At 38.0% G+C, this 72,089-nt stretch overlaps 1 protein-coding gene and 1 long non-coding RNA gene across 2 annotated transcripts; both read left to right on the forward strand.

Moving 5' to 3' along the window:
* Window positions 1-4,264: 4,264 nt before the first annotated feature.
* SLCO4C1 (solute carrier organic anion transporter family member 4C1) lies at window positions 4,265-33,750 on the forward strand. The gene is made up of 13 exons (XM_032676034.1): window positions 4,265-4,563; window positions 9,351-9,614; window positions 13,537-13,731; window positions 16,404-16,500; window positions 17,405-17,526; window positions 18,502-18,617; window positions 18,914-19,058; window positions 20,582-20,777; window positions 24,917-25,073; window positions 26,855-27,042; window positions 29,127-29,191; window positions 30,910-31,047; window positions 32,595-33,750. Exons 1-13 carry the CDS (start codon window positions 4,326-4,328, stop codon window positions 32,717-32,719), a joined length of 2,046 nt encoding a protein of 681 aa, XP_032531925.1. The 5' UTR covers window positions 4,265-4,325; the 3' UTR covers window positions 32,720-33,750.
* Window positions 33,751-41,057: 7,307 nt separating this feature from the next.
* On the forward strand, window positions 41,058-44,504 carry LOC116781051. Its single transcript, XR_004354758.1, has 3 exons — window positions 41,058-41,165; window positions 43,708-43,773; window positions 44,375-44,504. It is a non-coding gene; the product is annotated as an uncharacterized LOC116781051 (long non-coding RNA).
* The last annotated feature ends 27,585 nt before the right edge of the window (window positions 44,505-72,089 follow it).

Here is a 72,089-nt window from a genome sequence, read left to right on the forward strand (position 1 = left end):
ATTCCTTCTGCTACAGTGGGTATTAGTCTGTTGAAGAGTATTCTTGCCAGGAGTTTACCAGCAATGGAGAGCAGAGTAATACCACGGTAATTTGAACAGTCTGATTTTCCTTTCTTCTTATATAGGGTGATGATGACTGCATCACGAAGGTCTCATGGTAGTTCGCCTAGTTCCCAACGGCATAGTAAGAACTCGTGAAATTTAGCATGGAGTGCAAGGCCCCCATGTTTCCAAACTTCAGGTGGAATTCCATCAACCCCAGCTGCCTTGCCAGTTTTCACTGCTGTATGGCCTTGAGGGTTTCTCCTAAAGTGGGGGCAATATCCAATTCATACTTCACCAGTTGTTGTGTGATGGACTGAATTGCTGAGTCTTGGACTACACGGCTGGTACTGAAAAGGGTCTGAAAGTGTTCAGACCATTGATTCAGAATGGAGGTTTTATCTGTCAGAAGTGTTTGACCATCAGTGCTGGGTAGAGGACTTTGAGCTTGGTATGTAGGCCCGTATGCTGTTTTCAGGGCTTCATAGAAACCTCTGTGATCACCCGTGTCAGCGCACAATTGTGTTTTTTCAGCTAGATTGATCCACCATTTGTTCTGGATGTCACGGAGTTTCTGTTGGAGCTTGCTGCATGTAATGTGAAAGGCTGCTTTTCTTACGTGACAGGATGGCAGTGCAAGGTGTGCTTGGTAGGCAGTTCTCTTCTTCTTCAACAATTCCTGGATCTCTTGATTGTTTTCATCAAACCAGTCCTTGTTCTTCTTGAGGGAGAACCCTAAGGTTTCTTCAGAGGACTGCTGGATGCTGTTTTTAATATGGTGCCAGAGTGTAACAGGAGAGATCTGTAGAATTTGAGGAATGGTTATCTAGCCTAGTTTGAAGATTAGCCTGGAATTTGTGTCTCACTGTGGTTGATTGGAGATTGTTAACTTGGAGTCTCCTCCTTGGGATACTGACCCTTTCAGGTTTGAATTTAAGAATGAGGTTAAGTTTACAGTGCACCAGTCGATGGTCTGTTTGGCATTCTGCACTGGGCATCACACGGGTGTGGTGGACATTGTGGATATCTCTCCGTCGCACCAAGACATAATCGATGAGATGCCAATTTGGATCTGGGGTTCATCCAGGTTGTCTTCACACTATTTTTCTGCTGAAAGATAGTATTAGTAATGGTGAACTGTTGCTCCGCACAGAATTCTAGCAGAAGTCGACCATTATCATTGCAGTTTCCAACACCATGCTTGCCTAATACTCCTTTCCAGGCTTCAAAATTCTTACCTACTCGGGCGTTGAAATCACCAAGGATAATGATCTTATCATCTGCAGGAACCTTCTGGGTAAGGCGGTACAGGTCAGTGTAAAATTTATCTTTTTCAGCAGGGTCAGCTTGGAGAGTTGGGGCACATACTAAAGAGGACAACGTGTTGCTTGTTGTGGAGTGGAAGGTGTAGGGAGATAATTTGGTCAGAATGAGCTGATGGCAGATTTTTGAGTTTAGGAACAATAGAGTTTATGATCATGAAGCCGACTCCTGAGATATGCTTTTTGGTTCTGGGTTTACCTGACCAAAAGAATGTGTAACCGGTACCATGTTCTCTGAGGCTGCCTTCCTCGTGAAGGCGAACATCGTTGAGAGCAGCAAGGTCGATGTTGAGACGTGACAGTTCACGGGCAATCAGGGCAGACTGGCGCTCAGGACATCTGCTATCCGCAGAATCGAGCATGGTTCTGATGTTCCAGCATGCTAGAGTTAATTTGGCTGCACCTTTGGAGGCAGGTGTATATGCGTTTGTCTTTTGATCTTTGTGTGACTGCATTTGTAGATGTCGATACAGAGCTTTGCAAATGAGGGTAAGGCCTTTGAGACTGCGCAATGGATTTTTTAGGTGAGATACAGTGTGCGCTGAACTGAGCCCACCCTTTAATCCTAAGGTTCATCTGCCAGGGCCGAGCGAGCTTGGACAGTGGCAGCGAGGTCCTCAGGATGTAGCTTTAATTAGAGTGACCTTCTCTTAGATGGATGGCCTTACAGGGCTGATTGAGCTCCATCTGCCCGGGTTTGGAGTTTTCCTTCTCTTCTGTGTGTTCCAGGCTCCCACTCTCATCTCCCACGATGGCACAGTCTGCACCAGTGAAGATCCCCCTCTCTCGCTCCTTTCCGCGCCTGGGGCTGGGCTCGAGCGCACGTGGCCCAGGGTTGGGCCGGGGCCGGGCTGTGCCGAGTGCACTCTAGATACTTTCCTGGAAACCAATCATATTTTGTCATTTTTGGGTAGATTTTGTAACCAGTCTTGGATTGCCAGGAACTTAAACTTCTGTAATAGCTTTAAGTATGGTCTCAGAGTAGAGCAGTTTATAACAGCTGGTTGAATCTACTGCATTTTTCTGTAAATTGCTTTTGGGGACATAACCACTGCAAAAATACATAATATTTTATTCCCTATCTCTCTCTCTCTGTCCCTCTGGCTTTCTTCTAAAATCTGTGTTCTGCTAGCATGGTATAAATTCTCAAGAGTTCACTCCTATTGAATTTCCTGGATTATTCAATTCCCTATTTAATTCCCAGACTAGGCCTATACTGGACACCGCAATGCTATCCTCCCCACTTTTCTTAAAAATGTTGGCTTCATCTGAACACTTTATTTTTCACAGTGAGCTCCACTCACTTCTCTTTTTCCCGTCTGTTCTGTCACCTTCCTGTGGTGATAAAACCAAAACCACCAGCTGACAGCTAGAAGAAGATAACAACAAACCTAGCTGATCTGGTAGAAAAAGGGAGGTTTTCAGGTATCCTTAGCAGTATAGTAATTTAGCAATTTCGTGGATTATTCTTACTACTCTAGCATATAGGCACTCTAGCAAAGATCAGGGTATCATTTCTAATGCCATGTCCTACTTTATTTTAATTAGGAGGACAAAAGCCCAGTCAATAAAATGCAAACAAAAAAAGAAAACTCTACTAAAATATTCTTTCTGAAACAGACTAGTGTGCTTGCTGGCTCAGGCACATCCTTAGACCTCTCACAAAGCTGTTAACTGGGATATATCTTGATGACCAGCAGAGGAAAAACCATTCCATATTATAGCCTGAAATGATAATAAGCTAGTTTCAGAGTTTGGGCATCATCAGTGACCAGCAGATGAATGCTTCACTGGAGAGCAGCTATCTGAGCTCCTGTGGGCTTGGGAAGGTCACTGCTCTCTGTGGGGATGGAGTAGCACCTGGAAGGGCCCCTGTGGTGGCCAAGGAGGAGCGTGAGGAAGGCCCAGCTGCCAGGGGATTCCATGGCCCTCCAGCTCTAGCCATCACCCACTGCCTCTGCAAGATGTGTCAGAAGAATCAGAAGCAGATGATTTCCCATTTGCAACTTATCTATAAGAATAAACAGACACATATTCTCTTGTCTAAGTTACTTGTTATCTTTTACAGGTCATCTCCATGTTGTTTCTGTGCTGCTAATGAGTACTCGAAAATGTGTGCTTCTCTCCCAAGAGCAGATGGCTGAGAATTGAAAAGGATGCCCTGGCTTTCACTGTGAAGCCAAGGTCACTGATGATATCTCTAGTTTCAATCTTGTTTCACCTGTGACTCTTAAGAGGGGAAGGACTTTTCAGGACTAACTTCCACTGCCCAGAGGTGAACACCAGCAGCGACAGTTAATCGATCCCCAGATTCCCTCCCAACTGTTCTTGTGCAGATGAGTAAAATAATTTACACTATATACAAACAAGTTTGGATTTTCTTATACATTTGACAAATTCTAATGGTTGATGTCTGCAGCTGAATTAATGTGTTCAATGACTGGGAACTGCTGTATGTGGAAACACTCACTGGTACGGGAAGGGAATAAGTATTTTCAAAGGATGTCATCCACAAATGTCCAGGGCTTTTGCTGTGGGTGGGTCACGTTGCCTGAAGTGGGAAAGCACCGTATCTGGTCCATTTTGCAACCTTTCCCTTTTTGCAACACTTACGTAAGGACATTTTGAACTATTTTTTTTTCATTTCCAGAAAGAAACTTTCGTGACGACTTTTCTAATTTTTTTTTTCTTTTCTTCCCCGCACAGAACGAATGACGCCTCTCTTGGCGGCTTACACCGACCCGGCGGTGCCGGAGGATTTCCCTCAGGGAGCGGCCGAGGGGGCCGAGCCGTGTCGGGGCCGGGCAGGGGAGGTGCCAGCACCTGCCCGGCGGGGCGGTGCCGGCCGGCTCGGCCCTGCCCTGCTCCGCTCGGTCCGGCCCTGCCCCCTCGGTATTCAGCGGCGGGAGCGTTGGGCGCGGGTGCTGCTCGCAGCCGGCGGTGGCAACGGCTTCGGGCGCCATGAGCGGCGGCGGCGGCATCGAGAACGCGGCGTTCGAGACTCCTAGCCCCAGCCTCGGCCGGCAGCGCCCCTGGAACTCCGCCAGCTCCAGTGCCCGTTCTAGTACCTGTGCCCCCTCCGATCCCGACTTTGAGGAGGGGCCCTGCGGGTGGGGCGGCTGCACCCCGGAGGCTCTGCAGCTCTGCAACAACCCCGAGGGGTACCTGGCTGTGTACAGCCTGCTGGCCACCTTCCAAGGTAACCTGTCCCTGTGGGCCCTCTGGTGCCCGGGGCACCTCGTCTGCTGCTCCTCTTTCCTGGGGGGAAGCCGACCGGGAGCCTGGACCGGGGGAGGCAGGAGAAGCATGATGATGTTTTAGGCGGTGGGCAAGGAGAGACAGGGTTCTTCTAGAGACGGTAATGGCTTTGCTAGAGTGAGAAAGTACAGTAATGCCTTGTATAGGGAAGTTGCTCATACAGTGTTACTCTCTCTACTTCACTGTGTTCTGCCTCTTCTTTTCCCACCTATGTTAGTGGCCACTACTGAGTCCATGGTCCCACCAGATCTGTGCTTCGTGCTATTGTCAGTGCTGCATCCGCATTGCTCACGCTTCACGTGCACTTATGGATTGTGACTTAGAAGCCAGAGAATAAAACACCAATATAAACCAGAAGACAAAATTCTAGTACCCGAGCATGTACTGTGTTACTTCCCTGCTAACTAAAACAGTATCTTGGCCTGGTTGGGTTAGGACTTTGGGTAATTAGGATGGCTCTGAAGACAAGCAAACAAACAACATGTTCTTGTTCTGTGGATCCCCATGCAGCTGTCTTCCCAAAACTTAATGGTTTAACTTGATTGTGGGGGAAACCTGAAGCTTAGCTTGCCCTAAATTTCTGCTGTTCAGCTTCAGAGTTTCTTGTCCATAGTTTTGGTTTTCTGTAAAAAGATTTGTTAGGGCCTTAGCAAGTCTGAAGCTTAGGAAGCAGTAGTAGTGACTGGATGGAGGAGAAACATTAGTGTACCAAATATACAGTCTTGAGGTTTGTCCTTCAAATGGAGCTATTGGATTAATGTTCATAACCTTCAATTTTATTGGGCTGACTAGAAGTGAAAATGTGTTTCCTGGAAAAATATGAGGCTTTAAAGCTCATTGTTGTTGCTCCTGAAGAATGACACCACTGTAGAAGGGTGAAGGGAGATGTTGGAGATTTGATGCTACAGGAGCTGGCAGCCTTCACCAAAGATATGCGGGATATGGATGGCTGCATTCCTGCCTGGAACTGCACTGAGATAACTGGGATGGTATGAGGAGAACTGAACAGGAGGTTCTGCTTAAAACCTAGAAGGATTTGAATGCTGTTTGTGTTGCTTGGAAAGTCCTGGAAGGACATTGTCTCTCAGTATGTGTTTCTGTGAACTTTTTCTGATTTCAACCTGTTCGGAATCTAATCTTAGCATACAGGTCTTGTGTTAGAAAAGAAATATGTAGGGAGTTTTGAGCAGAGCCTGTTTTTTCTTAGTTGTATTTGAAAAGTCATGCTACAGCTGCTAGGATCGGGAGGTGATTACTGTTACAGTTGTCCTGCTGTTAGCTCAAATTTATTTTCTTCATAAATAAAAGGAAAGGTGAAGGTGGAAGAACTTCTTGCATAGCAGATTTCAATGGCAGTTGAGTAGTAGAAGACTTTTAGAATACACGTCTGCCTTTTTTTTGAGTGACTTAAGAGTACTAAACCAAGTGTCTTGAATATTTCCAGCACTTCTAAGTTTCTTCAGATCTGGTTTGCTATTGTGATCTGGTTGCTGAGCTGAATAATAAACTTTGTGTCATTTAAAATTTTTCTCTTGTTAGTAGCCTGTATAAGTTGCCAGTCATAAAAGCATCTTGTACCATAAGAATCTCTGTCCCCTTAAGAAGGCATAAATGTTGTTTGTGCTGCTTATCCGGCTCTTGGTCCTGTTATCTAACTTTATATATATTCCAGGTAACTAATCTAGTTCAGGTTTAGGGCCTTTAATGTAAGGAAACTTCTGATGTTGGTTTTGGAAACTGATGTAAGTGTGGCTATCACAAGTCTTGTGGCATTCCTGATGTTGTTACTTCGATTTTCTGAATAAGAGCCTTTCCTTTGGTTTAGAACACAGAAAGGAAATTGGGTGCTAAAGACTCAAGCTGCAATTCTTTTTGAGAGGCAGGAAAAACAAGAGTCCTTATCAGCAAGAAATTCAATGTTGTGTATGAAGCTTTGTGAAAACATTCAAGTCTGTAGCTTCAGACTTTAGATAAAAGCACACAAAATACAACTGGAATTTTGGAGTTTTGTGAGCTAGTACTGAGTGGTGGTTTTGGGTCTAATTATTTGACTTACCCTCCAAATTACAGAAACAGTCATTGAGGAAGATAAAATATATCTATTCAACTTGTTAGCACACCTCTAGAAAAGATTATAACCTAAGGTATTGAAGACTAATGAAGGCTTTTTACGTGAGTGAACATAGTGGGTGATTATCTGCAGTGACCTGGTACCTGTGTGTAGATTTCTGGGTGTATCTAACTGAAAGCATGTATTTGTCAGGTTATTTTCTAGCTGCTTTAGAAAAGAGATTATTGTTAGCACCTGATGTGCTGTATTTCAGCTTCTCAGAAGATTCCAGGTGGAACTTGTAATTTCTGGCTGTTTCTGTTTCAAGTATGTATGAAACCTGTATTTCCAGAATAGAAAACAATTTGTGTAGAATGTTGTTGCATGGCTAATACCTGCTTTCTGTACAGCACGTGGAGTTGCATAAATGTATGCTGTATCTTGTAATACAGTAACTGGATGTGCTGCAATTCCAAGCTGTAGTAGGAAATAAGGTAGAAATTATCTCATTCTTTTGAGTACAAGAAGGACTGTCAGTAATTTTTATTAAACAAAATAACAAAACTGCTGTTTGAGGCTGGTTCATTCTAGTATGTCTAAAAAAATTGAATAGCACAAATATTTTATAGGCTGGTTAGGCCTTTTTAATTTTTTTGTGTGCCTGCAAACTACTGTGTTAAAGACACCATGCTTATAACAACTGCGGAGCAGTTTTGGGTTTTTCTGAGACAGGATAAAGAAAAAATACTCTTGTGTTTCACTAGAGCAAATTAAGTTGGTTTATAATTAATCTGGATTTTATGGGTCAGTACCCACTGAACCTAAAGCTCTAACAGATGTAGTGGGACAATAAAGTTTTGGTTTAGAAGAGTTGAAAACTAGCTTCTGTGCTACAACCTTAGAGTGTTGAGATGGCCTTGCAGAACTTGTTTTTCAGATCAAGTATTAGCCAGGTTCCATCTTTCCTAGCGATTAGTCACTAGATGATGCCATTGGAGGAGTTATGCTGCCATTCATCACATCTGTGTGTTTACAGATGAAATCTAATTATTCGGTAAAATTAACTATGAGGTTTTATGGCTTTTAGGATGCAAATTAAAGGTGATGACTTAAACTGCAGTAAAAGACAATGCCTTCTAGCTCTGTGATCCACTTGCTGTGTAGCACACTTGCTTATGAATGTCTCAAGGCCTTAGTAAATGTTTGAGGTACTGGCAAATGGGGGAAAAGTTGTTTGTTCATTCCTTCATGCTATTATTGTTCTTTGGTAAATGCTCCTTAATAGGAAAAAGTTGCCAAATGTAAAACCAATGGCAGTGGAGGAACATTGTAATACTTCTGTTATTGACTGATAGGTAGAATTGTCAACATTAATAAAGAAGCCATAGGGTATTGGAATTAAGATTGTGCCAAGAGCTACCTCCTTATAAAAAGCTGAAATGCTTGCCTGTGGTGGGGATTAGAAAACAACTGGCTGATTTGGAGTAATTTTTTTCAATATGTTGGAGCACTTGAAGGAGATGTTGAAGTTTGGCCTCAGTAGTTGTACTTCTGGATGGTACAGTGCTTGTTGAAAAGTAACTTAAGCCTATTGCTGTCACCAGTCCTTCTGTTCTGGTTGTAGAATGACAGTAGAGAATCACGTTTGAATTTTAGAAAGAGTAAGAATAACTGTAGGGCCTGTGTCATGAGAGAGGCTCATCAGTCATCTATGAGGTTACATAACTCCAACTTATTTGCAACCGTGACTCCAAGACTTCCTAACTTCTTTTCAGGTATATATTTTATTATGGACACAGTTTAATTAGACTATGATGAAGTTGCCTGACACTGTTATGAACTACTGCTATTAATCTCTCTGGTGTTTCACATAGAAACAGAATGTGAAGCAGGATGGGAGATTCGAGTTAGAATCTACAGACAATGCATTTGTAAATATGGACATGCACTGGCAATTGCAACTTACTTGCTTCTACTTTGGGATAATTTTTATTTTTTTGAGGTTCATCTGTGCTTCAGTAGGGCAGCTTGTGCAATGCTGGGTCATTTCATACTTTTGCTTCTGGGAACTTAAAGATTCAGAGGACAAACTTTTTATTTTTTACTTAAAGTAAATCATCTCAGTTGCTCTAGAACAGTTGTGAAGTATTTTTAATAGCTTTTTTCAATTATAGGGGAAGCATGTCTATTCAAGAGCCTTCTTATCTTCCCTTGTGGTGGCAGGGAGGAACTCGTTTTTTGACAGTACTTTGAAAGCTATCTCCTGAACTTAGTTCACTTGTAGCTTGTATTTAGTGCAAGCCATAACCTTGACTAATTTCCTTTTAACTTGTACAGTATCTTTTGATACTGTAATGCATTCTGTTTGGAATCTGTGCTTCAAACAGAATCTGGAACATTAATACATGAAAAGAGCTTGAAGCATGGTGTATTTCTGGCTTAATGCTTGAGTGTCCCCAGGGGAATAAAATTGAATAGGTCCTGTGCAGTTTTGCTGGCTTAAGCTGGCACTGTGTTGATCTACTGTATACCTAGATTTTAAAGCTAATAAATACTTAGAGTGGAGCTTTGTAAATATGCTAATTTCATAGCATTGCAAGGGTAAACTTACCATTGTGTGATGGAAAGGTTAAAATGAATATATCTTTGACTAATTATCTCTTTTTTTGGTTTTGTAGGTATTGTGGTAAATGGCCTGGTTAACATTAGTATTTCAACAATTGAGAAGCGTTATGAGTTGAACAGTTCCCTGACTGGCTTAATCTCTGCAAGCTATGACATTTCTTTTTGCATGTTGTCGCTGTTTATATCTTTCTTCGGAGAAAGAGGGCACAAACCTCGATGGCTTGCTTTCTCAGCATTTATGCTAGGACTGGGCTCCCTTGTATTTTGCTTACCACACTTTAGTGTTGGAAAATACCATTATGGAGCTAAACCTGAAGGTAAGCGTATCTTTGTTTTGAAAATTACACACACACACACAAAAAGAATCTCTGTAGTGACTTGGTGCAGCTCTTTATTTGGTACAATGTAACTACAATCTCTGTTAAAATCCTAAAATAAAGTACTATCTGTGACACTGAAAATAATGATTCTGTGAAATCTGTAAGTTCAAGAAGTTACAGAACTCTGCACAGTCAACTTTATTTAACAGAAGTGATCTAACTGTCAATATCAGTTCTTGCTTATAAGCAACATTTGAATAAAATGCCTTTTTTTACTTGCACTGATATATGCAATTAAAATTCACTTTTGAGAAAAGTATCTGGCATCTATTTGTGAATTGGAGTCAAGTTAGATCAGTGAGGTAGAATAAGTGTGAAAGTAAAGTTTTGACTGTAGTCAAAAAAATTAGACTTGCCATCTTGTTTAAAGGTGGCTACTTTTTGCAGTTCTTTGGGGTTTTGAACCATTAAAGACATCTTGATTCATTCGTTAACAAGTGTCTAAGTTCCTTTAAAAGATGTTGATTAAAACTTGTAGATTTATTTGAAATAGAGGCAACAAGCGGTACTGAACTGTACTGAACAAAGCAGTATTTAAATCATGGGAGTAGTTAGCTCTCAGTTCTTACATAACTTTTCTCATAAAAGAAGACTTCAGTGCAGTGTAGTTAGTGCAGTGTGGTTTGTATTTCAATTTAGTGGCACACCTGTAACTAATACAGAAATATTCAGATATGTTTAAAGCAGGATGACTTAATCTTAATTGTTATTGCAATGTTCAACCAGACTTACGCCTCCAATGACTAAGCATACTACTGTGCTCACTTAAAAAAATCAGTAACTGTTAAGCAACCTGATGAAAGGTTTTGATTCTCAATTTCCTTGGTGTTGATCATGTCATACACTTGCGTGAGCTGTCCAGATATTAGTTAAACAAGTTTGGTAAGCTGTTTTTCCCCTATGTAATAAATGAGGATCTGCAATGGAAGTTAATTGAACATTTAACTGAACAAGGCCAAAAGAAAACAGTCTTCAGTGTTAGAGGGCTGTGAGCAGATGATTATTTGCTACCTTTTAATAGAGGGGCAACAGGTTACTTGCTCCTGGCTCTGTTACAGTCCCATTTCTCTACAATTTTGGTTTCCGTATTGTACTTCCTCCTTCACTGTAGTATGGAAGGGAAGCTGAATTTGATATATAAGTTTTAACCTGATTGCAGGTTTTTTTTTAATTGAAACAAGATACTGATAGTGTGGGAGAGAAGACCAGCTATCACAACTGATCTCTTTCCTTTTAAACAACTGTAGTTGAAATCTCAAAGAATATGTTACTGTTTTATCAGACATCTACATGGATGTAGATGTTGATGCTTTATTAGGAAGATGTTCTACATGGACTTTTAAAAATTCCCCACCACTTCTATATTTCAAAAGGAATGTGTGTCCTTCACCATGGCACTGTCAGCTGACAACATTCCTGCTGTTTTGACTGTTGTAATGCAGGTGCCTGTGCTGGGAGTGTGGTGAGAGACTTAGCTGACTTAAACAAAACACTATTAAAGATAAATGACTAAGTGTAGGGAACGTTTGCACTGTGACAGAGTCAACATAAATCTTCAGGTGCTGTGCAATGGCATCCTTTAACTGTCAAGTACAGGATCATGGGATGTCTGGTTTAGCTAGTTCTGATGTTGATGAAGCATTTTAACTATACAATTGGTTGTGGAATTTAATAGCACCACACCCCTAAGACCTTCCTTTTTGATTATTTGTTTGAATGAGTAGTTAATAAAAAATATTAAAGTTTCTATAAAACTTTTATTTGATGCTTTGTATTAAAATCTACCACCTAATTTATTTCTGAACAGCTCATTTTACTAGTTGGTTACTTGATTATTTATGTTTGTCTGCTGTATGTCACTACAATGAGTTTTACCTGCAGGATAATTTCAAGTACAGTTCAGTGCAATTTTTAATATGGCTGCCAGGCTAATAAGTAGATCTAGACTGGAATACAAAATATATATAACCTCCAGTATAAGGCTTACAGACTTCATGGAACTTACTGTTTTACCTTGGGATATTAATTTACTTTTATTCTGAGTATATACATATCCTACTCTACAAAACTACTTAATTGTTTATTTATCCTAATACCACTTTTTAGAAGTAGTTTAGTTTCATATTGAAGGAGTTGTTAATGAATGATCTCCCTATTATTAAAATTTTTTAGCCATAGCAAACATTTCTTTTCTAATCTCCAGAAAGGCTTCAGACTCCGATTTGTAGCCTAGGTGTGACCAGCTGTTTGTTCTGAACTTTTCCAGGTTGCAGAGTCGCCGGTGCCTCAGCTGGCTCCGATATGTGCAGTCAGGGGCTCCACCTGGTGGTGTGTCCGTAGCGGAAGCAGCCGAATTTGATTAATCAGGGATGGCAGAGGGGACTGTGAAAACTGCAGATGCTATAAGCAGTGTACCTTTAAACTTCTGTCTCGGATTTTATTTTAAAAATTTAAACATATTTCAATATGTCTTTCACAGCAAACGTGAATAGTAGTTTTTCACTTGACACAAGGAAGATAATTTCATTGTGAAGACAGTCCAACACTGGGACAAATTACCCAGAATTCTTCTTAAGTGCAAAGGAAGGAAATCTTTTACTCCTCCTCTTGATGTGAGGTTTTATTATCCCTTATGTTGACCTGTTTCTGTGTAACAGCACTGTATCACCTGTTGCGAGCTACAGGGAGTAATGGTAAAGTCCATGCATGTATTTATAACACCAGTGTAGACAGTTTGTTTAAATATCTGCTGTGTGGCAAGGACTTCCTTGTACTTTGTTTTGTGAGCTCAGAGTGTGGATTGAGCTTGCCCTTTCTTTGCTTAAGTAAAAAGTGTTTTAAAATGTAAAAGGACCTGAGGAAGAAAAAATAATGTAGTGATTTTGTGGCAAAGCAGTGTGAATGAATCAGTCTGCTTGTTGAATCTGAAGGATGTTTTCATATGTCTGTTCAGTGTGGCTTATTTCCACAAAACTGATGAGTTTGTTGTCGTTCTTAAAGTTTCATGCTCTTCTGTGGAAAAAAAAGAAACATGCTTCTCTTTTATCTCGTCACTTGGCACTCTCACTGAAAGGGCAGTGATAGCAAGGGGAAGGAGAAGAGAATACATACTCCCTGTCATCAGTTCCTCTTTTCTCTTCCCTCCTTGTAGTGCCAAACAATACAGGAGCAGACACAACCTTACACTGCTGCACCACTGCTTTCCTCTTTGTGTGCTTGTACAGAGGCTTTACCTTAACCACTTGTTCTGGAGAGGTGGCAGTGTGTGTGCTCTATGGGAGGTAGTGGTGTAGGTTTTCAATATGGGTTTTCTTTTTTCCTAGGGAAACCTTTCTCAAAAGAGTGAATGAGAAGGGAGGATTATCTTTGCTAGTGACTGACTGCACTTTCGAGCAGTCCAGCTTTCCTTAGGTTGTTCAGGCTGGTCTGTCAATTGAGTGGAAGTTGTTAGTGCTCCTTAGAATCATTATAACATACAAGAACAAAATGAAGTGTGTTACCCAGGAGTATTCACAACCTGTGGAATGACCATTTGACAGATGGTTGTGTGTTTGTTTTTTTTTTTCCATAAATCTGATCAGTAATGCTTTCAACAAGGCAAAGCATTTTAATAAGGCTGTTTCATTCATCTTACCTTCCTGGTGAGGAAACAAGAACCAAGCCATGATAGTATTTCTTTTGCGGGATATAAACCTTGGCACTGCCATATGGGATACCTTAATAGGTGTGAAAATTGAAGTGGGAACCTGTCATAACAGCACTTCATTTGTAGTTTAGCTTTCAGTACAGATTTTTCTTCAGCTAGACTGTGATGAGCTGGGTATCAGAACTGTAAAGTCTTGTTGTCTCTGCTTTTCAGACACTTGTCAAGCTCCAGAAACCGTGTCTGCTAATATAACTTGCAATGCCAGCATGAAGTCTTCACATCACAAGTATATGTATGTCTTCATTCTGGGACAGCTGCTGCTGGGAGTTGGAGGAACGCCGCTGTATACTTTGGGAACAGCTTTTATTGATGATAGTGTCCCAAAACACAAATCTTCCCTTTATATAGGTAACTTTTAAACTGTTTATAACATTTTGTCTGGATTGATCATAAACTACAATACCTTCCAAATGCTTTTATGAATTACTCCAAAAATCTTGTAATTGTTTACTTATGTGCATAAAGTGTTTTTACATCAGTTACTGTGCAATTTAGGTATTAGTCTGCTTGAAGTATCAAGTCTTTTCAAGTTTTATTTTGTAGAGCCTGATAAAGTTACTTTGAGCACCTCTCCTGTTACTTTTTGATGTCAGTAAGTGAAAATGGTTGTGGTTAATGTAGCCTGTCTGTTAACGACAGAATAGGCTGTAGCAAAAACTTGCTTTTTAGTGTCACAGGTGTTGAAAAATACTGCATATCAATTAGTCAGTAGCTAGGTCATATTGTATCCTTTAACAATTTTATTTACTTACCTTCTGTTACTAATCTGTCCACTCAGTACAGAGACAGTGCTGTGCATTGTGTGATCAGTGCAGTTCTCTAGCCACGTACAAAGCTGGCACTTTAGGAGGACATACTGGAAGTATCTTTCCTTCATTCAAAGCCAGAGTATTGCTTTAGGGTTAGGGTTGTTTAAAAACTAGCAGTAGTTTTTAACTTTTTTCAGTCATCATTCTCTGGGTTGTGTGCATTTTTACTGCCAAGTTCATTGTAGTCAATGTATGTTTTCTATGGGTTTAAAGATATTTATTTCCCCCCATTTTGTGTGTAAGCTGATAGAAGCATTTTAGCTATACTGATAACTTGTAGGAGAAATTCAAGGCACCTCAGATTCCTGAACTCGTTTCCAGACTTGATTTTATGGGGCAAAATTGAAATCATCACCTATTTGCATACAGTTCTTGCACATTTGTTCCGGGCAAGCCACTTCATTTGGTGCCAACAAATACAATAATTGCATATGATAAATCTCAAATAACAAAAACGGGTTTTATTTTTGCTGGTATTATACTTCTTCTTCGTTTCCCTCCCACCATCCCTGCCCCTGAAGCCAATGAAATAAATAGAGCAGAATTAGGGCTGTCTGCACAATTGGGGGATTAAGTAGTGACCTGAAAACTCAGGAGAATTATGTCAGTGTTCATACTTAAAAAAGATGAGTACAGTAAACTAATGTACGTACAATCTTCAGGCATCTGAGTTTAGAAGAGCAGTGTATTCTGCCTAATATAATTAAACTGAAATGCAAGTGAGTGGGCAGGTAGCTACCTTAAGCCTTAATTCTTTTTCTTGCTTTTATGCAATGTATTAAGGATTTAAAGTATATTGCCTAATGCAATAAGGCTTATACAAGGCAGCAAAAACCAAACAAAAAAAACCCCTAAAACTTTCTGTAAATAACTGCTAGCATCTTTGACTATAGGCTTGCAACTCAAAAGTTGATAGTTTCTTTCTCTTGTAAACTGGGTGCATTTTCATGAGGACTGTTCTGCTCTTGCTGAACTGGGACATTAACAACTAAAGCCACTGAAAAGTTAAGCTATTGCAAATGGTATTTAAACTGAGTGATGTGTAGGAGGAAAAAGGCATCTTTTAAGCTTGGTTTGAAATTCTGTAGAATGAATGTGAACTTAGAAAGTTCTGATAGGCATGTCACTATTTCCAAAATACAGGAAAACCTGGGATATGTTTACTCAGTATTTATTTTGACTTGAGTGTCACCTTTTGCATTGGTTTCCCCTCTTGCACCCTTCTCACCTTCCTGCCTCCCCTGTCATTTCCTTTTGCCATCTAACTAGAGCGAAATTAATACTAAGTACTCAGGATCCAAACATTTTGGAAACATCAGAAATCCAGATTCTTCAGCCTGGGGAAGCAGCATAGAATATCAGCAGTAAGAATGCATGTTTACTAATTATTTCAGATCTTGTTTCTGTTAGTTGCAAGCCTTAATCTGCAGAGTGCTCCTGATAGCAGTGAGTGCTAAACTGCCACAGAAATCTGTGGTAGGTCAGGGAGACTGTTGTGATATTGAAAGAGTCTTGTACTTTTCAGCAGAATATGGTTACACCTGCTACTTTGCAGGTTAGGGTTTGTTTTTGTTTGGTGGCATGTTTTATTTTTTGGCTTTTTTTTTTTTAGATGGTGTATCTGGATTTTTGTTGGTGTGTGTTGGTGGTATTTGTGTGTTGGTTTTTTTGTTTGGTTGGTTGGTTTGGTTTTTTTTAGTGCTGTCAGGCACTGTCAAGAGCCCTGGCTTTGTATTTTAAGGCAGATATTACTCCAGTCAGACATTTTAATGGGACCTTGTCTTTTGGTCTTGAAAGATGTAAAAATACTTAAGATTAAAAAATATAAATAACTAGATTCTTAAAGATTTTGGTCATGTACTGTTAACAACTGGTGCTCATACTTTCACTTCATCTTTTTCCTCAGCCAGCTCTTGAATGTAGGCACAAAAGGTAGGTGCAAATGGTAGTCTAATAATACTTAAAGATGCAGTCAGTGAGATGTTTTTTGCTGAACCTCCAAGTTGCAGCTTTTAATGAGAGCTGCAAATTTCCTTGTTGAGGCACAAGTATAAATTTTGCCTTCTACATGCTGTAGTTGAAGTAATGAGAGTGAAAAGAACAAGTTGAATTATGGAATTTTGATCTGAAATTGATTTAAGAATTTTATTAAAAGAAAGCTTTAAAAAAAAAGCTTAAGTTATGGTGGACTCGATGTATTTTGTCTTCTAGGAATTGCCTATGCCATGTCTCTGCTGGGTCCTGCTATTGGATATGTTGTAGGAGGGCAACTGCTTAATGTTTATATTGATATCCAGATCCCAGAAAGGCAAGATACAACTGAATTTATTGCTTTCTATTTTCTTTTCTTAATAATTTTAATTGAAATCTTCAGCTTTTCCTCCTGTGAGAAAGAGTTTTTGTTCAGAAAATACTGCATTAGCAAGAGCTTCATTGATTTGTAAGCAAGTTGCACTCATAAAGGCTTCAAGTAAGTGAATTACTTCCCACAGGGAGTGGTGTGACCCCATTATGTGTGCAAGTTCCTCTACAAATATTTAGTTCTAGCTTTTCAGATATTAGCTATTTTAAACCTGAGTAACAAAAAATGCTTTGTCTTCTGTTTAGTTGCTCGTTTAGTGTTAAACTGCACCTATTGATTTCTTGTGCAGAAAGTTTCCCTGAGTTGCAATATGAGAGGTAGGATAGTGCTGCTTAACTCCTGGCAAAAACCTTGTGAGAAAATCTAACAGGTTGAGTAATAGTCCACTATTAAAAAAATGTTATAAATTGTACTACTGTCCAAGCCAACAACTTCATTTAGATTTTTATTTCCTGTGTTTTAGAGCAATGCAATGGCATTCTGAACTTCAGAGTTGGCTTTGACATAACTCATTGGTTATGAAGATTCTTTCTAAACCCAGCTTTTTCAGTAACTTAGTAATGCTTCAGGATCTTGAAGTCAGGGCCAAGGAGTAGCCTCTAAATCAGAATGACATTTACTGATGAGATGAAAGCTATATTTGGTAGAATGCAATATTTTTATAATAGACCCTGTGAATGTGCAAACAAGCAAACAAAAAATTTAATACATGTGGAAAACAAGAAAATTACAATATTAAAAGGCTTTCTGTTAAATCAGTTTTAAGAATAAATATTCCAGCTCATGAAATCTGAAATTGCTGATTGAAATTCAGAATGATAAACCTGCTTTTTCTGAATTACTTTTTCAGTACAAAGGTGGATCAAGATGACCCACGTTGGCTTGGAGCATGGTGGATAGGATTTCTTGCATGCTTTTTTGCAATTTGGCTTCTTATAATACCTTTTTCAATGTTTCCAAAGCACCTGCCAGGTAAAGGTTTAGCAATACTGAGTTAGTTTGGAAGAGGGATTTGTTTATGCTTGTGGTTTATAGTCTGCTGGACTGAATGTTTCCTCTTTGATTCCATTGTTTGGATAACTTAAGTCTTTGGCTAAAATCTGCTAAATACTTCCCCCCCCCCCCCCCAGTATGTAGCCTTTAAAATAAGGCAAATGGACTAGAATAAGTATCTTGTTTATGGTGTCCCTGCCCATGGCCAGGGGGTTGGAACTAGATGAGATGTGAGGTCCCCTTCAACCCAAACCATTCCAGGATTCCATGGTTCTTTTCCAGTAGAACTGGAAACAGGTACCTGAATGTGGAAACTGATGGTCAAATTTTGAAGATGCTTCCATCTAACTACCCAGAACTATATTTAAAGCTGCTGTGTTACCCACCAAGAATAATGTGGAAACTCTAATGACTTAACTTGTGCACTGTTGTCTTTCATTTTTTTATTAGTTTGGATGGAATAATAAAGTATGAATCAAGGTATCCCAGAACAGTCTTCTAGAGAGATACTTAGAATATAATCTCTGTTCAGGTAGATATTATCTAGGAGTCCTTTGGAATCCAAGCATCCAAAGGAACTTAGTATACTAATATTGAAAGAGAAATGATGGAGGAAAAGAAACAATGAAGTAGGGAACAGGGGAGAGTGTGAGGATGCTTTAAAAAAAATCAAATGGGCTTCAACATACTGTGAAGATTTTAGGATATTCCTGATAATATCTTATTGCAGCCAAGATATTCCAATGGAAGCATGATGCTTTCAACAAAAATCTCCTTTCAATTTATTATTGATCTCTTTATAAATCTGTACCAATAAAACACTCAAGAAGACTTGCAGTATCTGAACTACTTTTTCCAAGTAAAGAAAACGTTAATTTTTCTGCCCTTTTGACATTAAGTCTATGAGCACAGGTATTCAATGTTTTCATTGTCAATAAATATGACTGTTTGTAGGAACAGCAAAAATACAGGCTGAAAAAGTCTCTGAAACTCATGATGATGGAAGTGAGGCCCTAGTTCGGATCAAGAATATTGGAAAAAATTTTAAAGACTTTCCTATATCTCTCCTGGTAAGAAAAATCTGAACTTTGCTAAAACTGGTATATTCTGAGGAATGAAATGCTTTTTTATATAATCTGTAGATATTTAGAAAGGTAATTGCTTCTTTATTGTGTTGTGATAGTGGTCTCCAGTGCTACTGATAATATAACGGATATTCATTTTGTTGATACTTTAGGTTGTTAAAGCAGGAAAGCATATTACTGAAGTTCCATTAGACTATCTACTTTAAAATATAGTGGCTTCTACTTTAGTTGGTACCAAAATCAAATGATTTCTGGAGCATTATGATAATTTCTCTCCATAGATACTGTTGAGGAATCCAGTGCTTATGTGTCTAATAATAGCCAGTTCTTCAGAAGCTTTAGTTACCACTGGATTTGCCACATTTCTACCAAAGTTTATAGAAAATCAGTTTGGAAAGACGTCAAGTTTTTCAGCAACTCTTGGAGGTAATGACTTTTTATTTATAAATCTTAGATATATTGTACTGAACACCTCATTAACGTGGTGGAAGATTATATGGGTATCTTGTTTGTCTGAGATATTTGTGAATGTGATTACATGGAATGCAATTTCACATCAGAAACAGTATTTTTGTTATTCTTGCCTACTTTGTGAAAACTTAAGTTTTAATGTATAAATTAATACTTATTAACTTAAACTTAATTCATCAGGGGTGCAAATCTACTTGTCTGTAGGTTTTTTGAAGATTGTCAATCTCATATTAGAAGTAGAATGAGAAATTTGTGTGCTGATGAGACTGTAGTTTATTCCTTTCTTATTCTTGGTGAAAAACATTTAATTTTCCTTACTTAAAATCAAGTGAAGTAGCATTAGTATCTTAGTCCCACTAAAGCAATCAAGATAAAGGGCAGTTGGAAAAAAAGCAGTGCTTATTGCAAATAAAGGGTTGACTCTGCCCTTCTCTTCTTCAGTTCTGCAATAATGTTACGGTGAGATTTATTTACAATAAAATGACTAATCAGGATATGTTATAAAACAATTATGTAACAGTTTCTATAGTTGGCTTGCTGTCACTTATTCCTATTATCTGATATGGAAAAGTAATAGGCAGAATTCTATGAAAAGCTGAGTGTTAGAGAAACAGAAAAATTGGGTGGAAGAGCTGCGCTCAGTATAGTGCCATGATTAACTCTGACACAATTTCTTCCCAAGAACAGCAACCAGATCAAGGCAGACATGTCCATAATGGCCCACAGATGCTTGCAGTGTGGCAGACTCAATGTTTCTAAAACATGTCTTACCAAGCTGTAGAGTACTGCAATATAAGGATAAGGCAGCTGAGCTGCTCTTTCCCCAACGAATATGTTTGGGAGAGACTTTCTGACTGACTGACTTACTGCTCTGGACAATACTAGATATAGTACTGTCACTATTCCTGGCTTCAGAACAAAGTATCTTCAAATTTTGCATAGAAATAGATTGGAATACATGCTCAGTTGTTAAACAATAACCAGGGGTGAAGCAGAAAACTGAGTGTTGCATTTTATATCCATAGACCTTGTCTGGATGCCTTTGAGTTGAAAATATTGATAGGGCTTATTAAATGCACAACTTTAAAGAAATGGCTATGCTAATGTTGAAAGCTGTCTGTACCTGAACTGAGCTAGCTAATCTGTTACCAATGACCGTGAAAACTACTAAAACTACCTTTGACTATGATTGATTGTGACCTGTGCAGTTTTGCCACTGTACTTGAACTGTCTCTGAAGTCAGGTTTTGAACAGCTGTAAGTTATGCTGTCAAGGTAAGCTTCTGGAAAGGCTAAAGGTCATGTAAGGACAGAATAAATGACTCATACAGTCAGATTCTGGTAGTATAGTTTGAAAATGACATCATGTGGACTGCATTGTACAGGTAACTGTTTTGATTTTTTTTTTCTTAGTATAAAATTGCACTCTTAATTGCTTCACAATTATGTCTTGCATTTTTGTGTCTTGTTTTCCTCTAGGACTTGTATTAGTTCCAGCAGCAGTACTAGGCCAAGTCATAAGTGGCATCTTGGTTTCCAAGTGCAAAATGGATTTGAAAAGCATAATCAAGTTCATGATAAGCACTTGTTCAGTGGCCCTGCTATTAAACACAGTGTTTTTATTTGCCAAATGCAGGAATGAACCTTTCGCAGGTGTCTCTGAAACATATAATGGGTAAATATATTTTAATGCACTATGGAGTTTGGTGTTAATGTTTAAAATAAAAAGGTTACATCGTAGAATATAAATCCTTTTAAAGTGTCCTATTTTGCTTCTGTGTATGAATCTGAAATGTTTATGCAACTTTATAAAGCTTTGTTTTGGAATCTTCATGTAATAGATGAGAGAAGGTATGGATGCCTTGCCTGCAAAATGTTTTGAGCAGTCAAGCCCTGCTTGACACAAATCTCAGCTTCTGTAACAATTTTAGGTGTGGTAGGCGCATGGTATTGACTACACCTAATTTTGTATTGCTGTAAAAGTAGAGTATTTTGTATCTTGTTTCATTTAATCAACTCTGGATAATCTAAACAGTTTGTTCCTGGAAGGAGTTGTCAATTTTGTGAAAGCACATGGAAGTGCACTGCAACTTACACTAATTGCAAGTTTTTCACTAGGAGAGCAAAGACATGATTGTAGCATCAAGTTCTAGGGCACTTGGCCTCCTTGTACAAAGGGGCCTTTCTTTTTTTTTTTTTCCTGGTCTAATGGCTGATAGAGGTAGAAACTTAATGCAAAGAGAGAATAACTTAGTGAGAAAATTTGAGACCAAAACTGATGGAGTAACATGGTTAATTGTTGAAACACAGTTAAAATATTTTTGGCTAGCATGTATACAAAAGAATTCTCTAAACTCAATGTACTTTACTTTCCCTTAAACAACATAATTCTGCTTCCTAATGAGAATGTAGTCTATCACTCATTTTTAGATATTTGTAGTAATTGTAAGAAATTCTAGGACAAATTCTTCCTGTTGCTGTGAACAAAATTTACTCTGGAAACCAGTAGGGCACTGAAGGAAAAGAAGTCAGAAAAGTGAAAGCAAAATGAAACAAAATAAAAAAGAAATGTTTGCAAGGATAAACTTTCTTTAAATACTGAATTTTTAGGTCCATACTTGAATAAAATGAATAAATGAATGTGATCAAATCACCACTGTAGACACTGTATTGTAGAAAATGCCCAATTATGCTTTATTAAAGAAATAAGTAAAAGATCATAATGTTTCAATTCTTATAGTTCTAAATAGTACAAACTTCTGTAGCACAGACAGTGTTTAAAAGCATTGGTGTTCCAAAACTCTGCTGTCAAGCAGTTGGTTACTCTGTCGTTAATTAACAGAGCCAGAGGCAACTCCAGCTGTTTGAAGGTCTGCCAAAGAGCCAGATGGTGCTATGCAAAATAACTCTACTAGGCTGGTACCTAGGGGCTGCTAGCTACCAGTTGGAAAAGTCGTAATAATGAACAACTGGCTGAATAACTTCCCTATACCTTTGTATTGTTTTCCCCAGTCCCCCATTTTAGACAAGGGTTAGGTACCATTATCTTGTGCAAAAGCATAATCTGAAAGTTCTCCTTCCATGGAAAAAAAGCATTGATACCTAAATAGGGTGGGCAAGAGGAGTATTGCACTTTACTGCTGCAATAGCATGAAGTTCACCATGAAAATGCGGAAGATGTGTTTGGGTGCATATTGCTTTTGTAGCCTCTAATGCACATGCAAAGTGGTAGAAAGTAGAAATGTCATGATACCTCAATAATTAATATGTATTTCCTTTTCCAGAAGGTATGCAAAGTGAATAAACAAAGTTATATATATTGGTGACCAAAAGAAAACTAAACTTACCACTCATTCAGATTTGGTCTTTACAACTTGCTGTAAAAATTGACAATATATTTAAAGGCCAGTGTTGAAATCTGATGCATAAAATATGGCTCTGCTTCAGTGTCAGAAAAAATTCTAGCAGCAAGATGACTCGAACAATTCAGGACTGTGAAAACCAGAATTCAGACTTTGGTTTTAAAAAGGTTATAGTTACATACTGTGCAAAAGAATCTGTATTCATCAATTGAATACTGAAGAGGTGGTCTAGAAAATATAACGTGAACAGGTTGTATGATAATGAGCAGCTGACAGAAGGTAGAGCTGAACTAATTTTCATCTGAAGTTAAACGGTTAACTTGTATTTAACAGTTTTGCGTCGCTTTGTCAGTTATGTACATTAGCTGTTGCTGAAGACTGCTTATCTACAGCAATTTGGAGTTAACCAGTCCTGAAATAACTCTCTTGCCTCAGTATCCATCATAAAAAGTGGTTTAGTTTTAGTTAATTCAATGTTAAATGTTGAACTATACTATATACAGGTCACTATATACATGTGACCTGCATCAGAATAGTTAGTGGCACTAATACAGTGCCAGTTCTGAAACTGTATAAGCTTGTGGAAGTGTCTGACTCCTGCTTATACTACTGAACAAATGGTTCTGAAAGAATAAATTATGAAACTGCTCTGAGAACTGACTTGGAAACTTAATCAGATTCATTTCTGTGGAGAATTTAAAGAAATCCTTCATTGCAAGCATTCTCTTTCTGTTGAAAAATAGCCTAGAGGAGTGAGGAAAGCTTTCGTAGGCTTAGTTCCAGAACCATACCAGTACAGGTTCACTTTTGAGTACATGTGCAAGTGAAAATAGTATATAGTTTGTAGTAACACTGTTCATTACTAAATTAGGCTATCAGCAGAACTAGCATGGCTTATTTTGTCTTAACAAGCACTTCAAAAGAATTGTTTTTGCCAAATTTAATTGCCCGATATTTCATTGAAAACTTAAAGTTGTAGTTCTGTTCGTTTGCACATGTCTTTGGGATTCCTTTGCTGTGAAAGAACACCCAACCGACAGAGTTTTTAAAGGGCATTTAATGGTCTCATCTGCTAGGCTTTAGAAAAGCAGTGGTATCTTTTTTCAATGTTTTTCTCTGACCATGCATACCTAAATGTTCAATCCCTCTTTGAAGGTCAGGGAAGAGAGACATTGTCTGCACACTTAATTGATTAAACATTTCTAGCCTTTGCGTGCCTCGCAGGCTAACAAGGCACTGTATGAATAAATTTGTAATTAGTGAATTTGCTTATGATGCACCATAGTTAATTCTTCATACACAGAAGAATGACAGTTAGTTTACTTAGGCTTAAAGCACTAATGTAATTTAGGAGGATTTCACTGTGCTACAACCAAATGGATTCTATATATAGTTATGATATCCCTAATATTCCATTTGCAGTTTGAATTCATGTAAGTTTTCAACTTAATTCCTAGATAAATTTTCTCATACTAGTATTTTTACTATCTTAAATTCTTACGGAGAAACCTGCATTTGTATAATTAATGTGGAACTTTTATTTTACAGTACAATATTTAAACTACTGGCAGTGTTGGAATCCTGGTTTTAGGTGATGGAACTCTGAACCTGTTAAACTTCTTTACTTATTAAGGAACTACTATTAGAAAATCAAAGGGTGTTTTTTATTATCTCTAGTTACACCTCAAGGCAATCCTCACACATCTCAAACTGATTTTTCATACTAATAACATTGTGGGACTCCTTCAAATACAACTAGACTATAGCCTGTTACTGGAAGTAAATGCCTAAAATGAGGTAGATATAGTAAGCAAGAGTTTGATTTAGCTCTGTTATTCATTAGTTATTCCCCAAACAGCCAGGAAAAAAATGTTTCAGGTGTTCAGGGTGTAATAAGATTAGTTTCTATGTCATTGGATTCTGTGTTTAGCATATGCAGTTGTCTTGGTGCTTGTACAATTCAGATGTCTGCATAGCAGTCTTAAAAATAGTAAAAATGCAGTGGGTTTGCAACTGGACTTAAATCAAAAATGGGGAGAAACCTTGGAATATGATCAAAAGAATAAACAACACCAAATAGTGATTTTAATCTTGTACTTTTTTTCTTAAAATTATAAATTGAAGAAGTTCAAATACCAAAGTGTGTGGGAGGGAGAAGATGGTATAAGATAAGCATTGGGCTGATATGCAGAATTTTGTGATCTGTTTTGTGAATGGAAACTGCAGGGATAATCTGTGGAAGGAATAATAGCATAAAACCAACTAGGTGCACATAACTAGAAATTCCTGGGGATGTAGCTACTATGAATATAACTTTTAAAATAATCAAGTGCATCAATAACCTGACTTAAATACTTTGAGATTTATTATGCTGTAAATCCTACAGTACTTATTTATATATCTTTTGTTTTTCAATTACTTTATTTAAAGCCTGTTAACTTCTGCTTTTCAGAACAGGCACGCTGCGTAACTTGACAGCACCATGCAACGCTAACTGTGGATGTTTGCGCTCTATGTACTACCCAGTGTGTGGCAGGGATCGAGTTCAATACTTTTCTCCCTGTTTTGCAGGATGCAAATCATATCTTGTTGATAGCAACATGACAAAGGTACTTTATGCAATGAATATAGCTGACGTGGTCTGTTCTGGTTTCCTGCAAAATGCATTGTATTTCAAAAGTATCCTTCCCTTAGTATGACAGGAAATTGCAGTATTTATGAATCTAAGTAGTAGTCACTACAAGAAAAACTGTTGGTTTTTTTTTAACTTACAAGTTTAAGTGGAATGAATACTGATATGTGTCACTGATGTGTCACAGTCCAGTACACTCTGACCAGGTGCTCTTAGATATTCCACCTGTAGAGGTGTAATGTTTCATACCAAATTTACTTGATAACAGTTGATGTTACATGGGATTTATGATTTAGCAGAGTGATGCAAAATATGCTAAAACCACAACACAAATACACCAATTGCAAAATATTAGCAAAATACACCAATTGCAATACACAGTTCAGTTATGGTACCAGTGTGACTACTGTTGCTGCTCTCTAATATGTTCACTATCACAATGCTTGACTTCCTCAGTTGTTGGGAAGGCATATGAAGCCAGCTCAAACCTATTGCTCTCTGATTTTTTTTCTGGTAGTTGTCTGGCTTTTTATGCTTTATGTTGGGCTGAGCCATACTTCCCAGCTCCCCATGCTGGTCTGGCTAATTTAGAGAAACATTCCCACTCTCTTAATGAACTCAGAGAGAACCATTTACACCATTGGTTGATTGACTCAGCTGTCACAGCTGTTTCTTTTTTATATGGCATTCTTTGCAACAGCTCTGGTCATTCACAGCCTGCATTGTTCTGTGAGCTTCCTGGGCACATCCCTTTTTCCCATCTCCCCTGAGCTTCTTCCCTGATAGGGGTTTATTGGTCAGTCACAGTGTTTCTCACTTGTGTGGTCGTGTCATTTTGCAAATATTACTTCTACTAGACATTCTGATGCTGAAAATAAGTTAAATCTAAATGTACTTTAATAGAATTGTCAATCAGAAAACTAGAAATCAGCAACTGTTTTGACATTACCGACGGTTCTTTTCTACTAGAAATTAAACTAGAGTTTAATACTGCTTCTCTGAAGTTTTTAAAACTTGAATGTCAGTTGCCCCTGATGCAGGAATGGTAAGCCATGAATATGGCTGGTTATCAAGCCCTTCCAGAACTCAGAGGCTTTCTGTGCTTGTCTCTACTAGTATAACAAACTCTTGAGCAGGGATGTGGGAGGACTGTAGGAAGATTCTAAAGACATGCAATCCCCTGGATACTTTTTATATCAGAAAAGGACAGTGTTAAATGAGGAGGTATTATCCATAAGAAACTATAGGAGACTGCTACTTGCTATGAAAACTTCACATTTCACTGACATGAGGTTTTTTTCTTAGAAAACAAACTTTTGTGGATTTAAAAGAAGTGCATGTTCAAGTTGTTCCCCTGCTTACAAAAGCAGTCCAATATAGCTTCTAGTCTTTCCTTCTTAAGTCTTAAGAGTAGAGCTTGCCTCTCTCCTTGCATATGGTTTGCCTTTAACTTTAAAATCTTTCGTTTCAAGGGGGTTTTTTATGCTTGTAGCTAAAAACTTGCTACAAAATGGAGACTGTCACTGTCTTTTTAGGTCAAAAAAGCAATAATAACTTTTACTCAGGTGAGATGTATCAGTCAATTTCTGATGAACTACTTTTAAAAATTAGGGTTAGTGTCATCAGGAAATGGACTGTTTCCCTTATAGTAAGGTCAAGGTTTATTCTTGTGCGATGCAGACCCAATGAATTTTTTTTACCAAAATAATGTAATTTTGTGTCTTTCTTGGAACTAAATTTTGTCTTATATATTTGTAGATATACCACAACTGTTCCTGTATTGGGAAACCAATAAGAGAAAATGGTTCAGAAGACTTTCTCTTTGAAGCTATCTCTGGGAAATGTCCAACACAATGCAGATTTTTACCTTTATTCTTGACGATCTTCTTTTTTGCTGTTGTTTTTACATTTATGGCTGTTACTCCAACAACTGTGGCCATTCTCAGGTACGTTTTCTGGGCTGAAAGACAGGTAGCATTCTTGTGAAAGCTCGGATCAGTGAAATACTTTTATTTGTTTTGCTTTGGAATGTGTACTTCAACAGGAAATACCTTGTGCATTGGTTTAAGTACTCTGTGTAGTAAGCAGGCAGTACTTGAAAGAGAGGAGAGTCATACAACTGTTCATTCTCTCTTTAAATACATTTGATTAGTAGATATGGTTTGAATCTATTAAAGTTTGCCTGTTTGTATCAAAATCCTTCTTATGGGAGCACTCTTGACTGTTTTAGTTAAAGCAAGAAGTAATAAATATGCCATGTGTTTGGATGAAGAAAATATTTGACTACTCTGTGTATCAATAGTGTCAGGTCTTCAAATTGTATCAAGAAAAGAAAAAAAAAACCAGTCTTGCATTCTCAACTTTTGTTTCCTGTCTCAATTCAGAGTTCTGGCTTGAAAAATTGACCTGTCAAAGTCTATGGACTACCTTTCATGATGTTGATGTTGTAATCAGTGGTTTGGCTGTCTTTCAAATCACTGAAACTGATATGCATGAAAGCTAGACTATTGGTTTTGGTGGTTTTTTTGTTTTGTTTTGTTTTGTGGTTTTTTGTGTTTTTTTTGTTTGGGTTTTTTTGTTTGTTTGTTTGTTTTTTGTTGTTGTTGTGTGTGTTTTGTTTTTGTTTTTTTACAATGTGGTCTTCATTCTGGGTGTATGGCTGTTTTCCTGTATGATGAAGTCTGACTTGTACCTCTAATACTTCTAGAGAGAAAATACCCATGATGCATAGGCATACATGCAAAATACACATGATGCTTTGTGAAGTTGTGGCTAGATGCTCTTTGGCAGGGGCTTGAGGACATAAATGATACACTGCAGCAGTGCCTTGTAATAGCCTCCTGTTCAGGGTAGGTGTAAATTTGGAATTAACACCTTTTCATATTAGTGCGGGGGCAGAATAATATGAAGTGTTGCATTATCTTCAAAACTGAACTGATGTAGTTTTATTTTGATAATTCTAAGCAGCATTTGAATATTTGAATACTTGCACACTTCAGCTAAAATAGTGAGACTGTTTTTATGGAAGAAAGGATGATAGAGTAGTTTAAATGTTCAAAACCTAATTTAAATAGCTAAATGTCAGGTAAGTTTTACAGTATATTCTGATATCTTTTCAGCTGGCCTATTTTGTGCAACTTTAAATGTAAACTCACATGCTCATGACAGTGTTCTACTGCTAGATATAATGACCTGCATGATGTAAAACTCATTCTCCTTTCCTTAGCTGGAAATGCCTTTTGGGTATTGGGGTCCTAACACTGACTGCTATAACTGCTCATCTTTGATGTTTTGATATGTGGCTAATCCTCATACGTACTCCAGAATGTGAAAATAACTTCTGAATGTGTAAATATGATATTTTTCAATACTGATAAAGTTTATTAAGGAAAAGACATGTTACAGTTTATTAAAGAAAATAGTTCTGAAACTAAATTATATAAATTAAGCAAATTAGGTTGTATTTAGCCTTTATAGTAGTATCGTTAGGACACTGTCCTGAAAACATGTTTGTTCTCAGAGAAATATCTGAAAAAAATGAGGAAGAGGTAAGGAGGTAAATTTTGCTACTTACTAAATCACTATATTGATTTGTATAGCATAGACCAGAATGGTTTAATTATAAAGTCAGGTAATTATATGCAAAGGTTATGAGAATACAACATCTGCTCTGCTGAAGCCTGGTCTCAATTCATTTAGTGCTTCTTTAGGAGTAGTAGCTCAGGATTACAACCTAGCACTTTTTGATTTCCTTGGTTGTTCTGTGGAAAAAAAATTCGACAGTATATCAGGGTGCTGGTAGCAAACTACCTTTTTATTTATACTGTTTGTTAAACTAGTTAAATCTAAAATTTCTTGATGGGCTATGGGATTTTTCTCAGTCTTTTGTCTAAACAGCATTTGAAATAGTTTTGTTACTTGTTCTGCAGGCTGGATTTCTAAACTAAAGCATATTCACTGAGGGACACAGCAGAGAAATGAAACAGTTAAAACTTGTTTACTGTGCCTTAAACTGCAAATCTTGTTACAGGTGCGTGCCACATAAACAGCGGTCATTTGCTCTTGGAGTACAGTTAGTGTTTCTACGACTACTGGGTACGATTTTCTTGTTGAAACATTTGCCTCTGAATAATCTTCTTATTTGACATTTTTTTCTAGACTTTTAAATAATGCATTAAGAAGCTTTCAGAGGAGCTTGAAGCAGCCTGTCATTGGCTTATAGGATACACTTGTTGTAAGGTACCATCTGGATTCAAATTCCTTGTTAAATAGGGCATTTGCGCTCGTTGTAGCCTTTCTTGTTCTTGTCAGCACAAACCAGATACAGGTAACTGTCATTCAGCAAAAGGCACCTGCCGTTATTTTCCCCAGAAGAAGGTCTATTAAGAAGGTTGAGATAAGAAAAACTGATGTAATAGAAAACAGCTTCACGTAGTTAACATCTGAAGATCCAGAACTTTAAAGAAAGTGACTGTCATACACTTGTATTCTTATTGAAATTGTAGACACTTGTACGTAAATAATTACTGAGTTTTAACATGGGAAATATAACACTTCTAAATCTAAGCATCTTCAGCATCTCAGTAAGGCAGATGAATCACCTTAAGTAAAACAAAACTAAATGTAGTTATATTCTGATCCACACTGACCTGAATTTTCTCAGACATATTTTAAACTCTTGCTTTAGTAATAGACAGTTTTTAAAAGGCATATTTAATTCAAGACTGGGACAAGACACGGTTACTTATTTGACTTTTATGTCAGCATTTAGTACTGCAACCATTCCTTCTCCTTTGAAATCAGATATCTAAGTGTGAGTTCTGCTTTGCTCTACCAGTTGAAATCTCAATTAATCTAAGTCATTCTACTAATACAGCATAATAAAAGCAAACATCCTCACAGGTAAAAATTAGCTGGGAGGTAGTGTTAAGATATTTATGTTAGTCTTGACTCCTAATTTCACTGTGGAGTGATACAACTTTTTGCACTGCCTGTACTATGACTGAAGAACTGCAACAACTAACAGCATTACTTAGCAGCAGCTGCTGTAGGCTTGAGGAATCACACAGATTCTAGGCAGAAGACCTAGGGAGGACATAGCTACTTGTTAGCTCTAGGACAATTTAAGGCTTGGGTAGGTTAGGTAGATATACAGTGATGTACCTGGGGTGTTCATTATAAAATTGGCTATACCTGGATGTAAGACACTTGTGCTTTATAAAACACTGCTGTAACAAAAATCACACAGATCTAATAAAATCTACACAGGAATAATTTTAAACACTGCTTTTTTTTTACCTTTTTTTTTTTTTGGTGAAATTTTTTCCTGGAAGCTTGGCTACATCTGAGGGATGGGAAGAAATAAGTAGCTGAAAATACTAGTATAATAATATTTTAGTTCTCTACATTTGGAACAGGTTAATGAATATGATCTGAAGGAAGACTATTAGTTAAAATCCTGCTTCCTTGATTAGCTGCTTTCACCCCTGATTTAAATAACTTTTTTTTTCAATGAAAACTGAGGAAGCTTTAAAAAACTCAAGTCTTTGAACAAACTTCTTGCTTGATAAAGTGAGAGCTGTATAAAGAATTAACTGGCACTCTATGCATCCTACCTGTTAACTGAAAGCAATGTTTAGGTGTATACTTGCTGTGTAGTATGAGCCCCATGACTTTGTTTAAAATGTTCTGTTTAGTGTTTGGTTCTCCCTTTTTATCTTCCCCACCAGTTTGGCATTTCACTGTACGCACAAAGACCGGGTAAGACTGTTTCAAGTAATTCAAACATTCTAACATTTTACTGTATTTTTTAGGTACTATTCCTGGGCCAATTTTGTTTGGTGTTTCTATAGACAGCAGTTGTACTCTGTGGGATATCGATGAATGTGAAACTAAAGGAGCCTGCTGGGTATATGATAATGAAAGAGTTGTTTATCTGCTGATGGGCATGAGTAAGTAATTTCTTTATGTTAAGTCCGTGTACAAGGTAATAGATATACTGACCCTGACTGCTAGATGGGAATTATTTTAAAACAGAACCTTACACTTTTAATCTTTAGCAGCAGTGTTTTAAATTTTTTTTCATAAATAATAAAAAGCAAAATATTGTTCAAGGAGAAAGACAACATTAAGTGACTCTTTAAAGGTACTTAGAAAATATTTTAAATAATAGTACAAAAGAGTTTTACTCTTTAGTTTTCCTTCATTGTCACACTTTATGTACTGAATTTTAAGGGACTGGCACACATCTCAGTCTGGCCATAAAGATGATTAGGGACACAAAGATGATTAGAGGGATGGACCTCTCCTATAAAGAAGAGGCTGCGAGAATTGAGATTGGTCAGCCTAGGAAAGAGAAGACTCCAGTGTGACCTTATTGTGGCCTTTCAGTACCTGAAGGGGAACCTACAAGAAGGATGGAGAGGGACTCTTTGTCAGGGAGTGTAGTGATGGAACAATGGGTAGTGGATTTAAACTCACAGAGGGTGGGTTAAATATTAGGAAGCAGCTCATTACTGAGAGAGAGGGTGGCCAGGCACTGGAACAGGTTGTCCAGACAAGTTGTGGATGCCCCATCCCTGGAAGTGTTCAAGGCCAAGCTGGATGGGGCTCTAAGCAACCTGGTCCAGTGGAAGGTGTCTCTGCCCGTAGCAGGTGGCTGGAACTAGATGGTCTTTAGGTTCCCTTCCAACCCAAACCATTCTGTAGTTATCTGGGTTGTGTGTTGAAAGCTTAAGGTCTGAGGAGCTTTCTTCTTCTTGTCATATTTCAGTTCTTTTCTCTAAAGTATATATAGTTCTTGTAACTATCTCTGAACACTGGTCAAAAACAATTCCCAACTTGTTTGTTGACAATTCCCAACAGTCTGTTCCCTTCAACTACGTGAACTGTGTGTGCCTGTGGGAGAGACGACAGGCTAAGCTTGCATCTGTGATAACTGTTCTTGTCATGTCTTCTAGGTACTTACAGTGCATAAACTGAAGTACCAACATCTAACCCTGAAACTAAAAAAGCAATGGTCACAAGGCCAGGTTTCAGTATCTCCCAGGCATGTTTACGATACAATACAGTCCCTCCTGTTTTCCCCTTCCCCTTGGCCCCTGAAGTTGCACAAACACCTGTATGTAACCTTTTTAAGGTAGCTGATGAGAGAACTCTTAACAGGCACTCTGTGTGGGAAGTTCTAGATTGTGGAAAAGAGACTATTGATACAGCAAATGACAGTACTGAAACAAGGAATGACTTGCACTTCAGGCTAGAATGGGGTGAGGAAATACAAAACTGAAGCAAAGGCAACAGCTGCTGCAAACAGAAACTCTCAGGCCAGTGAAGTTCAGTTGGAAGACTGCATTTACCTGCCCTTTGCAACATTTAAATGGATGCTGTGCATTTCAGAGTCTTACAGTGTAACTCGTCATGTGAAACTTTATAAATGACTGAAATACTTTTTGGTACTGAAGGTGAATGCAATAAGGACTCTTCTCTTCTTTGCATTCAGGTGCTGCTTGCAAAATCATCACAATCGTCTTTGTGGTCCTGGCAGTGTATTTCTACAAGCCTCCACCACTGAATAAAGCACTGTCGCAAAAGGATGCAGAAATGGTATCTGCTGTACACACATGAATTATGAGCAAATCAGGGACTTTTGAAAGAAACCAGTAAGAATAAGCACTTCTACAAGAGTTGTACCAAAGTTCTTGTACACCCTTGCCTGAATATGAAAGATCACATTTAACATCTGAGCAACTTAAAATATTTGTGAACCTGCAGTGTTCTTTAATTTGCTAAACATTGCTTAGTATTCCATTGTGTATATCCAAAGAAATAGCACTTTAATTTGCAGTCTAATTTAAAAAGTCTAGTGTGTAACTTAATTGAAACAAGTTGCTTACTCTGACTGAGCCCCACTTACCTCTACTCATAACTGTAGTGGGAGAAAACAAGTAACTTGGTTTAATAAAGGGAACTGTGTGAGTTCTAAAAGGATTTATTTTCATGTGCTCATAATCTGGGCTAGCGCCTTTGGGGATTTTTTTCTATAGCAACGCTTGGGAATATGCAAGTTTGGCCATTTTTAAAAAATATTTCTACATGTTATTTTAATGGCATAAGTTCACTTTATAGTATTGTAGGAAAATGAAAATGGTTATATGTTATATATGTTATATGTAGTATGTTAGCTGGGTTGTAAAATCAAAATATTGCTTAATTTGAGTGTTTGAGTTTCTATCTGGAATATATATAGAAAATTGCTGTTCAGCTGATTTATTCAAACATTTTTAAAATGCTTCTGTAAAATTTGAAGAGAAAACCTATTTTTTTATAATTTCTGTGTATGCGCTGTCACTTCCAAATGACTGAGTTCTAGGCTTCTCAACTCCAAGAAGCACAATGCTGAAAGCTAGCAAGAATGTGTATGGAAAAATCAGAAGTAGAAAAATATAGCTTTAGTTGTTCTTTTTGACATAAGTAGTTATTCAAGCTGTATTTGTATAGCACAACAGGAGTGATATACAAGTCAGCCACTGTTACCAGACATTAAATTACAGTGCCTGCTACTGAAATATCATTCAATGTTGACAGGAAATTTTTAATGAGCCAGATATCCCATATGTTTGTTTTACTTTGTTAATAAACACTTCTTTTTTGTTGCACTGGCTGTGCATGTCATTCTTATGTAGTTGTGTGCGCCCCTTCATTGTGTTACAAGGACTGTACTCATTGACTCTACCAAGATTTTTAAACAAGTGCTACAGCAAAGGATTATGGCGTATGGCTCATGCTTCATCTAATTCTTTAAATGTGACTGTTGAATTAGGTAAAGGTTAAGTATGCAACTCAAGAAGATCCTCTGTAACTACTTGTAAATTTTATTTACAGGAAATATTTTATTCAGGAAATACAGCAAAATCAACTGCACTCTGTAACACAACACTTGAGGTCTCTTGAGGGAGAGAAGGAAAGGGGCAGAATTTACTTGCTCCATATAGCTGAATGTCTCCTGATACGGTCTGTGATTCATTCCTGATAACTGGGCTCAGAGCAAGATTGGTAAAATCACTTGAAAGAATGAAATAGAGATCTTCCTTAAAGTTTGGGAATGGAGCCTAAAATTCTGAAATAATTTTCATTTTCCAGCTGTGAAATGGGCGATTTAAAACTTTTTGAAAGCTGTGTCTTGTAATGAGCATGATTATTTTTAGAAACATATCCCAGTGCAAATGAGGCTGTCCCACTAAATATTGTAGTAAAACAAAAGTTTTAATTCATCTGTGAACCAGAAGTAAGCTTCTAAACCTAAGTATATTGCCCTGTATGTCTAGTGCAAATGAATTCTCCAAAACTTTATTGGAGCCTCTACTCAGTAAATCTGTAAGATTCCAGGATGCTTACAAGGGAGTGACAGTAATTAGCTATTAAAGTTGAGACTAAACTTTTTGTTGTTGTGGTTTTTTTTAATCTTAAAACCGAGACTGCAAACTGTGCTTTCTCTGTCTTGAAGAGGAAGGATAATGATCAGGTAATCTCAAGATCTATTTGGACAGTGAAAACTGGAGCCCCTGTTAAAATAAGCTAATTCTTTTTATTTTAGAACTTCTCCAAAGTGAATAGTTTAACACCAAAATTCACTTGCCATGGCAAGAATACATTCTTTCTGGCATCGTGAATACTGAGAGAGGGGAAAATATGAATTTTGTTTTGCATGTGGCTACCGTACTTATCATCACTTAAAAGTAATATTTTGTATATATACATGGTTTGTGGAGTCTTTTTGCACATGGTTAGAAATATCTGAATAAAATTACTGAAATGTATTGATTGTAAAAAGAGCAGACCAAAGTACATCTACTGGCAGATTATGGACAGAAACGTAGGAACCTTAGGAATGCTGCAGCTTTTTAGCTGTTTTTACCAGCTTGAAATTCAGTTGCTGACCATTACTGAGATAATGACAGTAGGACTTGTGCTACTTCCTGGTTTAAAATATATTACAGGTAGATCAGGTGCAAGTAAGTGTAAGACAGTTACCGAAAAAACCCATCTTTTAAGTCTGAAAGCCTTTAAAAGGTTTTGAATTGAGTAATATTTCTGTTTAGCAATGAATGACTATAATATACTTATTTAATAATTTGTTAGAATAGCAGAACATACAGTTACGATATATAACTGGGATGAGGATTTTTTTTGTGTGTGTGTGTGTGTGTGTGCTTTTTTTCCCACCCACCAGATGGCTCTGTTTCTGCTAAAAAATATCCAATTTTGTTGGTTTTTGTATGGAACATTATGAGTCTTTAAAACACCGAGCAAAAAATATGCAGAAATATTCTGTTAATGGAAATGTGACTGGTGCCTTTTGTCTGCTTGATTTCTGTTTTTGCAGTGGCAGTGACTTTCTTTTTGTGGTAAATATGTGAATATGCCTGTTTTTGTGATTTATTTTCTTTTTATGACATGTCCATGAAGCATGATGCAGCTCTACTTTTGTATGGATCCTTGTGGAGTTTTTTTGCTGAAAGACAGAGATCTGCAGGTAAAAAAGATCAATGTTAGATTAAAGAAACTTTAAAAAAATACTGAGGAAGACAGTTAATCTTGTGTCTCAGTAATAAATGATGCAAAAAATCCGGAATAAATTATTTGTCTTTCCTTCTATGGAAAATATACCCAGAAGAGTGAGTCTGCTATACAAGAATCTTATGAATTTGGGCAGCTATTGTATGCCTTTCCAAATCTGTATAATGGGAGTGTTGATAACTAGTTATAAAACACCCATTCCTCTCCAGTCTACAGAATACCTTAGTAAATGTCCCCAATGGAAGTCCCAGTGTCACATACAAAGGTTTTTTTCTGACCATTATTAATCTTTGAGCATTCATATTGAATATGTGAATTTTTAGTATGAAATGGCACTCTTGAGCAGAGGTGAATATAAACCAGCAAAATCGTATTCAAGCTGAGTATGGAGATCATAATTTCCTCCGAATTATTCATAAACTTTAAAAAAAAGTGTCTGGGCTAAATAAAGACCTGTTTTGCCCCCAGTTTTTTGCTCTGAGATTGTCTTTAAAGGTACAAAATGAAGGAAATATTTAACTTGTCTGGAAATAAAAACAAAATCATAAAATAGGGTCCATTGGTGTGAAGTCAGGGAAGGTTTTGCTGTTTGTTTAAGGGGATTGAGGGTGCTTAGACAAATTGCAAGACAATTCTTTGATGTACTTACCATGTATCCAGCTGAAGGAAGTTCTTCTCACAGAACTGAAAGGCTTTAGTAACCTATAAACCTTGTAAGAAATGACTGAACTATAGCAGAAAATTAGTGCTTTTCAGAATTTTTTTCCTACTTAGTCAAGTTTTAAAGATGTCTCGCTTGTCATGTTTTAATTGGCTAGATGTAGAGATTAGTTTCATAGGTTAGGAAAAGCATGCTGATTAATGCTAATCCACATCTCCACCTTTGCACTTTGCATTTCTCAAGCATCTGTTGCCATTCCTTCAAATGGCAAACTGTCAGGCTACAGATAATGGAGGCTCCAAAACACTGAAATAATAACCTGCAGGAAGTGAGCTGAAGCAGTTCCAGCAGGATATTGGCAAATAAACATACTACACCAGCTATATCAGGAGACATGAAATGAGACAGAACAAATGCAGGCTGAAAATGTGATACAGGGAAATTCATAGAGGAGATGAAGAAGATTACATTGCTATTGTATTATTTCATTCTAGTCAAGGTTGCATTTGAAGAGCTTTGTAAATCAGTTGATTGTGCCTACCAGAACACAAGGACATCCAGTGTTTGGTTGCAAAGGGACATAATCTTTTGGAAACAAACCCTGGAAGCAAATCTGATAGTGTGAACATTGCAGTATGTGGTAGGTGTTGTGGTTTAAACCCCTCTGGCAACTAAGCCCCACACAGCCATTTTTATACTCCCTCCTGGTGGGATGGTGGAGAGAATTGGAAGAGTGACAGTGAAAAAAACTTGTGCAATGAGATAAATACAGTTTAATAAGTAAAACAAAAACCACACATGCAAACAAAGCAAAACAAGGAATTGATCCACCCCGTCCCATGGGCATACAGGTGTTCAGCCATCTCCAGGAAAACATGGTTCCATCACGTGCAATGGTGATTTGGGAAGAGAAGCACCATCACTCCAAACATTCCGCTATTCCTTCTTCTTCCCTCAGCTTTATATGCTGAGCATGATACATATGGTCTGGAATATACCTGTGGTCATTTGGGATCACCTGTCCTGGCTGTGTCCACTCCCATCTCCTTGTGCACCCTGAGCCTCCTCACTGGTGGGGTGGGGTGAGGGGCAAGGTCCCCCCTAAGTTTCCTCTTCTTGAGACTAAACAAACCCAGCTCCCTCAGCCATTCATCATAAGACGTGTTTTCTTGTCTGTAGTGCTGCATAGGGTTTGGGGTTTTCTTTTTTTTCTGTTTCAAGGCATGCAATCTGAAAAGCAGTTGAAATTATATGGGAAAAGCAAACAATACCTTTTTTTTCTAGGGCTTCCCGCATTACACTCAAACAACTCAGTATTAAATCATGTACAGGAAAAAAACATGGTATCAAAAAATGCTGTGTAAAGAACTCCAAATTGCAACAGTGAAGTACCAGAAGACTAAACAAGTAAGATGGGTGAGAATTTAACCACTAAACAGTAGTGCTAAATATTTTGATTGTCTTTGTTTTTGCTTTGAACTTGTACGTTGCACCTGCTATGCTTAAGCTGTACTTGATTTAAAGTAAATTTAAAGCATTTGTAAGTCAATTCAGAATCATGCTGTTCTAAATGAATTGCTATAATGGATGCATTTGGAATGATTCAAGTGTGTGGAATGCACAGTGTTGTTAAATAACTGTTCCACTTACTAATGTGACTGAGCTTTTTTTTTTTGTGTGTGTGTGTATTCTTTGCTATGCATGACTGTGCTGTGGCTTTTATCCCGGTTTGGGGTTTTTGACGCCTTTTTTTTTGTGCAAGGGTGCTTGTTGCAGGTAAGATGGCTGTTGCTGGAGGCTCTCTGCATTAATTGAGAAAAAAACTTTGCTTTTTTTCTCTTCTCCCTTTTAATTAAAAGAACAAACATAAAACTCCTTGGAACACTGTGGGGACTTCTAACTAAAATTTCTGTAAATCTCAACACACATAATGAGCAGCTGCTGTGATCTCTGCGTGAAATATTTATGGAGATATCACCAATGGGCCAGAAAGTGTATCACATAATAGGATGGTTGATGTGCATGTGGGAGCCCTTAAAGTACAGAACAACAGTTTGTTGGCAATAAAATGTGATGGAAATCAATGTGGACTGGATAGAATTTGATCCAAAAGAACATCTGTCCTGAATGCTGGAAGTAAGACATATTTGTGTCAGCTGCATACGAAAGCTACATAAGTAATGGAGAGTTGGAAACATAGGTAAGTTTTAGCACATTGCTACTCAAAATACTTAGTATCCATGAAGACACATTTATTCCCAGGATAATAAAATCAAATAAAAAAGGAAAGGTATGTACACATTTCAGTTAGGTGCTTTTATATTCAACTAGCTTTGTGCTCGTGGTGTTTCAAACTCAGCTAGAATATATCATTATATGCTATTTGCTAGTGAAGATTATTGTACCGTGAAGTTAATTTCAGGAGAAGTCACAGAAGAAATGGAATTGGTGCAGGAATGAATCTGGAAAACAATTGTGTGATAGGTTTAGTGGACATTCTATAAAGTACCTTGCATATGTATGTCATGAGTCTCTTGGAACTTACTCCTCCATTTGGAGGAGCTTGTGTTTTGCACATTGTCTTGTGGTGGCATTTGAGACTGAAAGCAGTTCAATTTTACACGGTATCCCTTGTGTAAAACATCTTGTGTACATAGAGGTCAATATTAGAGGTGGTATGGGCATAAGTCAGCTTCCTTCTGGAAAATTAGCAAACTAAGCCAGACTGACAGCAGTGATCTAGTTAATTCTTCCATTTGTTGGTTTGTGTAGTTTGTGTAGTAGTCAGTCTCTGCCAGTACTGTGGCTTTTAAAATATCAGCAGAACCAAGTGCTGTTATTCTGTGCTCTGAGGAAAAGGCATGAAATCTTATACAGTGAATGGTTGGTAGTGTTTCATTTATACAACTGTATTCTTTGAATAGATTTAGACTTATTTTGAATGCATTTTATTCACCTTGAACTCCACAGTGATTTGCATGGATTACGTGGTGCACTCAATGTGTATTTTGCTGTCCTTCACTTTCATATTGAAATGAATAAGGCAAAAGATGATATTTACTAATTTTATCTCGTAGCTTTGTGTATGTCAGACAAAGTATTTTCCTTACATTTACCTTTTAAAATTTGCTTTAGAAAGCAGTATCTATTTGCCTGAACAATAATGTTCTTTTAGCATAGTGCTTAACATCACTTGTAGGTAGTAAAATAACATTATTAGGAGGTCAACATATTACACATTTTAACATGAGCCATGTGTTTCATTGTGGAGACTCTTCAGAGGTTCAGGTAAAGCTCTGCTGAAAAGCTTCAGCAATCTGAAAAATAAGGTCACTTAATGAGTCACCTGAAAGGACTATCTGTGTGTGCAGCTGCCACACAATGTAGGGGTACCTGAGCTCCATTTATCCTCCTGCATTTATCCAACAACTCAGCTTTAGTGTTTGTTTAGGCAACTTGAGATGAATAGAAGTCTTCAATGTAGACCTCTTCAGGGGATCCCAAGCCTCAACTTGCATTAAAAAGCAAGGTCTTCCATGATTGTTCTGTCTGACATTCTAAGTGTTTATTTGTTGTTATCACAGACAGTCAGGTCTAGTTGCCCTTGAGTGAGTAATTTCTTTTCAGAAAGGATATTGGGAGAGTAAGAGTAATTGAGATAGATAAACTGGGACACTGAGACCCATTTCTCCCCCCCACCCTCCCGCCATGCTTCTAAATTATTGAATTAACTACACTAGTGACTACATGATCTAACAGCACAAGACTATGTTGTTGATGCTCTCTTAAAATTATGATCCTAAGGGGAGTTTATTTCTTCAAGCAGCAAATTCATTTGCTGAGATCAGCATATTGGTAGCAGAAAATTAAAATGAAAGTAAAATTGTAACTGTCAGCATCTGATGCAGAGCAATACACCAGTAACCATTAAATCTTATTTTTCTCTCTGCAAAGGGAAAGTGATGATCAAGATGACTGTTTTTAACACTTCCAATTCAACCCTACTGCTGTTTGTTTTAAAGAATTATGTGCTTGAAAAAAGTTCCATTTCCCTTTTACAGTATTAGTCTCAGATTCTAGCCCTATAAAGCTTCTTTCAAAATTATGTTTATTGGTTTCACAGACTGAAAATAAGTTGAATTTGAAACATAGCAAGTCATCATGTCTTTTTTAACTTGACAAATTAAAAAGTTATTGTAATACTGTACAGTTTGGCAATGACCCAACGCCAAACTCTTGACAGGTGTTTCATGCAGTACTTGTGTCTTCATACCCAGCATGAATCTGAGTCTCTGTTGGGTACAGGGTGTGTTGTGGATCCAAATCTCTCTTGAGAAACAACTGTGAAAAGCATCACACACTGATACTGCATGCTTGGCAGGGATTCAAACAGTTTGGTTTTGTTTTCTGCATTAACAGTGGAAACTGGGAGACTAAACTTTTCAACGGTCCAGGGGTATAGAAATTTAACCAACACCAGTGCTATGCTATACTGTATTTTTTTTAAAATAATATTGAAGTTAATTTTAGAGAAAGTAGTAGATCTTTCGAAATGTCAGGTCTTTGGACAAAAGATATAAAACATATTTTCTTAAATTGTAGCTCTTAAAAAAATGACTTTGAACCCTGGAAATACATGCAAAATGTAAAAACAAATATAGAAATAAAAACATGAAGGCAGTTTTTCTGTTGCTATAATCGTTTTCATTTTTGATGTAATTCAGAAAAATGTTTGCCTGTTTCAGAAGGCCATTCAGAACATGGGGGCAGCCACATTAATTCAATCTGAGAAGATTGCAATGTCTGCACGAGGCTGATGACACTGAAACAGAGGTAGGACCTGCAGGAATAAACTTGTATTTGGGACAGAAGTCCAGATTTTATAATATGTAAAGCCCTGAGTGGTTGCTGTCTGTCTCAGGAAATGCCCAAGGTCTAGGGTTACCTCAGTTTCTGTTTGCAAGCTTCTACACATGTGCCTTTGGATAAGTGTTATTAGTTATGCTTCAATGAATTCACTGTCACGGTGTGTTGCAAGTGGCTGGAAATCAGACCTGCTCCTGTTCTGATTTAACAAAAATACATTTGACGTGAATTTGATAATAAAGCAAAACTTATAAATACTGCTGAAAGAAAAGACATTGTGGTCCAGGCTTACCACCATGCCAAGTTCTGCACACAGGAAGCATTTCTGCAGCCTAGTACCTGCAATCTCCATGAGCAGCAAATACTGGATGGCTCTGTATGTAAGGGAATTTGCTGAACAGAAAAGGCGGTAATGGGCTATCTGCTGTGCACTTTCTTTCTTACATTTTTTTCTTCACGTTCCATAACAGGGGAAACAACTTTTACTATTAGAAGAAAATAAAATACATACCATAACATACAGTAAAATAGAAAATAAACAGAAGAAATTGAAACATATTTGTAAAACAACCATGTAAAGCATGCTTGGAAAAGTGTTTCTGTGGAAATGATGTCTTGGCACTCCATATTTATTTTCTGTTGAAGCTTCCAGATCAGATGTGCTCAGTTAATAAGTCAAAGCAAGATTTTTCCAACAGCCCACACAGCATGCCCAGTGATCTAACTGAAATTCAAGCTGTGCTATTCCACTTTCTACATCATCACTAATACAAAGACTCTGGAGTCAGATTTTCATTGGCAATTCTGTTCATGCATTTTACAAATGAAATGTCTTTCTTTTCCTTAATAACTTACCATAAACTTGATTTGGACACTGAAATCAAACACATATATCACAGAAGGTAGAAAAGGAGAATATATGTGCAAACAACAAGGTTACTCTTTTCCAAAATCATTTCATCAGAACTGTAAACAAAATCTGGTTTGGAGAGAGTAAGAATCTCGTTTCACAGATACCTAAAACAGATACCAAGTGCCTATCCTGACTTTTGTCTTTCCCTTTTCAAATTGAAACTTTTACCTTATGGTATAGAGAATGACCAAAATCTCAGAAATGTGGACTAGTACCTACTTCTAATTAGTGCTTGGAAGTAATAAGAATATTTAGAAAGATGGTGGTCATTGTCATATATAAATTAAATCTCCATGCTGTGTTTAAAACATGATAAAATTTTATGTTTGTTATACTGCAGTAATATTGAGAGACTGAGATACTGCAAGAGTACCGAGAGTGAATCAAAATAGAGCACCTTTTATATGCAAAGAAGTTGCATACAAAAGCAGTCCTATATTGAAGGACATGCAGGACAGGACTGCAGTTTTGCAGTAACTTCAAGCTGTATCATCACATTCTTCAAAAGTTTACCTGTCTCAGATGTAGCTTTAACCTGGTCGTATTTCTGGCTTGATTTTCTGACCAAAATGTTATGCTGGCAAAAATAAGTGGTTGTTGCAGATCCAAACAAAGGCAGTCGGGCAGGGGGAGTGAGGAGGATGAAGGGATGACCTGATGGTATTTTGAGGACATCGTGCGAGCTCATTGTACATTAGCAGAATGATACCCACCCTGCCATGGAGAGTGGGAAGTCTGGAGAACATTAGAGCTGTATCTCACTGAGTCAAGATGTAAACTTGTTCATCTGTCATTTGCTTAATCATCATCATTGCTTAATCCTTAATTGTGACTTTTCATAGAATCATAAAACACCCTGAGTTGGAAGGGATCCACAAGGCTTCAACTCCTGCCCCTGCACAGGACCATTCCCAAGAATCACACAATGTGTTTCAGTGTTATCCAAATACTTCTTGAACTCCAAAACAAAGCAAGCTTTAAGTATGTCTTCTTCGTCTATGTCCCTGTTTATGAGGTGACCATCCTCATCATGTGACTGGGACTGGCCAGTGTTATTTCTGCACTACCTTTTGCCATTAACAAATTTTAAAAAGCTCTTTTGTTGTTCCTGCAGTACTGGCCCACTTCAACTCAAACTGAGTTTTGGCCACACAAATTTTTCCCTACAGTGGTGAGCAGTGTCTCTGTATTCCTCCCATGTCACCCAGTCTTGCTTCCACTTCCTTTTTTCACCTTATCTCCAGAATAAGGTCCCTGCTCAGCCAAGCTGGCCTTCTGCCTTGCCTGCTTGACTTCCAACATTTTGGAATTGCCTGCTTATGTGCTTTTAGGAGGTGCTGTTGAAAACATGACCACCACTGATGGACCCCAGCACCTTCTAAACCATTTTCCCAGAGACCTTACCACCTAGTTCCCTGAGAATCCTGCAGTCTGGGCTCCTAATATCCAGAAGGATATTGTGATACTGGAGAAAATGTCTTACAATTCAGTGTGGGAGGTAGTTTGTATGCAGTCTGATTTTTTATTTTTTTTTTACTAAATAGTCTGAGACTAACCAGTAGAATTTTTTTTTTCCACTTTAATTCTTTTTGATAGTTCCTGGCTGGATATTTTGGAGCAGGCATATGTACCCTTTATGTATCAGGCAGGAAGTTTATTTTGGTGATCTGCAAATATTGACAGCTTAATGAAGATTATTCTTTGTGGATGGTGATTCTCCTTTCTTTAAACTTTAATTGAAGAAACAGAAAATCTAAATTCCTTGTGATTTAAAGTTTGGGTGTGGACAATGTCATTTAGTATCCAAATAGCTACTGAATGATTCTTAATCATGGTTGGATTCTTGTTCTTTTGCCAGTTAATGACCAGCTGAGAGGAGTTAATGGTCCTCAGCTCCATCTTGGACCATTAAGCACTGAGGAAATTATTTCTTAGTAAGCGCCTGCTGTTAGGAATTTTACTATTACAAGCTAAATGTATTTTAATGTCTTCTGAAATGATTTTTGGTGGTGGTGGTGGTGGTTTTTTTCCCCAGAACTTGTTTCGCTGTGTTATGTCATTGCATGGACTTAACTTTTTATTTGATACCACATAAGTTGTCAACAAAGAAAACACCAAAATGAACATTCCTGCATGTTTAAAAATTGAAGTAGTCAATACTCAAAAGTATTTTCTGTTATTGGAATTGAATTACAGTCTTTTTAATCTACTTGAGCAAGAAAGGGACTTTGTATAAAACCTAGTCTATTTTGGTCCTTCACAGGGTGCTTGGGGATAGCATGAGGACAAGGATAGTGATTATATGTTATCTCCATAATTTGTATGATGTTGGTCTGTTGCATATTGGGATTGTGCAGCATTTAGGATAACTCTTTGAGATATGCCCACTGCACATAAAGGTACTCAGTGTGTTATAGTTTTTTTTCTTTATGTTCCCTTTTATTAATTACTTGCAACAGCTGTACAAATAAGTTTGAGATAAATGATCATGAAATCTTTTTACTGTTTCAAACAAATGGATACACCTAATATTAGAAAGGATAGAATGGGGATAAAATATGTAATTTACTAATGAGTTTATCCTAGAATATTTCCTTAAAAAACAAGTATCTTAAATATTTTGATATTTCTTGCTATTGGCCCTAGAAATTACAAAAGCTTTAGAAATTACCCATGCTTTTTTTCTTTTCTTTTTTTTTTTCATAATTACTATTTAAAAATCGTAGGCCTTTCTCACTCTATTAGTAAAAGAGGTAGTATTTCTGCCCCGTAATATTATGTCTTCTTGTAGCAGACTTCTTAGTGAAAACCACTTCCATGTTTCAAATTTCCTATGTCAATTCTGAAGGCAAAATGTATATACTTCTCATTGACTGAATCTTCATAGATGACTCAATCAAATTGTTGACTCAATCAAATTCTGACAAACAAAATACAATGAATGACAACTTTGTAGTGGAAGTTCTATGCTGAGCTTGATGTGTAAAAGAGGTAAAGATGGTTTTGAACAGTTCTGCCCTGGCAGAATTAATTTTAAAAAAGGTAATGATATATAGTTTGTATGTTAGTAAGTGTGTAAACTTTCCAGAAACAGAGTAGGGCTGCTGCTGCTGTTGTTGTTGTTGTGGTCATTATTATTATTATTATTATTATTATTATTATTATTGCTATTATTATTATTATTATGCTTCATTTACTTATAAACATCAAAAGTGTTTAATGTCTAGATAGGCCATACAAGGTTATTGTAGTGGGTTGGCTTTTGGATTTTTTTAGGCCTTCCTTAGCAACAGGGGTCAGAAATCTAAGGAAGTATTCCATATCATCCTTTAACGTAACACAACATGTAAATAAGGTACAGATAAGAGAGCTCGCTCTCTTCTTTCTTCTGGTGGCTGAAGACGACCGTCTGCCTCTCTGCAGATGGTCTTTGTTTGTATAGACCAGGGCCTGCCTGCTTGAACCTGCTGTTATCTCCGGTCCCTTTAGGAAGTGTGGGGTGTTGGTTGGTGCTTCGCACAGTTCTGCTGTCTCGTTCAGGGAAGTATTTAATTCAGGGTTTTTCTTTTTTATTTGTTCGCTAGCTCTCTATTAGTGATGTATATTTGTAGGGTATTTGTTTTGGGGTTTTTTTATCCCTGTTTCCCCCTCCCTTTTCACTTTTTTCCCCTCAGGAGCTCCCTGTTGCGTGTACAATATATTTCAATTGTATATATAATTGTAAATATATGTAAATATATATTTTTGATAAAATCCCATTTCATTTGGTCTTCTTTCGGTTTTTCTGTGGTTCGTTTTTTTTTTTCTCTCTTGAAAGAGCGGGATGGGAGAAGGGGACAGCTTAGACTTGGCAAAAGAGCCAGGCCAAACTGATACAGTTATATCTTTGCGTATTCTCTAAAGTGTAAATAAATCATGAAGTGCTATGAACAGTTATTTCTATATTTAGAGCTAGGTAGACTCCTATAGTCCCCCTTACCAACTGATGACCAGCCATCTGCTTCTCTCTTCTACCTGAATCTTCTGGAGTTTTTTGAAGAAATAAAAAGGTTGAGCTTTACGGCCAACAGTGTGTGCTGAAATATCTCCTACTGAAATAATTAATTACAGGTATATGAAGATGATCCTGATCTTACATTGATATGCAATAACTTTCTAGAATGCACTGCAAAACCTAACAAGCTGATGTGTCTGTTATATCCAGGGATCATACAAACCACTGAATTAAAGCTTTAATCTCAAACTGCCCTTGAGATTAAATGATGCTGAAACAGAGAATTTAAGCAGAGTCTGAACACTCTTTTGTTAGTAATGGTTTCATTTATCAATCTGAAATGATCCAAAGATTTTGTAATTAAAATGATATAGTAAGCGTTGGGAGAAATAGTAATAGAAAACTATTGAAAATTTGTCTTAATTTTTTTATTACTATTATTTTTTATTTTTAATAAGCAGATGAGAGGGTGGACTGGATTTATGCACACACCAAGTAAATTTTTAGGCAGCTAATCACAAGGGCATTCAAGACTGAGAAGAAACAACCTCAAGTTGTGCCAGGGGATGTATTGATTAGATATTAGGAAAAAATTCCTCACTGAAAGGGTATTCAGGAATTGGAATAGGCTGCCAAAGGAAGTGGTGGAATCACCATCCTGGGAAATGTTCAAAAAGTGTGTGGATATGGCAACTGGGGATATGGTTTAGTGATGAACACAGTGGTACTGGGTTAACAGTTGAACTCGATGATCTTGGACATCTTGTGCAACCTAAATGATTCTGTGGTTCCGTAAGAGTCTTATGCATTAGTTCAAAGCACAGGGGGATCTCCAGTGAAGCTGAATTGCACAGGTAATTGAATGGGGAGGTATGAATCTTGTAAATTACTTTGTATCCTCTACTGCAGCAGCAAAAGGGAAATGTAATAATGAAGTTAACTCTAATAGATAACACTGAAAACTGGCAGCTGGCTTTGTTCCAAGAAGCCTTTTAGGCCCTCTCAATATACAGTAATTGTGCTCCTAATTACAACTTTACTGAACTCCTTTATAAACTTTACAGTGTAAGTATTTAGCACATTTTAAGAGCAGTTGGCTATAATGTATGTCCAATAATATATAACTGTGTAGGCTGTAGCATGAATAGTTTTTGCATTTTGTGGGTTTTAAAGGTCCCTTTGACCATCTGAAAATCAAGTATTCCATCATTCATGTTAGAAGTCTATGGGTTACAGATGTTTTGGCTGGCAGGTCACGGCTGCGAGTATAGGTCTCTTATTTTAAAACAGTAACAGAACCATGATAATTTCTCTGTGTAAGTAATGGATTACATGACTGAATTCAGACACCAGATTCTCAGCTTCATTCAACGTAAATTTCCTGAAGGGTTTTGGGAAGAAGCAGTGTTGTCTTTTCATTGTGTTTGTAGTGACTAAGTAGCCAAGATCTGAAGTTAGCAGATCAACCATGTTCTCGCTTTTGTATGAGAAAATTGATTCTACAACTCCATGTCAGTTCTGATGAGGTACTACCTTAGGACTACTGGCATGCTTTAAATTTCTGCTGTGCTTTTTCCTCCTGCAGCAGCATATATCAGAAAATCATCAGATCAGTGCCAGGAGTTATGAAACAAAGAAACGAAGCAAGACCCTTCCCCCTGCCAGCCACCCACACATTGACTTTCCGGGTTTTGCACTAGTTGAGAAGAAATCTTGGGAGAACTTGGATACAGAATTTTTCCACACAATCATGATGATTCAGTGAAATCTGTATGTTTTACAGAGAGTTTTTTTGGTTGTTTCTTTGGTTTTTGTTTTGTTTTGTTTTGGGTTTTTTTATAAAATGTCCTTAAATATCAAGCAATATTCTGATATGTGTTGGAAAGTGGGTTATATACTCTCTTCCAGGGGCCGGCTCTCATGAAACCCTGACCACTTGGTGGGTCTTGAGTCTTGCCCTGTATCATGTCCCCTTCATCACTAGATGTTTCCACATCCTGTTAGGGGCTGAGCTTTGAAGAGCTGAGGATTTGTAGTGTGCACACCTCAGGATCAGGTAGGAGAAGTTAGTCCTGGTCTGGCAAGACTGGGTGTTGCTGCTGTTGATGGAGCCCTTTCTGGACAAGGAAGATCACATTCTTTTGATTTGTGTACAGACCTTCAGGATTAGTATTTGCTGTGCGTGGAGTCTTGTCAAGCCTAGAGCTGAACCTCTGACATCTGATTCAGTCTTTCCTGACAAAGGACCATTTAAGGGATATGGAAAGTATCCCTTTGAAAATATCTGTGGAGAGCAGATGCTGTCTTGAGCTGTATTGATAGGTGTCCTCCTAATTCCTTGTTCTGACCCTACAACTTAAAAAAATGTCCTGTTTTTCAGGGAATTTTTTTGAAAAAATGGGGATCCTTGTAAATATTTGCTGCAACTCAGCAACAGAATTGAGGTTTGGGATGACAGTCTAAGGTCTGTTCCCAAAATTTTGTTTTGCAGAAATTATTCCCTAATAAGCCTGGGGAAGGACAGCAGTAAAAAAGTTAATGGTCAGGCAATTTCTTATATATTAACTGACATTTGATATATATCTGCCTTCTAACTTCAAAAAACACCATGCAAACCTGTCATATTTTTGCTTCTATTTTCTTACAACTAGGTAATATACCCATTTAATACATAAATTAGCCATGCAATTAGTGTAAACTCTAGTGTAAATTTATTACACATTGAGTTTCTGAAATCTCTCATGAACCTCTTGATAATACAGTTTATTATATTTAGAGTGTAAGCTTGTCCTTTTTGACTTTCACTTTTACTCAGAGCTGTGACAGCTGCAGCACACAAAACATGGGAAGCTGTCGCCGGGACCAAGATATTTCTCTGAACAATTTTTCCTGCACTCTGTAGGCCTTACTTGCCGTGGAAGTGTCAAGCATGTATTGTTTATAGTTATAGACTGTGTGAAAATATGTGATGCTTATACTTGTTAGCTGTGTGTCTAATTATAAGGTTTGAGAACATAATATGTTTATAGAAAGAAAACCTTGAGAAACTGAAGATAATGAAACACCTGCAAATTTAGTAAAACCCTAAAAGCAGATTAATTAGAAAGAGATTTCTATGCCCAGGATGATTTCAGATCGTGTGGACAGAACATCAGGTCCAATGAACTGGGGACATGAGACGCGTGCACAGACTGAACTATCCAATCATCTTATTATGAGCATGTACCCTGAGCAAACTAAACTGTATAAAAGTTAACTGATTTAAATAATAAATTGACATATTGCTGACCATAATGGCCTGTGAGCATTATGTTCATGCTTCCCCATCGATAGGAAGCCCTACCGTTTATGGTTTATTTGCCTCAGATTCTGTAGCTGTGAAATAACTCCAACTATTTTTCGTCATTTCCAAGAATAAAAGATGGATAGTCCATAGAAACAGTAAACACAGTTATTCACATACCTGTGTGATTCGTAGTTTTATGTAGCTGACTTGACCTTCCTCAGTTTTCTCTTTTCTAGGTTAGTGGGGTCTATTTTGCTTAGTCTTTCCCCTCAACCAGTGTGACTGTCCTCTGAACTTTCTCTGGTTACCCTGTGAGGGCCTATCAACATCACATTTCTAATTATCAATGGTAGAGCAGAGAAAAATACCCATGCACCAGTAAGGAAACACTCAGAAGTCTTTCTGGGATATCACAAACGTGTTTATTTTGTGTTACAGCACAGAGATAATTTTATACGTCAAAATCTACTTCAAACACTAGCAAGTGTATTGCCAAGAATGAGATTCAATGAAATGTACTCCTACTCCTGTGACTTTTGAAATCGGTTTTGGATAAACAGAACTTCATTTATTTGACGCTGTTCTGAGAAGTATTCAAAAGTAAATTAATATTTGCTGGCATAATTTCATTCAGCTCTAATTCACTGAATGGTTTATTTTTTCCTGTCGATGTGATTTCTCTACTACAGTTAGTGCAGCCTTCAGACAGTTACTGACTGTACATGCTTCCAGTAATGTACATCCCACACTACAGTACTTCTATGGAGACACATAGTTGTCATAACTTGCACCATCTTGAATGAACCTGGTTTATTTTTTAGACTTAATTGTTGCTTACCCAAGTCCTGGTTTATTGCTTATCAGTACTCTGGACTGGTAGTCACTATACATGTATATATTAACCCTGACTCATTTCCTGACAATAAATAGCTTAATTAATTACATGTACTTCACTTTTTGATCAATAAAATAGAAACAAAAAAAAAAATAATTCAAACACAGAGAATGTAAAAATGCAAAAATGGATGGCTATGTATTTACAATAGCAAAAACCTTTAATTTGTAGTTGTTGACATCATAACCTCAGGCACCATGTTTAAAATTATGATATGTTTATATTCTGAATTTTATTTCTGGGAGCAATTGAGAACAATTTCATTTTTTTTAATTTTTAATGACTTTACTAATAATGGAATCATAGAGTGGCTTGGGTTGGAAGGAAGCTTAAAGATCAGCTATTTCCAATCCTGCTGTTGTGTACAGGGACATATTACACTTTACCGGGTTGCTCAGAACCCCATTCAACTTGGCCTTGAACACTTCCAGGGATGGGGCAGCCACAGCTTCTCTGAAAAACCTGTTCCAGTGCCTCACTATCCTCACAGTAAAGATTTTTTTCCTCACATCTAACTAAACCTACTCTCTTTTAGTTTGAAGCTATTCCCCCTTCTCCTGTCGCTACATGCTCTTGTAAAAATTTCCTCTCTATCTTTCTTGTGGGCTCCCTTCAGATATTGGAAGGCTGTGATTAGGTGACTCTGAAACCTTCTCTTCCCCAGGCTGAACAATTCCAATTCTCTGAGCCTTTCCTCAGAGAAGAGATGCCCCATTCTCTGGATGTCCCTCCTCTGGATTCACTTCAATAGGTCCATGTCCTTCCTGTGCTGGGACCCCAGAGCTGGATGCAGCACAGCAGGTGGGTTTCACCAGAGCAGAGCAGAGGGGCAGAATCCCCTCCCTCACCTGCTGCCTACACTACTCTGGATGCAGCCCAGGACACACTTGGCTTTCTGGGCTATGAGTGCACATTGATGGCTGATGTCCAGCCTCTCACCCACCAGCACCCCATGTCCTTCTCTCCAGGGCTGCTCTCAATCTGTTCACCTCTCAGCCTGGATTGATACTGAGGATTGACCCAACCCAGGTGCAGCACCTGGTACTTGGTCTTGTTAAACCTCATGAGATTTCCATTGGCTCACTACTGTCTGGACTTGACCATCCAAGTGTCTCCTGATCCTCCTAACAGTCCACCCATCAAATCCGTCTTTCTCCAATTTAGAGAGAAATGCAGTAGAAAACTACTGATGTAGTTAATAATTTAATACAAAGGCCAGTTGAAGCCAGAAGAAATTTTTCTGTGTTTTCAGTTTCTCTTCCTGCTCGAGTGTGTTTTCTTAAACTTGATTTAGGCTTTATTTGCATATGTGGTATAACATATTGTGTTATGTGCATTTTTTATGAATATCATATAATTTCTGCCATTTGAAAATCTTGGTAACCAGATTATAATAAATATCAGCACTAATGAGATTATATATTTTATTCAGGGGTTGTCTTAAATACTTATTCTACATTATTTACTTCTTGTAAAAATTTGAGAAAAACAAAGCAATGCAATTTTACAAGGCAATAAAAGTTGCATCTGTGATCTCATGGGAGCACTTAGAATATCAGCTACAGAAATTTTTGAGCTGGTTGGAGTTTAGAAGGTTTGTGAGAAAATGGAGAACAGCACCTCAGAGAGGTGGTGGTGAATACCTTCACTGTGAAAACTTAATGAGGATAAAGTTAAGATCTGAGCTCAGCTCTACCCTCCCTTAGGGCTTTTCTACCTCGTGGCTTTTTGCCATTTGCTGTTAAGGTAGCCTCCAGGTCATTCCAGTAGAGGTGAGGGAATAAATCCTTCCTGTGAGCCTTCATATTTTCCAAAGTGGTACAAACAGTTTTCAGGGCAGGCAGGAGCTATTCTGGATGGATTTGCAGCACCTGAGTGATTGTATAAATGGTTTGGGACTGATGGTTCCCTGATGGTGTCGAATTCCTGCAAATTTCAGAATGTAAGAAGTAGTTATCTTCCTTCTGTCCAACTTCAGTGTTAATTCTGACATGATGTTACAGAGCCAGTTTGAATTTGGTCTTTTACTGACCATTTCACTAAAATGAAATATCTTTTCCCAGGTACATCCAGTTTGGCACAGTTAATCAGCAGAGGAAAGATGGTGGGTAGGTCTCAGTGGTTTATATTAAATTTATTGATTGCGGTCAGCATTATTACTAAAGATGTCAGCAGCTTGTTTTTGTTGGTAAGAGAAAAAGTGACAATATTCATGATGTTCACACTGTTGTATCACAACTCATAGATTCCATTTTTTCCCCCTAAAAACATTAATTTTGTATCAGATCAGCTATTCTTAAACACTGATTAGCTTTTAATGAGGAACTTAGTGTGCTGCCTGAAATTTTTATTGTTATTTGAAATAACTATTTCAAGTTAGTCTTTTTTTTTCTTTCCCCATTAAATTCCATGTTTTAAAAGGTCTTACAGATGCAGAAATATTTCACAATGTGTAAGCATTAAACAGCCTCCAGATCTGGATAGAATGTGGATACATTTTGCTGTGGATCTCTGTGACACAAGTGAAAGCAGTACTGGAGTAATCAAAGGCAGGAATAAGTCCAGATCACAGTTTTGTGTGGTCTGTTCTGAAAACTGACATTGTAATATGCTCTTCCTTATAAATGTATTGCTTCAGAGAAATATTATTGCTAAAAATAACAGGAGCTCACAGTTTACTACTGACAGAGTAAGGCAAGAGTAATATAGCTGGATGTGGACTCTGAACACACGAAGAAATTGATGAAAAGTATATTGAATAGGAAGTGTGAAACAAAATCATTAAAATCCTCATCTTAAGAAAAGTTTTAATTAAGTGTCGATTCTAGTATGTGTACATGTAATATAAGAAAAAATACAAAACTGATTATTTGGGCAGAAATATTAAGTTCAGATTAATGCACACATTGACAATGACAATGCTGTTATATACCTACTTGAATGGTGATGTAGTTGAAAACCATTGTTCAGTCCTGAATTTGCTCTTTGAGTATTAACTTAAGTAATTCAATTTTCTATATTGTCCTGGATTTCAAAATACAGATATGCTGTTCATCTTCATATGGCTCAGTAGGTATTGGAGGATTCCAAGATTGTTTTTTGCTATGGAAATCATGGAATGAAAATCTATTGACTGTGTTTTGCAGAATAAAAATTGAAAGGATCATTATGGAATTTATACCACTTTTTAAAGTTACAGTCTTTTAAGCAAAATCTTGAAGGAATCTGAAGATGTCAAACTGTGCTTTACCTTTCAGTGCAGTTTAGCAGTCCCTGTGTTGTTTCATAATGCTATATTATGAAAAAAATTCCTAATGTTCCTACCCAAATTTTCCATCAGTTTACACACTTGGAAAGTGTTCATAGTTATAAATGACAAGAAAAAACCTTGACACTTTCTTTCCCTTCTCCTGCATAATCTTTTTATTTTTTTCGTCTGTATGTCTGTATTCCTGACAGGAAGAAAAGACTTTAGGTCTCATGTTTTTTTCGTCTGATGTATATTCCTCTAGAATTGCTCTGCTTGGATTTTTTCTTTCCATGCTGAACTATTGACTTCTACTAAAAATAATCCAAAACAACTTCAAGAAAATTCTGATAAGAAAAAAAAAGTGTTTCTTCCAACCCCCAGCCTCAATCTCTAGTCTCTGGAGTGGTAATCCATATATACTAATCTATAGTAGAAGATTCACTGATGATTATTAAGTGCAATTAATAAATACTTCTGTCTTAATTTATAAATATTTTTTAGGGTGCAGTCATAACTGACTATGTTCAATATTTGTAGGAGAATTTTTACAGTGGGAATCACAAGTTATTCCAAGTACTTACTTATCCACATGGAATATAATCTCTCAAAACAAGATAGTCATGGAAAATTTGCAACTACTTTTTTACTTCCACAGTTCTTTTCTTTGAACTTGTACAGAACAGTCCAGGGAAATTGGAGCTGTTGGCTCATCCACTGATGAGGGATGTCACTGAAGTCATTAAACTTTTAAGTAAATTTAAAGTAGGATATCTGTATTTCTGTGTTCTCTAGGAAAATTGTCCCACCTTGTAGCCTTATAAATTCATGATTTTTCCAGAGTGTGAAGAGATCCCTAAACTGCATTTCTCATTTGCTAGTAGTTTGTTTTTATCTTTGACTATTATTGTTGATTGATCCAAATAAAAGATTAAGTCTAATGGACTTTAAACCATGTTTATAGTAGGGTTATAGTGAGAAATTCATACACATAAAATTCTGTTTGAACTACTACTTCGAGCTGTTCTGTTTCAGTGGCAGTCAGTATGTACCTCACACTCCGTCTGAAGCATAATTTGTGAGTGACCATTGGGTGTCACTGCTGCTGCTCATAATACAGATCTGTTCCCACTGCTATTCAAAGAGAAGTCAGAGGTTTAATTTGGGGAAAAGAGTGTCTCACATTAATTTCAAGATCTGCTTTTTCCCTTTTAACAACATGGAAAAGGGTCACCCAGAAATACCTTGACTGATATCAGTGAAGGATAAGAGGCACAGTAACTGAGATGTAGTTTCCACAGATATTCTGCAGGGTCTAATGTGTATAATTAAATCCAATTGCTCTGGAATGATATTGACAAAATTAAGATAAATTTTTCCATCAAGGAACAAATTTCCACTTAAGTGAAATCAAATGCATCTTTGTTTCTTAAGGGAATAAATGCTGTCATGTTACTGTTTGTAAAACAAAGGCAGTTTTGGTTAGGAAAATTCCAAACAGTGAAAATCCCGAAACTGCAAAGCAGCATTAAAATTAGTTAGAGCTCTTCACATGTTCACCAGTGAGTGAGGGCCTTACATCACCAACAAGCACAGCAGGTGGCCTGTGAACCTTGAAAGGCTGATAAAGTTTCATACTGTTGTGAGAATCAAATGTGGTTTCATACTGAGTGGAAAATAAGGCTCTGATACTCTAGCATGCACACATTGTTACCTTTAGAGTCTTCTGCATTGGAAGGCTCTGCATATTCCAGAAACATGCAGACTTTCACAAGACTCAGCTCGGGTGGAGAAGTCTGTTCATAAAGAAATGCTTTGTGTCCAAAATATATACTACAGATCAGAAAAAATGTGTTGTTTTAACATCCTTTGTATCTGAGAAATCAAGTCAACTGTATACACCATAAATATCTGTAAAATATGTACAAAATGTTTCTAAGAATGAATGTGATTAGACTGTGTTTAATGCACTTCGTGCTTATGCATTTTTTTTTTTAGTAATAAAAATTTTATCTATTGTCTTTTTTTCTTGCTAGGGGTAAGCTATTAGTAGAGGAAATTAACACTGCAATTTTGTCATACTTTTTGAAATGAAAGACATGAATTTCATATATAACTTTAACATTATCTGTGTGCAAGGTCTTAAGATGTTTGTAGACTTCAGAAAAAATGGCTTATTCTTAGTCATTTAAATGTTTAATATTTTTCTATTCCTTTCATGAAGCCCTTTAACTCTGTGTAGGCATCTGCAGGTATGTGTTGCATGGATAATGTTGAGTTTAAATTAGCAAAATATGGTCTATAAAACTTTTATAACACCCTTACGGTATTTTGTGAGTCCGAGTACTGCTACTATCCTTGTTTTTAAATATGAGGTATTAAACCAAAATGCATCAAAGACTTTAATTCTATTCACGTAAGATATTTTAATTGGAATAAGTAATTGACCCTAACACTATACAGTCCAATGAATTTTTAATTGCTGGATATTCCCACAAATTATATAAATAGCAAAGACAAGGGGAAAAAAACTCCATCAGATTTACTTCTGAAGTGGGATTTCAACTTTGGACCTAGACAAGTATTGCAGACTTGTAAAATAAATTAGACTTGATGGGGGTTCTATGGTCTGACCACCAGCTTAGGCCATGACTGTGAAAGCTACCACAGGTTGTGCGGGACAATGTCCCTTTTATTTTTAAGTATTTCTAAGAATGGGATAGCATAATTTCCCTAGGACACATATTCTAGTGTTTCCCCACTGTCACAGTAATAAATTTCTCCCTTACCTCTGAACAGAGTGCATCTCTGCTGAGCTGGGAGCATAAAATACCATGAAAAGTGCTGGTGGGTGGGTAAACTGACACAACAAGTGTAAAATGAAACAAATCCCACAAGCTCTAAATGCTGAAAAATATTTTTTAAAAAAAATGCTTTCTTCTGAGATCTGTGTGATGCTTCATTTAAATTAATGTTCCACTCAGAGAAATCCTGGTCCCAGAGGTTGTATTGTTTTCCAGCCTCAGGGTCATGGTTGCAAAATAGTTGTTACTAAAAGCTAGAATCAGCTAAAAAATATGTTAAGAGTTTTTCCTCTGTTTTCAGTTTGGCTTCTATTATCACACAGGGTTTCTAAATCTCAGTTTCTCAGTGCACCATCCTCATATGGGATTTTGTAGTAACTTGCTATGCCTGTGAAGGTTTGAATGAAGACTGAAGATTATCATTAATTCAAAGACAGATAAAAGGTGGCAATGATTTTCCTTTATGGTCATATGGATATGGGAAGGTAAACTGATGACAGATTCAACTGTATAGGGTTTTTAACAGAATTCATTCTCAAAGAAGTTGCAGGATTTAAAGGGGACCATAAAGAACTCATGATGTGAATGTTTCTAATGAGATGGGAAGTTGTTCTACTTTCTGTACTTTAGAGAAGTCTATGTTCAAAGAGTTCTCTGGCCTGATCTTGTTAAAAAACCCCCATAATAATTCACATCCTTCTTATTACTAAGGTACAGGCCCTTGTTTCATCAAAATCTAGTAATATTCAAAATCCTTTTGCATTTTCATGCTTATTATGGAGATGGTCTGTACTCCAGGCTGATTTAAATTTTTAAAAAAATGCAATGGATCTATGGTTCAAATTAAAGTGTTCACAAGATGACAAGTTATGATCAGTGTCTCTTCATATGAAATAGCCTGTAGAGACCTCAATTTTATTACTGCTAGCAGGGGATCACAATGTCCTACTGCTTCCTTAACCATTTTGCTTCAGATGTATTGCACTTCTTAATTTAACTTGGCAAAATCTTTTCTATTGGCCACTCAGTATGGTGCCTAGTGGCATAAGATGCCACATCCAGAATGTTCAGGATGACTTCCCACAAGCAAAATCAGTATAAGCTGATCCCTGGAAAAAAAGGAGATGTATCGCTTACAGTAGAGGTCTGTATAGATTTTGGTACCCACTTTGCTTGGGAACTCAGCTGTGCAGTGGTTACTTTTCTTTTTCCCTTTGTGATATGCTCCCCTACTCTGATCTGAAAATGTTTGGTTTTGAGGCCACTGAACATGATTTGTCACTTCAGAGCATCTGAATGTGTTCCTATTAGATTCAAAAAAGGTCTACCATGTCATATTTTCAAGGAGTCACTTTCAATAATGGTTTGTTCGGACATGGATTTGCAGGACTCTTTCGTTAAATTGATTTCCTCCCTCTTCCTCTCTCACACTGTTCTCTACTGTTTCCCTCCTTATTTTAGAAGCAGAAAGTCACTTTTTCTCTCTACTACTTTGTGCATAGGGACCAGCATAAGTACACTGCATGAAAAATGTCACTCCTACCTATGGTTCTTCTGCGTGGCTGAGATAAAGAACTAGTTTCCTAAATGATCACTTACAATAGAAGAACTGTCCATCTATTTATTTCAGTCTCACAAAGTCTTTTTCCTCAACAGCTCTATACACAGTGGAAAAAATATGCCATCAGGAGACAGGTTAAAGTCGAGGAACATAGGTGTGAAAGTCCAAGGAAGGAAGAAGGCCTTGGGAGTAGGCTGATGAGGAAAGATGTCTGAAGGCAGGAAGAATACATCAGGGAGTGGACAGTAATTACAGCAAAGGAGAAAATAGGCATTGCCCAGAAAGAGGGGGCAGATTCTAGGGGTGGGTCACTGTGAACAGCTTCTAGAAATGACAAAACAATACAAAAGTTCAGTGAAATGTACCATAAAAGATTAGGGAATTTAGCTCTTGGTATTGCAGGGTTAGGAGTGGAGACTTTTTGAAGATAGCATCAACTGTTCTTAGAATGTATACATAAATTCCTGAGTTTTTTGTTATAAAGAGAACATCTTCATTAGCAGAAAGTTGGTTACAGTCTTGTTAAAATTTAAGTCTGTAGCTATGCCTAGAGAATTACAAACTCATAATGACATTAAAATCCAATTAATTGGATTTTGAAATAAAGCTTAGGCTTTTATAATTCGACCATATCTAAAATCCTCAGTGCAGTAAGTAGAGTTCAGTGCTTTAAGAAAGCCTTTCATGTCCACACTGGGCACAAGCTCTGAGCTGTGGTAAGACCATTATGTCAATGGTTCTACCTTATGTGAATCCTTGTCCTGCTTTCTCACACATACAGGGGTATACAGTCTTCTTTCCACTGAACCTCTGTAAGGTGGTGCTGGCTCTTCTTTCTCCTTTGTTATTGGAGGCCACTTTGAGCAGAGAAGGAATGTACTTATTCATGGTTCTTACAATGTGTTGTTTTGGTGGCAGAATGATGTTGTTTGACACCAATGAATTATGCTGTGCAAGCTGAGCACTGACTATTATTGCCACTGAAAATCATTCAATATAAATTATGTAGTGTTTCCTTGTCAGTACTCCCCTGCAAGACCCTTTATAGCTTCGAGCAGGGCCATCTCCTGTAGCTTATTCTATGATCAACTTGACTTCTGTGCTGTGTTTAAAATATGTTGGCTGACTTCTGATAGAGTAAAAATAATATACAATCTGCATAGCCCAAAATTTTCAGCAAGCTCCACAGAAGATCAGATTAAAAGGAAAAAACAGATCTGTAAATACAAGTTGTGTGGTTTACCTAAAAAACCTAAGGTATATATTTGTTTATTTCCTCTGCATCAAAACCATGAGGATTAATATTTTGTGTTCTCTTTTGTGTGACTCCATCTCATAGCTTCAAGTATTAGTGAGTACTCTGTCATATGTTTAATGAACAAAAAATCTGGTATGTTTGAATTTTGGAAATATGAGCTAAATAATGGTAACTATACATTCCTCCAATTAAAATATATATTATTACCTATACATGGATTGCTACCAAGCACAGCAGTGGGAAATAACAGTTAAACTGATGACACTACTTAATCTTTTGAACAATGTGAAACTGGAACTGAAAAACTCAAATCAGTGATAAAGCAACTGTAAAAGCTAGTGTTGAGCTTTGATGCTTTGAAGTATTTGTTCCTTTATTTTAAAATGTTCAGATAAAATACAGTATTTCAAATGTCATGTGCAGCAACATGAAAGATAATCAAATAGCAGATTTTTCCATTTGACAGTTCAGTCACGAATGTATGTGTGTCCAATTATGTCCAGAGTGGGAAGAAAATGGAGATATATGATGATTGCAACATTATTATAATGGTTATTTAACACATACAGTTTTCAGCCTTGATTGTGAGTTTCTTTTCTGGTGAAGAATGAAAGATAAGTCAGGGTTTATTCTCCCTTTGAAGCGGCGTCACACAAAGCTAGGATTCAGAATTCTTTTCTCCCTAACCAGTCATATTCAATGACTTGGTTTTGAGGTGACAAAGGAAACTGACAAATTCCGCAGCTATATTTTTTCTTATTTTTTAATGGAAGAGAAATATGTATATTTCTTCATTTGCTCTACCTCTTGACAAATACATTTATCACTCTTAGATGGCTGTTGATTATCTCAAGGGTACCTTGCATGATGTGCAGCTAAAATATTCCTGAAGGTTTGAATCTCCAGAATATTAGTTGTACCACTTAACTGGTCATAGGGCAGCATTTTTACAGTGCTGAGCTGATATAGCTTTACAGACTTCCAATACAAATCATTTAAATGGTAAGCAAGAAAGAATATTCAGGAATCAGTTTAAGTGACTTGTTAATTAAGACTCTTAGTCCTGCACTTTTATTCAGAGTGAAAAATCTCTATACAGTTTTCCTGTGAAGAAAAATTAGAAAACTCTACACAGATCCTGCAGTGGTTATGTCACTTATCTAGGTGTGGGATGACATTTAGGTCAGTTCGTTTCTACAGCCTGCTCAAATTCCCCCAAAATGGTAGCACTGCTTGTTTCTCACAACAATTTCCTGTCATCCACAAGCCTGAGGTTTCAGATGATGTCAGCAGGCTGGCATCTCTGGCCCCCAAAGGAGCCTGCAGCATTCTCAAGACCTTCCTCTTTCCTGCAGACATTAAACTCGGACTCAATTGGTCCTGGTGAATTCCCTGGCATCTCTTAACTCTTCTGAGAAAATGCTTATTTTCTGAAGCAGATGCTTTGGAAAACAGATTTTCAGGCAAGTAGAATATGATTTTGAAGATCATAAACTGTAGTAAACATTGGACGAAATCAGCAAACTGGGAATTAATGAAAAAGAAAGAGAGCTTTTGGAGAAAGATATATGTGAATGAGGTGGTTTGGCAACTCTTCCTTCACAGGTATTGTTTGCACAGATCAAAATTTGGTCGCAATTTGTAGCTTTCAGCTCTTGGAGGAATGGAAGGTATGTGAAAGTCAGATTTAAAAAAGGTTGAAGGCATATCTGAAGATGGAGACGAAAGACAAGGGAAGATCTGTACTGACTGCAGTAAATGGCTGTTTGAGCTAGTGAAAGGGTTGTATGTCATCTTTTGAGTCTGGTCATAAAAGAAATAGAAGAAATACTTTGTAGGATATTAGTCTTGGGAAGACCAGAGCTTTCCAATTGAAGGCAGGGGTATACTGCTAGTGTTTATGGTGTAATAGATTTCAAAGAAGATATAAGAATAGTACAGAAAGAAGGTAAGATTCATTAAAAAAAAAAAGTAGGAGTTGTGCCAGGATTGATCAATCTTCTGCCATTTTGCTGTCAGTTTTGTGGGTTTGATAGTAATGAGTATAATGGAATGATGTGAGAATTAAACTTACCATTTGAAGATTCGAAAATAAATGTACTGTCAGGTACATCTGGATGTTTGCAGATTTTCTTTGAATTCACAGAAAATACAAAAGATGTTGATGGTTTCAAATTTGCCTTTGATAAATAATCAGAGTCACTAAAGAATGGTTCACTGTAAATAAAGAATAAACAGATGGAACCAGTATGTCAGCTGCAAAATAACAATGTTTCAGACGTTAGAGGTCAACTTTATATAGTCAAATTGGAAAATAATTAGATCAAATATGGAAAATAGCTAGAACTTGTACTAAACAAAGGAGAAAGCCTAAAGTACTTGCTAAAGCAAAGGTGGGGACTAGCACAAATCCTCAGAAATTGAAAAAGATTTTCTCAGTTTTCTGGCCTAAATTTTTAACTTTAAGATATGTGGAAGTTTTGGAATAAAATAAAAATTGCAGGAAGTTTGGTCTGCAAAAAAGGTAAACCAAAAGCCACATTGTTCTTCAACTTCACCAATAAAAAGAATAAAGGGAAGTAATAAAGATACCATCCTGTGAACCTAGAGGTTTGGAGAAGTCTAGGTAAAGACCTAAAACTGGATTGTCAATGTCCATCTAGGACAATAGTACCGGTAACTGGAGTTAAGCTGCAGCAGTGATCAAGGAAAGGCTAGAATATGAAGAATGCTTCAACTAGGGTGGAAGTGAAACTGAAATTAATGTTTTCAAACCTGATTATCTAACCTTTTCCCTTGACTACTGAAAGAAGTGCCCGATGTTCCTTCACTACCTGTGTAGCAAGTTTCATTGTAAGTGATAGTATTTAAGAAGAAGATGGCATGAAATGGTTTGGACCACATCCCTGCATTTTCCTTTTCCTTAGGAAAGTGAAAATTTCCAGGTAGTTTTTTAACTTTCACTAAGTAAAGTTCCATGACCTCTCAGGACCCCTCTTACTCTGGAGGAAAGGAGGCTCAAAGGGGGACTTTATCTCTCTCTACAACTACCTGAAGGGAGGTGCGGGTGGGGGTCAGTCTCTTCTCCCTGGTAACAAATGACAGGACAAGAGGAAATCGCCCCAAATTGAGCCAGGGGAGGTTTAGATTTGATATGAAGAAAATTTAATCACTGGAAGGGTGCTCAAACACTGGAAGAGGCTGCCCGGGGAAATGGTGGAGTCACCATACATGGAGGTATTGAACAGGTGTGTAGATGTGTCACTCAGGGACACAGCTTAGCGCTGGACTTGGAACTGATGAGTTAACAGTTGTACTTGATAATCTTAAAAGTCTTTTACAACCTTTGATTCCAAAATTGCAGTGCCTTGTATGGCAAAAAACAGTAAGAGTATTAGTCTTTTCTTAGTTATTTAATTGAACCTTTTAAGAAAAGAGAAAATATGCCCTTAGAAGTAATGGACTAAGAATTTAGAAGAAAAAAAAAAAAACAGCTCATGGACTAAAAAAAGGTAACACATCAGAAAATAACTCAAAACATTTTTGTGAATAAAATTTGTGAAGACTTTTAAGTAGATAAAGAGAAAATTGCTTTGACCTGCTCTGGAAAGGAAATTGTCAGGTAGGAGGAAACTTACAGGTAAAGTTGTTCAGGGATCAGTCTTGGGACCAATATAATTTAATATTTTCATTGCAGTCTTTGGCAGAAGAGAGCTAATGAGGCCTGCTAATAAAACAAAGTTGTTCAGCATCATCAAAAAGAGGGATGAAAAACTAGGTCACCTTGTGCAATAGTCTGCAAGGTATGATATGAAATTTAATAGTACAACTGCTTAGTCATATCCTTAGGGAGTGGTAATAAGAAAATTCATTATTAACTGAAAGCTGTTTAGTTGGAAATGACAAAAGATTAGAGGAATTTAGTGTCACAGTTGATAACAGAAAAAGTACAATTCAAGAGTTATGAAAAAAGATGTTCCCAAGAAAAGGGGTAAAGAGATCCCAGGATTCCTTGCTAGCATAATATATTCTTTTCTAGTATAAGAGTATTTCTAATGCAGTGTTCAAGAAAAAGGATACAGGCAAGGATCAATGTGCAACCTGTTATGAGAAAAATTGAAATAAGCTATGGGTTTGGCTAGCAAAGTGAAAGCATGACCTCTAGAAAGGGAAAGGAGTGGTTTAGCTATATAACAATTCGTATAAATTACTAAATAAAGTAACCAAAGTAAAGTTTAGAAAATCAGGGAAAATATTCAACTCTCAGAAACAGTGGGAAGGTGTGAAAAAAAAATTCTGCAAGGGTAGTAGGACAGTCCAAGTGCTCTTAGGGCACTCCTATGAGTTTGTCACCAAGGACAAAATGTAAAAGACTTTCTAAATGTGATGAAATACCAAAAGCAATTTTTTCAGGCTTTACATCTCTTAGCTAATTTGAGCTTTATTGAAGACCGAAATATTCTCCTGAGAGTTTTACTGCAATTGTTCCTGTGTTTACTACCATTTTTGTATATTTTCTGTAATGAACATTTACTTGTTAGCTACTTTGTTGCTTGTGGATGGATTATTTCTTCTGCCCCAAGAAACTGAATTTAAAAAGTTGGCAAGTAAACTAAATCAATTACCTTAATGACTGATCTTGAATTCCTCTTTATCTTTTGAATTTTTCCTATGTCCCTCCTCCTTCCTTTTCAATGAGATTCTTCTCATTGAAAGACTGACACATTAACACTTCCATTTTTCTCACCTTTTCTTAACAAATCAGCAGTGAATTTACCAAAGCCTGAGGTTTTGCAGGTTTCACACTGAAGGAATGCCAGGCACCTGACATTTTAGAAGTGTTCTTCAGCCTGTTTGTAGTCGTAATCAGTCTATACCACTTCATACTTGGTTTAAAACACAAATTAATTTTTAAATGGGAAGATTAGAAATTTTACTTTGCAAGCAATGCCTCTGCTTTTGAAAACCTTCACAGTATGTGCATCAAGTCTGTATGAACTTGTGGCAATTTTTCTGAAAATAATAGTGTGTTTTTTTCAAGTTGAGATTCATAAACCTACACTGCATGATAACACTAAGTAATACCAAGACAAGTCAAAGGGAGTAAAGTCTCCAAACAGCACTGAAGTTTAGTATAAATCCATGAGAGATCAGATCTTGACCCTTTTGGAAGTGACATTCAGAACCTTAAGAGTCTCAGAGGAGTAACCACTTACTACATGAATATCCTAATAGACATCCCTATCTTCCCATAAGGCATTATTAAAAAATCTCTCCGAGACTGAGCATAATTCTTTGCTTTTGGCTTTATGGACTGCGGGACCAATTCAAGAAGATCTTTGAAATACTTGGTAGAATACTATTTTGGTTCAGAGAGTAGGGATTGTGGTGATTGACAAGAATTATATTTGGGTAGTGATGTCCATCTATCTTGACATGCTGAGGTAATAAAAAAAAAAAGGATAAAGAGATTAAAGGGAGCTAAATAGTGCATACAAATTCAGAGAGCACTAAAGAGTTACACTGGCCATTCACAACCAAATCTTTTGGGGGATGACATAAAATTTCCATTTATGTGGATAAGAATATCTCTGTCAAAACTTGTGGATCTGCCATTTTTCACAGCACAATCTTAGAAGCAATGAATTTACTAAGAGAGATTCTGTGGCTTGGTGCTGAAGGCAATGATTTAGGGAAACAATCAGCATTTAGAGAGAGGAAATTGTTATTCCACTTTTTTATTATATACTACTGTAGCTCAGATATGCATGATCATGATCTGATTTAGATTTGGATTGTTTGAATATTTTTTATATCTTAGCAATATGCAGGAATTTTTATCCTAGGAAGAGTACTTAAATTTTTTTTGAGTTTTCCATAAGCATTTTGCACAGATTTTGCTAATAAAATGCTGGCTTAAAGGTTATAAGACTTACTATAAATCTCTGCTGACATGCTATACTAAGTTCTGTAAATCCATGGCCTCTAGGCAATGAATTTCTTAGTGAGATTAATGCTGAATGACAGCACATTCTAGTGCTATTCAGATTTTTGAATCAGGGTATTATGTTGACACATGCTTGAGACCATTGAATAATTCAGAATTCCGTTGGTATGTGCAATTCATTCTGATGAAATAGTTCCCAGGAATCTCACTTTCTGACCTAATATACCACCTGAAGATCATAAGGAAGCACCTTCTCTGTATTAAGATCTGCAAGGCTTCCTCTCATGCAAGGTCAGCCTGTATTAGCTGCAGCTCTACTCACCGTCTGAAGTGAATGGGAACTTTGCTATTGGGTTCTGACAAAAGAATACAGAGCACAGAGAAGAAAACTCCATAGAAATTTCTTACTCTGATATAGTACCATTTTCCTAGTGATTTTTTATCTAGCAGGGTCTTTAGGGAGGGCTTTAGGGAATTGCAGGAGTGAAACCCAGTTTTGTTCTGAGTTTGTGAGAGTGTGTTCAACCGCAATAGTACTCACTAACTCAATAGTGTTTTGGAATAAAGCTTTTCTATTAGTGAAGTTAGAAGAGAATTTTCCGTTTTTAATAAAATATATGACTGGAAAGCATAGTCTTGCATATTGTGCAGCTGTATATGATGATGTAGTGATAGTTAACTAGCTGTTTAGGAAAGCAATACTATTATTTTTCTCTAGAAAATATATTACGAAGTACATTCCTTATTTCAATTTGTGTTCTTTCAACACCAATAGAAAAAGGTCTGTCTTATTTATGGATAGAAATGTATATAAATCCTTTCTTCATTTTGTTTGGAATGTTTGAAAACACTGTTTAAGTTTTTCTGGCTGCAAAAACAATAATTCTAAAAATAAGTAGCTTTTTTACCCTTTTTTGTTCTTGTTTGTCTATAAACTGAGACTTAATGTGCTAACTTCTGTAGAGAAAAAGTAGGATCTGTTTTTTAGGTTTAATTGAATTTTTTTCCCTGAAATCTGTTGAAAGCTTTCTTGGCTTATTGCAGGCCTTCATTATGTTGTTTGGAAAGGGAGGTTAGCTTTCTCTAAACTGACTGATAGCTTGTTCCAAAGTAAGAGTCAGGTAGTGCTATTTGCAGTAGTTCCTACAAAGACCAATTGCACAAGATCACTAATATTACCATCTAGTACTGAGAAAATGTGCTCACAAAAGTGTGTCTAAACAATTAATGAAGAAAGAAACAGGACAGAAATATTTCAACTTCAAGAGTGGTGCATCAACTTTAATAGTGGCATTTGGACAAGGAAGACACAATGATATAGCAGACTGAAATTTTGTGATACATGTGCATACATGTTTATTAAATTCACATTACCTTCTTTGATGATGATGTTAGAGCATATCCTTAGCCAGCTCCCCCCAATTTTGTGTCATCTGCAAACTTGCTTAGTGTCCCTTCCAGTCCTGCATCCAAGTCATTTATGAAGATGTTGAGGAACGCAGAGCCCAAGATGGAGCCCTGTGGAACCCAACTAGTGACTTGTCACCAGTCTGATGTTCACAATTACCCTCTGTGCTCAATCTGTGAGCTAATTGCTCACCCACGGGAAGTTGTGTTTATCCAGCTGTGTGCTGGACATTTTACCCAGAAGGATGCTGTGAGAGACAGTGTCAAAAACTTTAGTGAAATCCAAAAAGATTTCAAGGAAAGCCAACCAGCTGTGCTGGTGCTGTGGTGCCACTTCTCAGACTCAGGTCAAGGCACACTCAGCAAGGCAATTTTCACTTCAGAGGTTCTGCAGCTCTGCACCTCTGTCCTCATGGTCACAGGCTTTTCCCCCCAAGGCTGGCTATTGGAGTGGCTGGGGCTGCCTGCTTTGACAAGAGATCCTCAGGGAGGTCCTGCCCCATGGCTTTGTAATTGGGGTGATGATGCTTAGAACCCACTGATCCTGAGGGGAGTGGTGTCCCAGGGGGGTTTCTAACTCTGCTCTGCTGTGAGGGACTCAGTTTTCACTCAGAGTTCTGCCACTAGGACCCAGGACAGAGGTGCTCAGGACTCTCCAAAGAGGCTTTGGTGATGTGCTGGGTGCCCCTGGGATGGGCTGCTGCTCCAGTGTGGCAGGGGTGGAGCCTGGGGAGACTTTGCTCATGTGTCTCTTGCCCCGTTGTGGGAACAGCCGAGACAGGGGCTGACAATGAAGGTGGCTCAGGCAGGATGGGCCCTGTGCTGTCTCGAGCCAGGAACTGCGTTCCCTTCAAGCCTTTATTCCCATGCTCCCTCCCACCCAGACCTGCTGAGTAAACCTTTCTCCCATCTCCTCCAGGCCATGGATACGGTAACTGCGCTCCTCCTGGCTGTGCTGGCCATCCTGCCCAAGCAAACACATGATCACTAGATCAGTGTGGTCACTGCCAAGCAGATGAAGGAACAGGAAGAGTTTCTGCATCAGGAGGTGACACGGCTGTGGGAGGAAATGAGTGGATCAGGGCCTTGGAAGAAGCCCACTCCTTTTGATGTTGCAGCACTGGCTCTTTTGGGTGACTACATCAGCTGTGCTCTGCTGGTTGGCCTGGCAAGTGGAGGTTGCCTCTCACAGATGCTGTGAGCAGGATGGCTCCTGAAGAGAGGAGGAGGGTCTCACCAGAGCACACAGTGGTGTCAGGCCTTTTGCAGAGCTCACCCTCTCACAAATGCAGGAACTGCCCTACATGGGCAGGAATCTAAAGAAGCTGGTGCGTGACCTCCTTGAGGTCTGCCAAGTGCTTTCCCAGAACACATTCAAGCCAGAGATGCACCCGGCCGCTTGGAAGCATGGTACCATTGAATCCTGGAATGGCTTTGGGGACTGAATCTTGTACCACTTGTTCCTGCTCCTGAGGCCACCCCCCAGGCACTCTTTCAGGCTGCAGCTGCTCAGCAGAATGGATGTGCCAGAGAGGTGCTCTGACATCTCTGTGGTGCTGGAGTGCTCATGCTCCAGGATGATGGGGATACGTTGTGCTTTGTCCACTCCACACACAAAAATCAGCGCTCACGCCTTGTATGCACCTTTGCACAGACTCCTACTTGAGTCTGTGGAGAAAATTGCTGGCTGCAGAATTTGGTGGAATCAGCCTGGAAGCATTTGCCTCAGTGACACAACTGGGAGCTCGTGGAGCTGCCCTCCTCCTGATGCTGCCTGCTCCTGCTGACCAGCCCCTCTGAGGTGCAGCTCTGCTCTGTGCTGATGTTTGCACTTCAGCAGGGCAGCCCAGGCATCTTCCTGGTGCTTCTGTGGGAAGTGGCAACTTTCCCAGGTGCTGTTTTGAGCAGCGTGGAGAGTTGGAGCACACATAGCCGGGTCAGCACACCACAACATTATGTTCAGCATATTAAGGAGCAGTAGTCCTGTCTGTGTCTGCTCCCAACTACCCCTGCACCCTGTTGTGGTTTAAGCCCAACTGAAAATCAAGCACCATCAGTCACTTCCTCAGCTGTCTTCTGTTCCCCGCCACCCTGGTGGAATAGGTATGAGAATCAAAAGTAAAATTTGTAAATAGAACTTGTAGGTTTAGTTAAGTTTTATAAGTAATAATTGAGATAAGTTTAATAACGGAGAACAAAGTAAAATACAATAATAGTCGCAAATAATACTAATGTTGATTGTTACAGATAATTACCTCGTCACTCTCAGCAAATACCTGGTGGGTGTCAGTCTCTTCTCCCAGACAACCAGCAGTAGGACAAGAGGGCACAGTCCTAAACTCTGTCAGGGGAGGTTTAGGTTGGATATTAGGAAGAAATTTTTTACAGAGACTAATCAGACATTGGAATGGGCTGCCCAGGGAGGTGGTGGATTCACCATCCCTGGAGGTTTTTAAGACGAAACTGAATGTGACACTTAGTGCCATGGTCTAGTAACCATGGCAGTGTTGGATCAAGGGTTGGACTTGATGAACTCAGAGATCTTTTCCAACCCGGTTGATTCTATGATTATGCTGATAATAAATTAATTTTAATAATAATAATTATGTTAAATTAGAAATGTTGATAGAATTTGTTATTTATAGTAATAATACTTTTAAATTGAGAATATAATAGAATAATTATAATATATAATTTTGTATGTATTATATTGATATAATGATAATATTACAACATATAATACAAATATATATTATAGTATACTATAATAACTATAATGAGTATAATAACAATTATGATTATAATAAAAATGGGAAAAAAATGCAGACAAGTGATGCACAGTACAGCTGCTCGTCACCTGACTGATGCCAGACCCCCCTTCCCAAACCCAGACCAGCCTCCCTTTCAGCACAGGTCCAAAACACAGCCCCATGCTGCTCAGTAATTTCCCCAGCTTTGTTCAGTCTCAGCAGCTGTGGGATCTAGATGTTGAGATTTCATGGTGGGCCACTTGAATTCTTTTTCCACAACTGTTATCATGTGTTTTTCTAAGTCCACAGACAAAGCACTGGCAAATTTTACTCCACATTTGCAATGGGAGAGCATGCCCAGAATTTTGGTGCCACTGTTCCTCTGAGAAGAGTCAACTCGATCACTTGGGATGATTTGTTTTTAGGCTTATTTGGGTGAAGCAATACTAGAGCAGAGCTAGTCGCAAGTATAATCTCTTGAAACATGCGTCATGCAGACACTGTTTCCTCTGCACCAACTGTTCCACTCAGCAGACCGTTCCCATTGAGCTGCTGCACTGGATTCACAGACAGCTTGTGCAGAGCAGAGGCAGGTTTTCATCTCCTGTGCATTCCTGGCTCTGCTTACAGCATGCAAGGCAAAGCAAAACCATCCGCAGTGGAGAGGCATCCAGTCCACCTGGACAGCGGCAGCAGCACTGCCCAACCTGCTTGCTGCCCTGGGTGCTAAAATGGAAGTACCTCAGCTCTGTCAAATTAAAGGGATTCTTACTCTATTCACAAAGCTTTTGTATCTGCAGAGGACCTTTCAGTTGTACAATCATAAGCTGTACTCAGGTCACACTCTCTCTGTGTAACATCCTATGTCTTTAGATACTATGAATATTGTTATCTCCAGGCTGATCCATTCATAGTCACTTGAACGTGTCTCTCTGTGTGAGCTTGTTCTTTCTAAGTAAAAACAATCAGTAAAAATAGAAACTTCTACTAACCCCATCTCTCTGGGACTCCTGAAAGCCCACATTTGTCTATAAGCTTTATGTACACCTGGCCAGAGCAATTCAAAGCAACTCAGGTTCACCAGAGGAAGATCTTCTCTGTGCCTGCTCTGTCCCATCAGGACTTTCAGGGTCTGCAACTGATCTCTTGAGATGTCAGGTAAACTTCAGTCTTGGAGCTCAAGGTAGAGCTGGATATCGCACCTCTGTAGCCCACAGTATCCCTAATACATTGGCTTATCTCTTACACGAATTCTTTCCTTCTTCAAGGAAACTCAGTCTTAGGAATAAAGAGAACAGGCAAGCCGGTGTCTCTACAGATTGTTGATGTTTATTTGCTATTGCAGAAGCACACACTAAATTTTAGCCTCCATAAGCCCAGGCTCAACTTAATACAAGTTTAATACAATCCCAAAACTCCTTTCGAATCCACAGCCCCGTTCTGATTCTGCCAGTCAGTGAAATCTTTGATATCTGATATTTTGAGTTCCTTGCTCAATTCTACAACTGGACTGGGCTGGATGGGGGACGGGGCAAATGAGCTGGGGGGTTTCAAAACCAAAAAAGAGATCTAAGCCCCTCAGGGCCAGGCACAGTTCTGCCATTGGGGCTGGGTCAGAGGGGCTCAGGGCTCTCTGTAGTGGCTTTGGGAGATGTGTCCATTTGGCCAAGAGACTTCCTGGGATCTCCTGAGGATGAGTTGGCACTGACTGTGGTGATTATGCCCGGAACCCACTGAGCAGGAGGGTGGGCATGAAGGCTGGGGCTTATCGGGTGATGTGGCTCCGGTGGCTGTGCCATCACAGAGGAGGGATCACACTGAGAGCTGTCCGTAGAGACAACACCAGTCAGCCCTTAGCCCAAGCCCACCAGCTTCAGTTAGATTTTGGTGGTTGGTGAGTGTGATTTCAGGGAAAAGGCTGGAATGGATGGAGATGGAACACATGCCCAGAGGGGTTTCTAACTCTGAGTGAGAGACAAGCTCCTCAGGGTAAGGTATGTTTCTACCATTGGGGCTGAGGTCAGAGGGGCTCAGGACTCTCTGTGGTGGCTTTGGGGGGTCTGCCAGCTTTGGCAAGATACCCCCAGGAGCTCTCTCCTGTGGTACCTTTGTATTTGGTGTGACAGTACCCAGAACCCTCCAAGCCAGACTGTGGGATGAAGGCTGTGACTTGTTGGCTGGGTGATGTCATTTACTAATAAAATACTTTGAGTTTTTGCAGACCTTCTGACTTCTGGCATTCTTGGCTCACGAGCATTCACAATTCTTGTGTGCTCCTTTCTCCTTAAGGGTGGGATGTCTGATTAGCCTGGTCTAGCGGAAGGTGTCCCTGGCCATAGCAGGAGGTTGGAACTAGATGGTCTTTAGGGTCCCTTCCAACACAAAACATCCTGTGATTCTGTGAAGGGATTTTATCTCCTTCCCCCAGTGAAAACTCCTCCAGTCATACCTTTCTTTTGATCTACTTCCTTCAGCCTGCTGGGGGGAAGATACAGGACACACTTCCCCTCCTCTTCCCCTCATGAAGAAGTTTTGAACCATGAAGAGGTCTCCCCTCAGTCTCCTCCAGGGTGAACAGATGAAGTGCCCTCAGCTACTTCTCATATGGCTTCCCCTCAAGGTCCTTCACCATCCTCATTGCCCTCTTTTGAACGCTCTCCAGTAGCTTAATATCTTTCTTATATTGCAGTGCCCAAAACTGCACACAATATTCAAGCTGAGGCTACCTCAGTGCAGAGCAGAGCGGGACAATCACCTCCTGTGGTAGTAATTGTTTGAGCTATGTTCTAGGTTTGAAAGAGGCTGTTTGAATTTTCCCCATTGCCATCA

The sequence above is a fragment of the Chiroxiphia lanceolata genome, chromosome Z (genome assembly GCF_009829145.1).
Source record: "Chiroxiphia lanceolata isolate bChiLan1 chromosome Z, bChiLan1.pri, whole genome shotgun sequence".
NCBI classification, from domain to species: Eukaryota; Metazoa; Chordata; class Aves; order Passeriformes; family Pipridae; genus Chiroxiphia; species Chiroxiphia lanceolata.

Bases quoted from the DNA above. Each gene is read 5' to 3' on its own strand.
- SLCO4C1 (XM_032676034.1), top strand. From the start codon at position 4,326: ATGAGCGGCGGCGGCGGCATCGAGAACGCGGCGTTCGAGACTCCTAGC. The intron at 25,074-26,854 runs GTACTTTATGCA...ATATATTTGTAG, and splicing joins TTGATAGCAACATGACAAAG to ATATACCACAACTGTTCCTG. The intron at 27,043-29,126 runs GTACGTTTTCTG...ATCTTGTTACAG, and splicing joins ACAACTGTGGCCATTCTCAG to GTGCGTGCCACATAAACAGC.